We start from the raw sequence: 70,441 nt of genomic DNA on the forward strand, positions 1-70,441 counted from the left end.
ATGCTCATCTCTTCATCTTTGTTATCTTTTGCTCCCATGACTCTTCTAACTATTGCCCGACTTCTCTTCTTTCCTTTACAGTCTTTTATAAAACATGCTCTGCTCCCTCAGCTCCCATTCATTCTTCTTGCTGCTTTACCAGTAATTAGTCTTGCCCAGGTTGCCAATGATCTCTTGCCTGCCAAAATATTTTACCTTGTCTTCCTTGACCATTTTTTCTCCTTCTGTGGCTTCTCAAGTCTTTCAGTGACTGTCCACTATATTATAAAAGTTCATGCTAACAGGATTTTGTGTGAGGACTTATCCAGTTTGAGAAACCAGTTTTTATTTCAGAAACAAATGCCTAGAAGGAAGTAGACGAGGATATATCACAGGGAAAGCATATTTAATCAGATAATCATTTACAAATATAATTTAAGAAGCATGTGACAGAATTAATGGCCTCACCAGAGCCTTTACTACCAAGGTAGGGTCATGGACAAGAGCAGACCAACATTCCTGATCTCTGTAGACAGGGAGCTCTCAAGGAAGAAAGGAAGAGCAGACTAGGTAATTTGAACTAACCTTCTCACTGAGGACAACTAAGAAAACTGGACCAATAAAATAAATTAACTTACAAAATTATACAGTACTGCTAGGCCAAGACTAGACGAGAGTTAGAAAAAGTAAGCCCAGCTGCTCAAAGCTACATTTTTTCCAAAGGCACTTGCCTATGATGGAAAAGAAACTATGAAGTTCATTTGCATTTTGGTGTCCTCTTGAGGCCAAAGAGATAGGAATCAAAGCCTGGACACTGCCAAGCGATGGGACTCTGATCAATTAATTCCCACTTTCATTATGAAATTGAAATTTCAATTTATTTATTTCAATTCAAATTATGAAAAACATGCCCTCAGAATAGATGTGAACTAAAAATCAGTAAACCTCAGCAGGAATTTGTAATCTAGTCTCTAATCAGCAAGATGTCCAGGAATCTCAAGCTTTGAATCAAGGTTAAAGAGGTCCCAGAATGGTAGCACTCCCAAACACGTAGCTGAACCAGATGAAAGTCCTCTTTGGGAGAAGACACCATCATCCTAGGCATCAAAACATTTCCCTAAATATCTTTTAAATACAATGTGTAGGGGCGCCTGGGTGGCGCAGTCGGTTAAGCGTCCGACTTCAGCCAGGTCACGATCTCGCGGTCCATGAGTTCGAGCCCCGCGTCAGGCTCTGGGCTGATGGCTCGGAGCCTGGAGCCTGTTTCTGATTCTGTGTCTCCCTCTCTCTCTGCCCCTCCCCCGTTCATGCTCTGTCTCTCTCTGTCCCAAAAATAAATAAATAAAAAAAAAGTTAAAAAAAAATTTTTTTTAATTAAAAAAAATAATAAAAAATAAATACAATGTGTAGCACAGACTTAAAGGTAACCAAGCATACAAGGAAATAAACACCTTAAGAAAAAAACAATATAAACAACAAGTAACAGAAATGATTCACAAATACAGTTTACTCTTGAACAACACTGTGGCTAGGGGCACCAACCCCTGTGCAGTCAAAGATCCATGTATAACTTCTGGCTCCTTAATAACTTTACCAATAGCCTACTGTTGATCGAAATCCTTATCAATAACATAAACAGTGAACACTAAAATAAGCTAAAACAATGTTATTTAAAAAATCATAAGGAAGAAAAGAACACATTTACAGTACTGTACTATATTGAAAAAAAATCTCCACATAAGTGGGACCCACAAAATTCAAACCCACATTGTTCAAGGGTCAACTTTATATGATATATTGAAATTGCCAAATATACACTACTAAAAAAGCAGAACAACAAAAACCAAAACCATGTTTATTATGTTGAAATAAATAAAGGTCAAGATTGAAAACTTTGCTGAAACTAAAAACCATAAAAAATAACAAAGGCGAGAAGAAAAACAACTAAAAGTCTAGAACTGAAAAATACAATTTTTAAAATCAAGAACTCAGCAGATGGTTTGAATAATATATTGTATACAGAGAAATTTAGTCAACTGAAACACTGAAAGTCAACTGAAAGGTGAAAAGAAACTAGAATATAGCACAAAAAAATTAGAAAAGAAAAAAGATATTTGGAGGATATGTTGAGCAACAAACGTTTTGTTGCTGTTCCCAAAGAAAAAGAGAAAGAGGATGTGTCAGAGGCAATAGCTGAAGACTGATAAAAGACATGCATCCACAGACTGAAGAAGACAAAAATATTCCAAATAGGATATATAAAAGGAAATCCACAATTAGACTCATCATATCACAAAGGCAGAAACAAAGACTAAAGGGAAATCTTAAAAGCAGTCAGAGTAAAAAGAGTTTCAAAGCATCAAAAGTTAGAATTATAGCTGGCTTCACAATAGCAATAATTGAATCCAGGAAACAATGGAATATCTTCAAAGTATGGGTGTGGAATTCCATATCCAGCAAAAATATCTTTCAAAAATCTGGGGTGCCTGGGTGGCTCAGTCAGTTAAGCATCTGACTTCAGCTCAGGTCATGATCTCACAGTTCATGGGTTCGAGCGCCGCATCAGGCTCCGTGCTCAGGCTCAGGGCCCGGAGCCTGCTTCAGATTCTGTGTCTCCCTCTCTCTCTGCCCCTCCCCTGCTCATGCTCTTTCTCTTTCTCAAAAGTAAATAAATGCAAAAATATCTTTCAAAAATGAAGACAAAATATTAACATTTTCAAATTAGGAAAAAATACTAAGTCATCACCAGAAGACCCATGTTAAAGGAAATTCTAAAAAATATACTTCATGCAAAAAAATAAATAAATAAAGATCTGAGATGGAATCTGAAATGCAGCACAGGATAAAGGATGAATAAGGTGGTAAAAATAGGAGTTAAGTATGAAAGAATATTAGCTGTATAAACTAAAAATAATGTCTTATGATTTTTAAATAAATTTTTTTTTAATTTTTTTTTCAACGTTTATTTATTTTTGGGACAGAGAGAGACAGAGCATGAACGGGGGAGGGGCAGAGAGAGAGGGAGACACAGAATCGGAAACAGGCTCCGGGCTCTGAGCCATCAGCCCAGAGCCCGACGCGGGGCTCGAACTCACGGACCGCGTCAGTCACGGACCTGGCTGAAGTCGGACGCTTAACCGACTGCGCCACCCAGGCGCCCCGAAATAAATTTTTAATAACAAGATTACCTGGAAACAATAGCATATTGGGAAGGTAATTAATGGAATTAATAAGATTCTTGGATTACCTTGGAGAAGGGTAAAAACCTTGATTAATTTAGGCTTTCACAAATTATTTTTGTTCATTTTATTTATCTATTTTGAGAAAGAGAGAATCCCAGGCAAGTTCTGCATTGTCATCCCAGAGCAGAGGCCAACACAGGACTCAATCTCATGACCCATGAGATCATGACCTGAGCCGAAATCTAGAGTTAGACGCTTAACCTAGTAAGACACCCAAGCACCCCTTGACTTTCACACATCATTAATGATTATTTTTTGGTAACTATAAGGTAACTTCTAATTTTGAAGGTAACCCTTAATAGAATAAAATAAAATGTATAATTTTTTGAATAATAGATTTTTAAAAGATGGAATTATATAACTAAATTCAAAAGAAGACAAAAAGAGAGAGAGGGAGAGAGAAACAAAGAATGAGTATGACAAGTAAAAGACACATAATAAAATGGTAGATTTAAATCCAAACATGCAGTAATTTCAGTAAGTGGACAGACTCAGAACTAGAAAGCCCTCCTCATCTAGTCACAGTAACGGCTGGAACAGTCACAGGCCTCTCATGGACACCGATGGAGGCAAGCCACCTTGTAAATTTTGCAGCAGGGAGAAACAGAACAAAATGCATTCTTCCTTGGGGCAATTTGATCTCAAAGCAAAGCAGAGGGGAAGGGTGTCTGCATGCCCACTTCCTGTTCCCACGTTTACTAGGCAAATAATTAACTTTTCACAAAAGAAATGTATGAGGGGACAGAGAACTGTCAAGAATATTACAATGATTGATAAAGCTAGGGAAAAGTCCGCCCACCACCATAGAAATATTTATTGCTCTAGTCTAGGCCACTGTAACATATTTGGTTGAGGAGAGGTTAGGGACAGAGGAAGGGAGGGTACATATAAGGTAAATCTTAAGAAAATTATAAAACCTCTACCAGGGTTAGGGAGGAGTAAGGAGAATGTCTCAGATTTTTCCAGCACTTATTAGGACAAAAACAAAGAGCAACCACAGCAGATAGGAATGATTAGGAGAGATTGAGAAGAAGAATTGGTTAATATAAAATTTCAGATGAAATATAATTCCTCCAAGGCTGTATGTCTGTCTTAACCTACATCCCTTGAAAAATATCATTAGCACAGAAGCACTTTTAAAGAAGGTGCATTTTTCAGCTAAAATTGGAGAGCAGTTTCAATCAAAGGACTCAAACAGAGTTCGAAGAGATATCACCTCAATCCCTCCATCTTTAAAAATAACCCTAAACTAGACACCTCAAAAAGCTAAAAATGTACCCTATATTTAAAGACCTCCAGAGAAAGATTTTACATGCCATCTCGGTGATTCATTTTAGCACTTAACACAAATTCTTTTTTTCAACTGAATTATCATTCACAACTTGAACAGGAATTTCTTTTAAAAAGAAAACAAACCCAATTAATTTAACCTACATCTTAAATCTAATTATTTTTCCTCCAGGAAGATAAATATTATATGAGTTCTATAAGGCTGCTGGTAAGATGCCCTGTGGAACTCGAAGGCAAACCTCCCCACAAGAAGACATAAAAGTAGAAAGTGGCACAAAAACGGAAAGAATCGCTCTTCAACCTTATTGCCTGACAGACCTGGTGTAGTCGCGTGATTTATAATGCTGAAGTGAATTGCTTGACTTTGTGGAAATCAATGAAAGTAAAATCCAATTTAAGCTTTTTATTAAAATAACATCAATTTTAAGATGTGACTTTCCTGTCAAAGTAAATCATCAAGACGTAGTAAGGATTGCTAGAGGTAGAACCTGAGAACCATCGTTCGAGCACATGAGTTATACCCTGAGGAGCAGAGTGTTGGCCCTTTCGGGCCTGTCACAAAGAAAAAGAAGTTGGGTCAAGTCCATATACTCCAGGCACACCATTCTTTCTATGTCAGTAGTCTCTAGAGATAGTGATTGATATTGCCAAGTCCATTATACAGTAATCACCAGAAGATTAATTACTAAAATTACTGCAATTCCTAAAATCGCTGAAATTCGGGAAGGAGCCATGGTATACACCGTCCTTTTCAAACACCGTGATACAGCTTGAAAACCGGCAATGCTATGAAGAACTTACACTTGTAACATGACATTGAACTAGCCCAGGCTGCTGGCTCCCTCTCCTGAACCCTACCCTAAAGAAGCGAAAGTAAAACAAAACAAAAAACAACCAAGAAGGAATCAGATGTACTTTCAAAAACTAACATAAAACTCCTAAGATACCCCTGGAGACACTGAAAATGATTATGACTGTGAGCGGACTGGAAACGGTAGTCTCACCAGAAGGTTTATAAACCAGGGCCTGAGCTTCAGACTCCTCTCCCTGGATACTCATGAAAAGCCCACGTAGCAAAGACCCCAGGCAATATAAGCTCGGAAGGAAAAATGGCATACGAAGAACATAAATGCTATAAAACAAAAGACAATGAACAATAGCAAACAGCAAACAGAGCTGAATTAACGGAAGGAGCAGATTAAGAGTTTAAAGTAGGCAGAAGATCAGGTATTGGTGACATGATGCAGAAATAAGAATCTTAAAGAACCAATGAAGAATCATGAAATGCAGTATATAGATGGAGTGGAAAACTAATTTAGTGAGCTGGAAGACCAAGACTAAGAACCAGTCTAGAAGGATTCAGGGATGGATTAACAGAATATATGTGGGATATTATGAGTATATGTTAGAGATATGAAAATAAAGCATCACCCTCTGCTTAATAATATGATGGGAAAATAAACAGAAGGAAGCAAGTATCTGAAGAATTAATGACTGATAGTTTCCCAGAATCAAAGATGAAAAGACTTCAGGTTAAGAAAGCATACAGAGTGCCAAGGGACAAACAGGAGAGAGAAAAGGAGAAGAAAATCCAAAATCCAGATTATCAGTGGAGGAAAACCAAAGGACTTCAAAGTCTATGGGAAAATTCTAAAAGCTTCTAGAAAGAAAGAGTAACTCAACTACAAAGAATAAAATTCAGATTATTCATTCTCTCAACAGCTACACTAGAGAACATGGAAAAATACTTTTAAAGTATTTCAAGAAAAGAACATTAAACTTAATATTTTAAGTCCAGTAAGTCACATTTAAATAGAAGGCAGTAAGAATATCCTTCACATACAAAGCCTCAGACGGTTTTTTAAAAATTTTTTTTAATGTTTATTTATTTCTGAGACAGAGAGAGACAGACAGAGTATGAGTGGGAGAGGGACAGAGAGAGAGACACACACACAGAATCAGAAGCGGGCTGCAGGCTCTGAGCTGTCAGCACAGAGCCCGACGCGGGGCTTGAACTCACAAACCGTGAGATCATGACCTGAGCCGAAGTTAGTCGCTCAACCGACTGAGCCACCCAGGTGCCCCCCGCCTTTTTTTAATTTTTTTTAATGTTTATTTCTGAGACAGAGAGAGATAGACAGAGCATGAGTGGGAGAGGGACAGAAAGAGAGGGAGGCAAAGCCTCAGAAGGTTTACCACACAAAGACCTGCTGTGAAAACATTCTTAGAAAGAATATTTTAACAGAAAGAAAAAATAAATAAAGCCAGATATAAAGGAAATCGGGGTGAGCAAATAATTTAATAAGGTTTATTTTGTCTAAAAAAGGAAGGGGGTATGTATATTATGTATATTAATACATAAAAATCCATAACTAAAACAGGATGATACTAAGTACCTTGCTTCAGAGAAGAGGGAAGTAGAGGTTGTACTCAGAGAGAAGAAAGATTCCATTTTACAGATGAGGAAATGAGTCACAGAGAGGTTAAGAAACCTATACAAGGACACACAGCCGGTAAGAGGCAGTGCCAATCATTCCAAGTCAGGCCATCTGGGGTGCCTGGGTGGCTCAGTCAGTTGAGTGTCCAACTTCAACTCAGGTCACGATCTCACGACTCGTGAGTTTGAGCTCCATGTCAGGCTCTGTGCTGACAGCTCAGAGCCTGGATCCTGCTTCAGATTCTGTCTCCCTCCCTCTCTGCCTCTCCCCTGCTCATGCTCTGTCTCTCTCGCTCTCAAAAATAAATAAACGCTACAAAAGCATTTTTTTTAAGAAGTCAGACCATCTGATTCAGGGTACAGTCTTCAAGGGGGAAGACGTAAGTATTGATAAAATCAAGAACTATGAAAGAAAAGATAAACATAAGAGAGGTCTTAGTAAGGTTTAAGTAACCATCAGATAATTAAAAATATAAAATGTAACTGTCTTATGTCCAGGGTAAGAATATTTGATTTATCCACTGGAAGGAAGGAGAAGAGAAATAAATTAACCATATAAAAGTATGATAAAGAAATAATTTTAATTAGATGGCCTCAGTAACTCTAAATATGACCATAACTAAAATAAATGTAAATGGTTAAAACTAACCAAGAGAAATAGAGTGTCAGATTGGCATAAAAATAAACAAAAAGTAATATGCAAAAACAAGTCATCTACAGAGATAAACTTAATACAGACAAGTTGAAAATGAAAAGGAAGAAAAAGATATAATAGGCAAGTATGACAAAAGAAAGCCAGAGAAGAAATTTTCATGTCAGATAAAAGTAAATTCAAGGCCAAAAATGGCAGGGAAAAACATGAATATGATACATGGATTAAAAGATATAAGCCAGGGGCTCCTGGGTGACTCAGTTAATTTCTGCTCATGTCACGATCTCGTGGTTTGTGGGAAAGAGCTCCACACTAGCGCTGATAGTGTGAAGCCTGCTTGGGATTCTCTCTCTCCTTTTCTGCCTCCCCACCACTCATGCTCTCTCTCTTTCTTGATACATACATACATACACATACATACATACATAAAAGCCAAAAATGTAAAATGATTATATCCCTTCATTTAGTGCTTATCATATTCCAAGCACTATTATAAGACCTTTAGATGTATTAATTCAACTAATCCTCAACAACCCCACAGGATAAATATTATTATCATCCCCCATTTTGCAAAGAAGGGAGCTGAGGCACAGAGGGTTAAGACACAGGACATACTAAGACTGTCTGATTCAGAGTTCACATTCTCAACCTCTATTTTCTGCTAATATTCTAGATTGTAAAGTAACAACTGACAGGTTTTAAAGGAGATAAATCAAGAATAAATGATAAATTTGGACATTTTAACATACCCTATGGAAATTGATACGTCAAGTAGATAACAAAGTAATAGAACATGGGTCAGCAAATCATGGCTTACAGGCTGGCCACCTATTTTTGCAAATAAAATTTTATAGGAACACAGCTATGCTATCTATTTGCATATCATATATGACTGTTTTTCCATTACAAAAGCAGAATTGAGTAGTTATGACAGAAATTGTATAGCGTGCAAAGCCTTAAATACTTACTTTCTTTAGGAAAGTTTGCCAGCACTTGCTATAGAAGATTTAAACAAAATTAACCTGTTCAACCATTGATATAAAGAGCATTATACCCAGAGAAGAGACTCTGCACATCTTCCAAACAGTGCATTGATTACCATAAAGCTCTAATTCTACCCTCCTTGCACAATAACACAGGTCTCCAAAATATAACCCTAATCACAATATTATAGAATAAACAAACATGAAGGCCAAATAAATAAGATGAAAATCACTGCCTTAAGAAAAGGCATTTGAATGTGACAGTGAAATGCACAGATCTTTGGGGCTAATTTAAATGAGTGTAGAGGTATGGACTAGTAAAACATCTCAATGCAACTGGGACTATTAGTCAACGAATTTTTAATAAGCACTTACTGTACAGTTACTTGAAGTATCTACTGCACATCTCTTGAAAGAGAAAGCCAGTAAGAGCCTGGGCATTGAGGTCAAGCAGCAAGAATTCTCTTCTGAGTTCTGCCCCTTAGCAGTCAGTGTATCTATGGAGAAGTCACTTAACCACTCTGTGCCTCGATTTCCTAATCTGTAAGATGAAGCTAATAATAACACCCACCTGATTACAGAGTTACTGGGAGTAATAACAAGATAATGTAAACGAAAGGGGACCAGCATAGTTCCCAACACACAGGAAGTTTTCTATGATACTATTGAATAATATCTACTGATAAATGGGATACCACTCAATTGATAATTGGGAAACCACCATGACTCCAGAAACAATGTGCTGTGAGATTACTTCCTGCTACGTTTTTTTAAAATCTTTTTCCTGTTTTAGTCACTGAAGCAGCCATATTTTGAGAGACCAGTTTGCTGCTATCCACTATTTTCTCATTTAGTAAGAATATCCAAGCATAGAAGCAAAGAGGTTGTGGGAGAGGAGGCAGGGAAAGAGCCTGACATGTATAGTAAAGGGAGAATAGATTCAAAATGTAAGGAAATCCAAGTTTAAGAGGCTATCTTTTATTTAGTCCTGTGAATATCTCCTAATAATGACTGTCATAAATGATGGTCAAGGCAGAGATGTTTTTATGATCAATACCATAGAAAGCAAGATGTGTGGCAAGGTTCTCTCTGATAGGGAATCAGTTTTAAGAACAGAAGTACAAAGAATATATTCTCTTAGCTCTAACCATGATGCTGTTGTTCAAAAAGCTCTAACTCGTTCTGATCAGGGGTGAAGAGATATAGAAACAGGGTTATCAGACTTCACCACAATTTAGAGAATCCATTTCTTATTATACAGGCATCAAAAATAAAGGCAAAGCAAGAAAAACTGGCAAAGCTCACGACTCAAAGATCAGGTTTAAGAGCAGAACTTGGACCCAGAATAGGTCATTAAAGACACTTGGGGGAAAGTTCAACTTTACATACCTCTTGAAAAACACTTTAATTTGTATACTCAAAAAATAACCATAACCTTTGTAATGAAGGAAGCCTAGGGAGGAAGATTAGGGTATGTCCATCATTTCAGATAAAATTTCTTCCAAGATTATGAATCTCTTTTGTAGGAAATTTCTAACTGCGAATATTACCCTTTATATAAATAGAACCAATTGATTCATGGCTAACATTGTGTATCATGGGTTTCATGTGATCTGAGACCCTTTATATAAAATGTGGGAACCTCATAAATGATCACTGGAAACCCTTAAGGCCTTCTTTTTTTCCAAAGCCATTTTTTTTTCTCCTATGCCTGTAAGTCCTTGTAGGGCAGTATGCTTATTATCTCATCAAGGCTCAGCCATAAGGATCACAACTGGTCATTTTCATTGAGACTATTATTTAGACATACCCAAAATAAACTCTGAAAAATTAATAGTTTGAGTTGTATCATTGTCATAAGGTTTCACTGGTAGAATTAAAATTTTTTATTTAAATAAATTATAGTATCAATTCCAAAGGAAAAATAACTAGAACAAGTTTATAGACACTCCATCTACTGATGTGCCTCTTCCTAGAGTATATTGAAAAAAGATTTTTTTTGGTTTCTAAATATTTTTATTGAATGATGCCTAACCATACACAAAACATATAGCCTTGCTGATTTTCAAAATCAAAGCAGCAACACTAAGCAACTTGGAATTTGATTCATTTTTCCTTCTGACATTTATCTGCTGAACTTGTTGAACAGTAAAAAAAAAAGAGAGAGAGAGAATAATGTCACTTCATAAAATATCATTTCTATAGGCAGTGCTAGTGTTAATGCAATCAAATAGCACAAACAGGAAAACACTTATAAAAAATTGTTTCCCATGATGATTACTACTTTTTAAATTTATTCCTCAGGTCGTATCTTATCACACTTCTGTTTACACTTAATCCAGGATGCACATAGGATGATTTACCTCTGCCAGATATTGAAGCTTGGATAAAATAAACAGTTTTCATTTGGTGCCATAAAACTTGAGACCAGAAACAAGGCCATCACGATAACTCAGGGAGGCAAACAGAACAGCGCAGTCCAAACAGAACGTTGTTTTTTTCCTCTCACTTCATAAAACCAAACTGGGCTAAAACCATGCATCCATAAGGCATCGGGCAGCCTAGACCACATCTCTTGAAGGCCCTGACCTCTAGAGACTTCTGTTTCTCCTGCAAAACTATTTTATGAGCAAAATGTTATGATTATCGGTTGCCCTAAAGAGAACATGAGGACTCCCATATAGTGCTACAGTTTGGCTAATGGTGAAGCTATCTCCCTTTTCATGGATATTTTTACAAAAAAAAAAAAAAAAGGCGTTCTTCCTGGTTTTTAGTGTTTGCTCTATTCCTTATCCCCCAAGTACATTTAAAAGAGTACTCTTCTGGGGCGCCTGAATAGCTCAGTTGGTTAAGCGTCTCACTCTTTTTTTTAATTTCTTTAATGTTTATTTATTTTTGAGAGAGAAAGAGAAAGAGAGAGCGTGAGCAGGGGAGGGGCACAGAGAGAGGGAGACAGAATCTGAAGCAGGCTCCAGGATCCGAACTGTCAGCACAGAGCCTGATGCGGGGCTCGAACTCACAGACTGTGAAATCATGACCTGAGCCGAAGCTGGATGCTTAAACGACTGAGTCACCCATGCGCCCCAAGCATCTCACTCTTGATTTCAGCTCAGGTCATACACTCATGGTTCGTGAGATGGGGCCTTAGATCAGGCTCTGTGCTGATAGCACAGAGGTTGCTTGGGATTCTCTCTCTCTTCTCTCTCTGCCTTTCTCTCTCTCTCTGTCAAAATAAATAAACATTAAACATTACTTTTCTTTTAAAAAATAAGCCAAGGTGTAGCTAGTGAAGAATTTTCCCCACTGTGATCCCTACAAGAACCTCTATGTTTATTTATTTATTTATTTTTAGAGATGGAGAAGGAGGGAGGCGCAGAGAGAGAGAGAAAGAGAGATGCATGAAGTCTGACGCAGGGCTCAATCCCATGACCCTGGCATCACGACCTCAGCCTAAAGCAAGAGTCAGATGCTTAACTGAGTCACCCAGGCACCCCAGTCTCTTCTAGAACTTCCCACCTTCTGATACACTACATAGCTTCTTTATTATGATAAAGAAGCTCCCTCACCCCCTAACTAGAATGTAAGTGCCACAGAGGTATTTTTAAAGACAAAGACACTTGTTTTGTTCATTGGTGTTTCCTTCCCATGTGCTTAGCTAAAATCATGCCTGGCACAGGGCTGACTGATGCTCAGGAAGATTTTTTTGTGCAATGAATGGATATTATTTTTTAAAAGTAGATATGCCATTCTACCACGCTTATGTTAATGACTAGAAATATAAAAACATAAATGTTAAACTGAGTAAGAATTATAGTATACCAGCCATGGTCTGTTTTTGATCATTTTATCCCAATATATTTTATGGGAAATATCATGAGCTTTTGTGATAGCTGTTACACATTTAGACAAATTGTTTTAGAGTTTTAGCCAGGTTTTCTGAAAATCATTTCATCCTGGGGATTTATTTGCATGTAGTTTTAGTTTGGTCTAGGATACCTTTTGTTTCAGTTCAGGATGCTTTTGTAAGCAGATAATTAAGGAGAGAGCCACTGTTAGGGAGATTGAACCATAATGGCATTTATTGTTTACTTAACAAGAAAAGTAGGTAGTCCAAGAGTTCAACAATGTTATTATGGATCCAGATTCTTTCCAACGTTCTGCTTCCCCATTATTAACTTGTTGGGTTTTTGTTCTTAATACTTGCCTCGTGGTTGCAAGATGGCTACCAAAGCATGAGGCATCATATCTGCATTCAAGACAGAAAAGGGGAAGAGGCCGCACCATTGAGTTCTCTGGTATCTGTTTCTTTTATCAGGAAGGCAACAAGTTTTCCAGAAGACCCAGCAGAATTTTACTGGCCAGAACTAGGTCACATGGCCATCCTCAGGGAATAAAAAGCTGGGAAAAGCAAATAGCAAGCAAAGAAGAACAGGATAGCCTTATAATGGTTCTCTATCCTAGGAGACTTTTAAACTCCTAGTGCCTCGGCACCACTTCAAACCAATTAAATCAGGATCACCGAGCAGGGGGAGCAGGAATCTGTATATGCAGGTAGGGATGAGAGCCACATACTGGATCATTCAAGAGTCTAGGACGAGGCAGCTAGTCATCATAAGGGAAATCTGGGTTTTGTCAAAAAGAGAAGAAATAAAGAGGATGGGTTAGGAAAGGAAATAACAGTGCCAGCCACAACCTTTCACTTACTATTAGTCCCATAACTCTAGTTGAAAAGACTCATTCTGATGTTCTTTCTGACCTTCATTAGCAGACATTTATTAAGCTCCTCCTAAGTGATGGCCCCTGGAAACAAAATATGAATAAGTTCCATAATTTAGAGACTAGTGAAGGGGGCAACCATGTAACGAAAAAAATAATCTATCAAAACCCAACATGCCAGGGGCTGGAGGAAAAAGGAAATGGGAAGTTGTTCAGTTTTGCAAGATGAAAAAGTTCTAGAGATCTGTTGCACAACAATGTGACTACAGTCAACACGGCTGAACCACACAGTTAAAAATGGTACATTTTATGCGAGGTGGTTTTTACCACAATTAAAAAAACAGAAACGCAGCAAAAAAAAATTCTGGTAAATAAATCCAAATAGAGGGATAAAGCTCAAGAGCTAATGGGAGAAGAATGACTTTTTTCATTCATCAACATCTTTGCAAGTGGGTAATGATCCAGCTACCTTTTTCAGCAACTATCTGTCTCTGCCCTGTGATTTCAGGCTTTGTGATCTGATCTGACACCTACCTTGCTTAGAAAGGGATCAACAGAGGTAAACGTCAGTCACTGCCCTCTGGGACACCCAGAAACACCATAATGGGAAAGGAATCAGCAGGCCAGACAGTCAGAACATCAGACCATGGCATGTACGAGTTCCAAAAATCTTTAAAGGATTCAGCCTGCACCATTTTTCAGTCCTCTTTATAAATAGGCCAGTATCTCACTGATGATTCCATTCATATATTTGAAGATACTGAAGGCTTTTCTTAACCTTCCTTCATTTCAGCAAGCTAAACAATTTCAATTCCTTTTAACCTTTCATGTAAGATTTATTTTCCTTAGCTCCTTCTTTAATTTTTCTCCCTGAACTTCTCCACTTTCATATCCATGTCAAAACGAAATGATTATAATAGTCTGAAAACTACCATGCTAAATCATAGTTAATAAATATAAAATTTGTGGTTAGCTTATAGTCCACTTTAGCAGTTAGGCTTATAACAGCTAGATTTGGATTAAACTTGTGCCTACTCTTTCTCCGTATTTTTTCCTTGAATTTGCTCCCATCAGATTTATCTTAAGACATTCTTTTCTCAAATATTTGAATATCACTGAGAGTACCTGGGTACAAGGCGAACCATAATTTTTGGGACACCTGGGTGGCTCAGTCAGGTAAGCATCCAACTCTTGATTTCAGTTGGGGTCATGATCTCATCGTCGTGAGATCGAGCCCTGCATTGGGCTTTGTGCTGAGCATGGAGCCTGCTTGGGCTTCCCTCTCTTCCTCGCCCCACCCCCCATTCTCTCTCTTTCCCTCTCGCTCTCAAAATAAACAAATAAACCTTTTTAAAAAGGGATTTCTTGGGGCACCTGGGTGGCTCAGTCAGTTAAGCATCTACTTCGCCTCAGGTCATGATCTCACAGTTCATGGGTTCAAGCCCCACATCCGGCTCTGTGCTGACAGGTGGGGGGGGAAGGCTAACCATAATTTAAAGAAGAGAGAAGAGCAAGAAATTTCTAAATCAAGTTATCACCTAATGCAGTTTTCAACAAAAGTTATGTGTAGGAATATTTTTAATTCTGTGTATGACCAGTCTGAAAGAGCAAATGTGTATCACATTGCTCTGGAATTATTTGGATTAATGATGGTTTTGAATTATTTGTTATAAGTGCTCTACCTTCTGAGGAAATCAAACCCTTTAGAAATGTCACTGCTATTCTTAGTCCACAGACAAAGAGCCTCTAAGTTTGTAACAGCGTTTCCCCCCCCCTCCTCCAACACACACGCTCTTTCACAACTTTAGAAACTCATCATTTAAAAGAAGCCAAACTCACTACCACAGTGAGGAGAATGCTGCCAACTTAGAGAGCATGTGTGTTCAGCCTGAAGTCTGGGAAATCCACACTAGCATCTAACATCCAATGCAGACAACCAATATAACATCCAGTACAAACTATGTACAAGGTCCGGATAACAGCTTTACACAAGTCTGATTAATGTGATTAATCTATGTGCTAGTGCAAAGCTAGTACTAAGTGAAATTTTATAGAAAAACTAGCAGAAAGTGAAAATCCAAAAATATAAAATTGAGAATGTTAGGCTCAACCCCTGATCATAATCCCCCTTAGTTAACCTGCCCTGGGTTGCCCCAAGATTGCAATGTCTACCCATGCTTAACTATTAGACACTTGGTTTATATCAAATTTATTGTTCCAGGTGAGGGACAAATTCAGCTGCACCCAGCTGTCAATGGCATTTTCATTATTTGCCATTGGCCTGCAGCACCCCTCTCTGCACATTCCTTGTTAATAGACCCACACACTTAGGTTTCTCTTGGCAGCTCTGCTCTGAGTTTCTGATTCTGCTGAATTTTCTGACCAAAGTCAACCAGAGTCCATGTAAAGGGTATCACAATCCCTGACACTTTGAATCCTAAAATACCTCAGGCAAAAAGCTATGTTTTGTCTATTTGTTTTACTGAAATTTGGGGTCACTGAAGACAGTTCACGGCAGCACCAGAAACAAATTTCAACTGAGTACTGAACATCCTTAGAAGTCCTTCAGGTACCATACTATAGGCCATCTCTCATTGGTTGTTTAACCCCACCGGCCTCAGTTTCCCACACTGTTGCCCCATACGTCCCCTTTCCTTATCAGGTCTTTCCCCCCTCAGGACATTCCCTATCTTCTGTTGACTTTTATGCAGAACAGTTTGATAATTTCTATATTTCTCCGCTTGGTGACTTGAAGCCTTGCTGAATTCTATCAAGGATATTTCTTAAAGATGATTTGGTACCTAAGATGAATTCTGAGGCCAGCTTTTAGTATTTTTCCCAACTTGGCTACATTTAGATCTTTTGAACTTTGTGAGGCAGATAATCTGTATCGTTTAAGTTGACCAAAGTGACAGGGCAATAAAACAACGTGTCTTGATTAAAGATGTGAGTATTACCTGCCTATAGTCTAGGCGCTCAGCTAGTACCAAATAATTTCCGGCATCATGTCCTACTCTGAAGGTATTTCATGGAGGAACCAAATGATAGCCTAACCTTATATTGCAGGTTGCATGCTTTTATCTTGTATCTATACTGTTTTTCTGTTTAGCCAAGTAATTCATATTATAAAAAATTATAACATTAAATATAAGTAGTATATTCTTAATTATTAAATTTCAAACTTTTTTTTTTAATTTTAGAGAAAGAGAGTGCACGAGAGGGGGAGAGGGGCAGAGGGAGAGAGAAGTAATCGTAAGCAGGCTCCACACTCAGCATGGAGCCCAACGTGGGGCCCGATACCACAACCCTGGGATCGTGACCTGAGCCTGTATCAAAAATCAGATAGATGCTCAACGGACTAAGCCACCCAGGCACCCCATAATCAAACGTTTTGAATGAAAATTGTTGAAAGGCAAGCCTGATTATATTTTTCTGATATGTATCAGAAATAAATTTTCAAGGGTGCTAAAATCTATTTTTCAAAATAGCACAAAATGTTCACGGGCAGTGAAAAATTATTGCCCTTCAACAACAACAACAACAACAACAACAACAACAACAACAAAAATACAGAGTTGAAAACATAATAAGCTTGCTTGCTCCACAGTCCATTCTCAATGATCATGCCAACAATAGAAGGAAAGTTGACTGAATTAGGCCAACATTCTAATAAAATCTTCAGATTCTATTCTGCCAAATACCATTCACATTAAAACAAGGTACTCTGTCTGTATTTCTGAAGAAATAGAATCTGTACCTTGGTTGTTTTTGTTTATTTGTAGATCACATTTGCTTGAGTTTTAAGGTGATTCTGTTTAAATTGCACTGATAAAACAGGCAAAATAAATGACCATCTACTAGAAAGGAGGGAGTCTTACCAGAAAATGAGAGAAATTTCAAAATATGGGAATCCTAGCTGGTTTAGGATATTTGAGGGGCTTTCCTCATACTAAGAAATATGATGATTATTAATAACAAGCCTCTAATGGAAAAGAATTCATAGTAAATATACACATAAAGGCAGTACAAGAAAAGGAATATTAAAACAACAGTCTGAGTGAGGTGAACATAACTGCAAGAAAATGGCTTTATTTTATTTAGGCAATATAGTTCATCCAAGTAAATTAAAGAAAATTGTATATTCAGTCATTTGTTCAGTCAGCAAATGTATCAAAGAAATAACTTCCATACCCCCTTCCAGATGGGATGTTATAAAGGTCTATCAGATGTGAATACAGTTTTATGAGCTCAAAATATATTTAAACAAATAAAATCACATCAAAACCCCTAGTGTTTTGAAATATGCGTTAAATGCATGTCACATTTTTCCAAAAAAGCACTGGATACCTAGACTCTATTTGTACCTCAAAATAATAATGAAATAATAAGTTCATGCATAACTAAAGCAAGATAATACATATAAAGGAATTTTCCCTCTAGATCACAACACGGAGATTACACTTTTTGAATTTTGATGTTACATTAAAACTACAGTGACATAAACACTAATGAATAAATAATGCTCCACAGGCAGTATTGATATACACAAGGCACTAATGTTCTGCTAAATTTTCTCTTTTCTGACTATGTATCTCAAGGAAGCACCACTCCAGGTGGTTACCGTGTGCACGTAAGTGACTACTATACAGCCCATAGCTTGTTCTCAAACTGTGTTTGCAGTTGCAGCCATAAAAATATGTTGTTTCCTTCTTTCACAATCCACACTGACTTGGTTGGAATGTGTGTGTCCAACAGACTTCTGTGCCTGTATCTGAGGCTTTACCACAATGCCACAACTCCATTGACTTCTAAAAAAACTGTAAGATCCTAAAGCTACTACGCTGGGTTGTGTGAGCAAAATCCACTGTATCTCCACCGTATGCACAAACCTTGGGCAGGGAGCTTCAGAAGACAGAGAATGTCCTGATTTGGCAAAGATGCTCAGAGGGAGACGAGAAACCACAAACATAACAAACGTTCACTGGACTTCAGGATAAGTTCACTTATTCAACTTCATTTACTTACTAAGTGCCTACCATGTGCCAGGCTCAGCTGCTTTCTTTTGCTCACCATATATCACATTTTATTGTCATTCTTTGTATGTCTCTCTCAGCAATCCGGCACCATCACCATTACCACCCATTAAACCGAACGTTTCTCACAGGCTGGAACCTTGTCGTATTAACAGACATACTGACATGGAATCAATAAATATTTATGAATGAATAAATAATAAAGGTATAAAATATTATGTAAATGGAAGCATGCTAGAAAGGCAGTAGAGAGCATTCTGAAGAAGTGGCATTCTGCCTCAGTCTTAAAGAAAATAAATGGAAGAGAGAATTCTAGACAAAGGGAGCAGTGGAAGCAAAAGCCTGGGAGGAGGGAAAGAGTGGGTGTTTCAAAGAAGTTGGCAATCGAATCCATTTGGGATACAGCAATGGTTCCTGTTCTCCTTAGGAGAGGGGCCTGGCTCAACACCAACCCCACTCAACTGTACCAGAATACAGGGGTGGGGGGCAAATATGACATCGAAAAGACCCCTAAGGTCATTCTGACAAGTATTCCTTGTTAAGTGATATTATTTATAAATTGTGTGGGGAGGGATAGAGAGAACGGGGTCCCTCTATCCCCTCAGTGCCTTCCATTGGCCTTAGTCCTCCACCCTTATCCCCATATCGCACTCACAAAGGCCCCTGGTGGTGTGGTGGTTATTGCAATCCCTGCCAGCTGAAGAGGACATCTTTAGTGAGTGGGTTTCCAACTAGTTACATTCCATCCAATTCAGCACACATTGATGGAGAGCCTACCATAGGCAAGCCAGTGTGCTCTTTATGGATGCCTAGATCAATGAGATCATCCCATCCTCAAGGATCTCACAACCTAAAGCATTTGCATTTTAATATCTAAGTACATGCATCAAACGTTTTTAAGAATGAAAGGAAATGCCAATTACACCAAAACATGGAGATCTTGAAGCAAATAATCAAGCCCTAAATTCCTTAAACACTCCCACTTAAAAGTATATCTGTTGTAAAATTGTTTCTGCCAACCACCAGCTCCCTACCCGTTGAATATGCGATATTGAAACAGCAAAGCTCAGCTGGATATGCAAAGCGTCTATAGGGATCAGTGGTTCTTTTCCAGTAGAGACATTTTTTTAATGAGAAGCAGAAATGGAGGAAAGAGTATTTGAGTCACACAGAGAGAATTCCAGGCAACTCTCCTCTCAGGGAACCAATTATTTTCTCCCTAAAGAGGCAAAACTCCACCTATTTCCTCTCGTCTCCAATACTGTATGATGAAAGGCATTCCCGGAAGCGCTGTGCTACAGCAAGGCCCAAAGATGAGCAAATGCACTTGACTCCCCGACCCCAACTGAAACAAGAGTAGCTCCAGACTGATAGTGCTGACCAAAGGTTCTGGGTGGGGGAAAGACCACAGAAGAAGAGAAAAGAGGATATAAGGGGAAGATTGGCTCTGCAGGACTGAGCCTCAGCTCAGCAGTGGTTTGGCAGGAGAGCATGTTGCTAGCCAGCCCTACACTGGAGAAGTCATTTCTTCATCCTCCATGGGCAGTGTTACCATAACATTAGCCCTACCACCTGTCTACCTTGATCCCCATCAACTTCCCAACTCATGTAATTATGCTCTAATAGCACCTAACTGCTGATGGGGCCTTCCTGTCTGCCCCACCCCGCCCCCCCCCCACACACACTCAAATATTCACTCACATCTGCATCTGAGTCTGGCAGAGAGTGGGTATCCAGTATTTGTTGAACTATATGTCTGGGTGCTTACTATCTTGGGTACAGAATGTAGGAAGTACTAAGGAGGTTTCCTGGGTGTCCCCAGACATACTAGAGTACCAGGAATCACAAGGCATAAAGCTAAGTCAACTGCCAAAAGAATGAAAACATAAATATGGAGGCAAAAAAAAAAAAAAAAGAATGAAGGAAACTAAAGAATGTGCCAACATGAAAGGTTCTGAAAAGAAGTTTTAGGACTGAAATTTTGATACAGTCATGTTACATGATTCCATAAGAATTTTCATAATACTGTCCAAGTAGACCATGAGCTGGGGTGAGGTGGGGAGGAAGAGAGGTAGTATCTGCCATTCATCTAGGTATCCCATTGAACCATGTAAGAGGCACTTGCCAGAAAGATAGCCAGCCATTCATTTAATAGTTTCTATACACTGTCTCTTCATATAACCACATGTCAACTTCTATACAACAACAGAGCTTATGTAATGCTGTCCACTTTGTGATATGGATTCTATTCCTCCCAAGTAATATTTTCATTGCCAATTCAAAATTCAAAATTGGGCACCTGGGTGGCTTAGTTGGTTAAGCATCCCACTCTTGACTTGGGCTCAGGTCATGATCTTGCGGTTTGTGAGATTGAGCCCCAAATAGGGCTCTTTGCTGCCAGGGCAGAATCTACTTGGGATTCTTTCTCCCTCTCTCTCTCTCTCTCTGCCCCTCCCCTGCTCTTTCTATCAAAATAAAAAAATAAACATTAAAAAGAAAGAAAGAAAATTCAAAATTAGAGTAGTCCCTTCAAATACTGTTAAGACAGCCAATTAAACCAGGTGGCCCAAACTAGACAGTGCATTCATTACCTTCATGGTGAATGAACTTAGAAGTGCAAGAAATGTGAACATAAAAGCATTCCACTGGAGAGTGACAATTTCTGCTCTTGGTCCTGAGGATTCCCAACTTTGGCCCAATTCTTGGTGAAGACAGAATAGGGCTCCTTACATCAGGAGAGTAATGGCGAGTGATAAAGAAGAGGGGAGGAGAAATTTGGGAGAAATAGAAGCTCGTTATACTGGCTATCAAGACAAACCTCAGCTATATGCCACTTGTCCCTTGGCCTGTTTAGGAATCAACTTCCTCAATCTCAAAAAGAAGACAAATGGATTAGATGATATATACCGTTTATATAGATTCCAATTACAGATCCCAACTGTATGCCTTCCATGTGTGACTCCAAATAGTTCCAAATACCTAATCAGGGAAATTCCGAGCAGTTAACCAAGGAGCCCCCCAGCCACCCCTCCGAGCTGACCCGCTCCCCCGCCCCCCCACCGGCCCCACCACCCCCCCACCGGCCCCACCACCCCCCCACCACCCCCCCACCGGCCCCCACCGTCACCCCGGGTCTCCCTGACAACCCTAGCCTCAGACTCCACCCTGCCCCGCGGCCCCAGTGCCCGCCTCCGGGAGAGCCGGGACTCGCCGCGCGCGCCCCAGGCCACGTGACCCCGAGCGGCGGGGCCGCGCCCGAGCCGCCATGGCGGCGGTTCCTACAGATTCCGGTTCGCGGCCTGCAGCGGGCGCCCGGTTTTTCTGCACCGCGGGCCGCGGCCTGGAGCCCTTCCTGATGCGGGAGGTGCGGGCGCGGCTGGCGGCCACGCAGGTGAGTCGGCCTCGCTGCGCGCCCGGGCGGGAAGGAGGGCGGCCCTGCCCCCGTCCGCGCCGGGTCTCCCTCCCCGCCAGGGTCCGTGTAGACTCTGGAAAGCAAGAGCCTCGAGCCCCCCAGCTCTCAAGCCCCAGGCCTCGGAGTTCTGACACGTCCTTTAATTACTGCAGGAAAGAATCCCCAGTCGTTCTCCCTTCCACATTACCGCGTATCTCTCATGCCTGTATTTTTTTTTAAGGCGGGAAGGAGTTTGAGGCAAGGTATTTCCTAGATTCTTTACAAGAAGGTACTGGATAGTGCCAATAGTTAGACCCGTCACAGAAGCCTTTCTCCAGCCTTGTAAATACAAGTACAGCCTTCAGGTTGTTACTGGACTTGTCAGTTTCCTGACAATGATGGTATTTACCCCATGGGATTGATACAAGGTGCGTAAAGTACACCTTAAACACCGAGTAAATAGTAGCTAGAAAAATAATAGTCTTGGAGGCTTCGTAGTCCAGCTTCTGGAGGGAAGTAACAATTGCTGGTGTTAATTTCAATGACATGAACAAGGTTTTAAACTTGAGTTTAGGTTCTAGAACATGCTGAGCTGGCTTCTTGAAAGCAGAGGGAAAAGATGTAATAGAAACAGACTCCACTGACTTAATGGGCTGTATATGACAGTGTGAATCATGTGTTTTTGGAAAAGGAAAGCTTACTAAATGAAATTGACCACGTCAGTCTTGCAGCCCCTATAGTGTGCAGCCCCTATAGTGTTGGAAGCCACAAAAGGATTTTCTGCAATGAGGGAGTTGGGGGCATGGGGGATAGAGGGGGGTCACGAAAAATGACATCAGCTTTATTAGATTACCAGCCACTTGTGGTTTTGGTCGCAGAATTTAATAGAGCGCTGAATACGGCTAATCTAAAAAAGCAACAATGTAAGAATTGCCCACATTGATTAAGCATGTTCTTAGGTCCTCAATCTGTACTCACCTGCTTAATTTTCACAACACTGTGAGGTAGACTCTACATGTAACAGAAAAGGAAAATGAAGCACAGGTTAAGTCCAAGAAATTATTCAAGTCATGTAAAACGGCAGACCTGGGATTCAAACCCAAGCTGTGAAATCAGGCATGAGTAGATAATCATGTTTAACCCAGGCAGGCCAGTACCCAGGTCCAGTTCCTTCCATTACATCATGCTACACTGGTTTTTTGTTTCTGTTTTTGTTTTTTAATATTAACTTAGAGCTCTTAGTATGAAAAATAGAAGCCTTCACCCAACTGCAATACGTTGAATTACCAAAATTATCTTATCTGCTTGTCCTCCATCTTCTCTAAAGACAAAATGAGATGTGAGGGGAGGGGGTCTCCTCACAGCAAAAAAGTTCAATTAATTATAGGGACAAACTTCTTGGCAATGAGAGGAATCAACCGCAAGATTTGGGGATTTCCATATTTTGATTGTGCCTGTTTTAAGGACAGATATGCTTGGAAATGGGATCTGAACAAATAACTTCTGAAATGTCATCTCTAGTTCACTAACTCTCAAAGTTAAAGCAATCCCGAAAGAACAATGATAGGATCTAACATTTATAAAGCACTTAAAACGTGTCCGACACTTTTATGTACATGATATGATTTAATCCACAGAAGAATCCTATGGGAGACGTCATTTCCCCCCTCTGTTTTACAAAGAAATAAAGAGAAAACTGATGCTCTGTGGTGGAGCTGGGACTTGTATCTGGATCTTTATTGCTTTGAAGCCCAGGTGCTTTACTAGTACACTAAATTATAGTGGGAAACTTCCCCGAAGCTTGTAAGTTATTTCTGTGACAGCGTGGAAAAGAGTATATGTAGATCTCAGAGGCAAAAAACATGTGTTCAAATTTTAATCTTCCTTTCATAGATTTTTTAATTTGGGGTAAATACTCAAATTTCTGAGCCTCACTTTCCTTGGATAGAAAATGGAGAAGATTGTACCTACTTTAAAGGATTAAAGCAAACCTTGAGATAAAAATTGATAGCACGTGTAGCACAATGTCTTGCAATTAGTAGGTGATCAATGAATGTTCCCAAAGAATTGGTTGCACAGGAATACTTAAAACCATTCGTGCAGTAATAAGAGTGTTAGAAACTTTGATTTGCTTCAAGAAAGTTAATATTGTAAAGTCCGCATTTATAAAATGAATTTAGAAGTGATTGTTTCCTTTTACAGATTAGTCATGCCTTTCTAATCGGTGTTTTAGTGGACGTAAGAATCATGCAGGGAGCTTGTTGAAAATGTGTGTCCCTAGTTGCCACCCCCCAAAACTTTTCTTTTGGTAGGAATGTACATAGCTCAATCGTTTGCATTTTAACTTGCAAACTCTCCCTCCTTGGAGGACTGATGCAGGTGCTTCCTCCAACATGCAGCTTGCAATAGAAAGTGTCCTGTGTATTCTGTTCAGCTTTTTATCACGGAGAATTTCAAACATACACGAAGTAGAATAGTGTGGTGAATCTCACGTGCTCACCGACCCGCTGCAACACCGATCCCACGGTGAATTCTGCTCCATTAATGCCCCTCCCACTCCACCGATGTTATTTTGAGGCAAGGCCAAGATATCACTTCATCTGTAAATGTTTGCCTATATAGTAGTCGTCCTTATCCATGGGAGATACATATTCCAGGACCCCCAGTGGATGCCTGAGAGTATGGATAGTACCGACCCTATATATACTGTGTTTTGCTGTATATACATACCCATAATAAAGTTTAATTTTTAAATTAAGCACAGTAAGAGGTTAACAATAACTGAATAGGACATTATAAAAATATACTGTCATAAAACTTACGTGAACAAACATGTTTTCTTGCTCACTCTCCCTCTGCCCCTCCCTCCCTCTCAAAATATCTTATTTGTACTGTACTCACCCTTGTTGTGATGATGTGAGATGACAAAATGATGAGACGATGCGTGGCGCATGACGTTAGGCTACTATTGACTTTCTGAGGATACTTCTACTTCGGAAGGAGGATTGTGCTTGACGTAGCCTTAGGCTGTTGATCTTACGTCACAGGTCGGGGGGGGGGGTCATCTGCTTAGGAACCACGCAGTTAAATGCAGTGACTGGTTAAATGCAGTGACGGCAGGAGGCTATACTGTGGATAAGGGGGCTACTGTATATCTATAATGAGAGGACTCACAGCATAATATATATAGTATAATATAGAAGACATCATACAATGGCTCTTTTTAAAAATATAGACCACAGGGGCGCCTGGGTGGCTCAGGCTCACAGCGCGCGGAGCCTGCTTCAGATCCTCTGTCTCCTCCTCTGTGCCTCTCTCCCGCGCTTGCGCGCTTGCGCTTGCGCGCGCGCGCGTGTGTATGCGTTTGCGCGCGCTTGCGCGCTCTCTCCCTCTCTCAAAAAAATTTAAATTTAAAAAATATAGAGGCGCCTGGGTGGCGCAGTCGGTTAAGCGTCCGACTTCGGCCAGGTCACGATCTCACGGTCCGTGAGTTCGAGCCCCCCCGTCAGGCTCTGGGCTGATGGCTCGGAGCCTGGAGCCTGTTTCCGATTCTGTGTCTCCCTCTCTCTCTCTGCCCCTCCCCGTTCATGCTCTGTCTCTCTCTGTCCCAAAAATAAATAAACGTTGAAAAAAAAAAATTTTAAAAAATATATAAACCACAATATCATCACATCTAAAAATAATTCCTTATCAAATATCTAGTGTTTAAATTTCAACTTTCTCATAAATGTCACTTTTCAAGTTTGTGTATTTGAATGAGGATTCAAATAAGGACCATGTATTTTGATTGATATTCTTTTAAATCTCGTTTGTTATCAAAAAAATCTTAAGTCTCTTTTAATCTGTAGATTTCCCCTCCATCTCTCCCCCGCCCCCCCCACCACCAGCAATTTATTATTTGTTAAAGAAGCAGGGTTGTTTGTTTATCCCATAGTCTAGAGCAGGGGGTGGCCATTTTTTTCTCTAAAGATCCAGATTGGGGTGCCTAGGTGGCTCAGTCGGTTAAGCTTCCGACTCTTGATCTCGGCTCCACTCTTGTTCTCAAGGTGTGAGTTTGAGTCCCATGTTGGGCTTTGCACTGTGTATGGAGTCTACGTGTAAAATAAAGGCCAGATAATAAATATTTTATGCTTTGTAGTTCACATATGTGGATCACTTGTTGTTCTTCTTTGTTGTTATTGTTTGTTTTTACATTCCTTTAAAAATGTAAAAACCATTCCTAGCTCACCAGGCCTCATTTTCTGAGCCCTAGTCTAGAGCTGTGGTGTCCAAAAGGGTATGGTGGCTATTTTAATTAAAATATATGACAAAAAAATTCACTTTCTTAGGCACATTAGTCACATTTCAAGTGCTCAGAAGCCATACGTGCTAGTGTTGACTGCATTGGACAGCACAGGTTATGGAATATTTTCATCACCACTGAAAGTTGTTGGACAGCACTGCTAGAAGTTCCCCTGATCTAAATATCGCTAATTGCATCTCCATGGTGTAGTTTAACATGTTTCTCTGTCCTCTCTATCTCCTATCAACTGGAATCTTGTAAGTTGTATCTAGAGTTTGGTCAGAGTCAGATTAGATTTTTTTTCCACTTGGTGGTAGGGCAAACTTATTTATAGGTTTCTGGGTATTTTTAAATATTCAATTTATATTGTATAATTACGTATTTTTATATGTATAAAATATTTTATATACATACATATGTTTATTTTACCTAGATTACTTTAAAATTAAGAAAAATTAAGCTATAACAATGTATAATGTATTAAATACTGCTATTATAACAATAATAGCAAGAACAGTTATTTTTAAGATAAAATTCAGTATAATAGAGGTGTGCCTAATACCAGCTAGCCAGAAAGGCCCTGTCAATGGATTGATTGGTCTTTGTAAACCCACATAGCAAAGACTTTTAACCCAGGACCTGAACTTGAATAAGCCAACCAATTTTTAATTTTTTAGTAGGGTCATGGTGATAGAAAGTAGTGGGGTAGAGCTAACCAGATAATTGGATTATTTCATAATTATTTTATTTAAAGGAGTAATTGCGTAGATTGATATTTTTTAATATCCTGTGCATTTCTTGCAGATTGAATGCTTTTTTAAAAATTAATTAAAATATATTTTTAATCCTTTCTTCTAAAATGAACCAAAAAAGCTCACGTACCACCTCAGCTCTTCACTTAGCAATGTATAATTAATTCTAAAACTAAATGGCATTTGTAGAATTAGGAGAACTTTGGTATCTCCGTATCTTCCTATGCATTTTGCCAAGACTTAAACTTTTAATTTTTGTGTTAGATTTGAATGCCTGAATTTTAAAAGAAAGGCAAAAATGCTAACTGCTTAGATAGTCTAGCTGATAACAGAAGTGTTTTTACTTTAATAAAGGCTGTTAGTTCATCTTCGAAAGTGTTAGACATAAAACCAGCTGGTTTTAGACACTTCGTTATGACTTCATTCCAAATGGAAAAAACAGATTGTATATATAAATAAATTTTCAAGTAACAAATATTAGGGTGAAGTATTCTAAAATGCCACATTTCTCCCCTAAGTATTATAATTGAATATGATCAGTTACAAGCAACAGAGAAAAAGGTTAACACCAGCTTCAGCAGTTTTTGAAGTCATAAGCACCAAAATTCACTCTCCCCACTGCTTTAAGATATCATACTTCATCTTCACAAAGGGTACAACATTATAGTGCTTTCATGTATATGATTATTTGATTCTCATAATGACTGTCTAGCAATTTAGTAAACTACTTTTGATTACATGCTTATTACTTGTAAAAGGAATGTAGGCCTTACATTAATTTTTAAAGAAAGAAAATGTTGCTTTTGGTTTTGAGAGTATATTTAGCATTTTAATGCTTCAAGACATTATTCTTATGATTTGATTCCCCCAATAAATTAAACCTTTTAGGTCCTCTTAATTAACTTGATTTTCAATCATGTTCTTTATTTGTTCTTCCCACCACCCCCAAATGATGATATTTTTAAAGGAAGTTTGCTGTGTAAATTGTTTCCCTTCATATTTCAACTAAGTAAGAAAAGATCTTTGTACAGTTAAATAACTATAAATTAATATCTAGATCATTGACTACTTAGATTAAAATCACTGGTCCAGATGTTTGCATCAGTTTGTTTATAGGACTTGAATCTTAAAACCATACATCTTCAGTACAATACTTATTTCAATTACCCCATAATCTTGGCAATGTATTTCATGTCTGTTAACTTGTTTTGTGATGGCTTTAATATCAGCTATATTTTTATGTCAGGTAACATAAAATCTAAATTTTTTAAAAGTTACTTTTTAAGGGGAGCCTGGCTGGCTCAGTTGGGTAAGTGGCCAACTTCAGCCCAGGTCATGGTCTTGCGGTTCACAAGTTCAAGCCCCATGTCAGGCTCTGTGCTGTCAGCTCAGAGCCTGGAGCCTGCTTCAAAATCTGTCTCCCTCTCTCTCTGCCTGCTCTCATTCTGTCTGTCTGTCTCTCTCTCTCAGAATAAACATTGAAAAAAAATTTTTAATAAAAGTTACTTTTGAATATTTTTTTTTCAAGTTCTAAGCATTTTGAGGTATGTATTTAGTTTTGACTTCATGGGAAAACATCACCTTTGTAATGAGAAAGAAGTGAATTCTAGAAGCCAAAAGTTCTTATTTTAGTTACTTCCTTATGACCTTAAATATTGATTCCTAAACATTCTTCTCATTCCCTGCTTTCTCCATCTATCTTGGTCAGATGCATTGCTGGGGCTTTTATTTTTATTTGTTTCTCTGGCGTTACTGAGATATAATTGACATATACCATTATGTAAGTTTAAGGTGTACAACATGTTGATTTGATACATTTATAAATTGCAGATGATTACCACCAGAGCATTAACTAACACCCCTATCCAGTCACATAATTACCATTTACTTTTTTGTGGTAAAAACATTTAAGATCTATTAGTAGCTTTCAATTATATAATATAGTATGAGCTATAATCACCATACTGTACATTAGATCCCCAAAACTTGTTAATCTTATAATGAAGTATTTGGGCTTTAATTGGTGTCAACCTAGGGCTTCCTCTGCAGATTCTTCTTCATCAAGCTAGAATGGTAACCCCAGAAATTACCATCCCCAGAGCTTAATTAGACCATGTCAGATCGAAAATACAAAAACACTTGGAGTTCAAGTTCCCATTGGACGGGAGCTGCCTAAACACATGGGAAACCCCAAATTCCCCATTACCTCAGTTCTAGGAGATAACTTAGAACCATATTAATCAGCTGATGGCCACTGCTAAAGGGAAAACTTTAAGGCATTCCACATCCATCCTGAGCTTGGGAGGGCTGGGTTGATTCCAAAAGTTTTAGGACTCCATTGGTATTGAGATCCATTTCCCATACCTCACTAGACTCTATAGTTAGTGCATTTTTCATTTTCTTTCTTCTCTGGCTTTTACCACATATCCATCTTGCCTCCAAAACCTCTTTCTGGTGATGCATATTTCTTGCTGTTATCCCTTTTCCAGTTCCACAGCCAAGTTTCATTATTTCTACCTTGGTAGTCTCCTTCTTCCTCTGACATCACATTCTACACTCAGTACTTTATGCCTCTTCCAAAGTAATTTTTTCTGCTAGCTAATTCAGTGCTGTCATAGCTTTCATCAAAAGTCTATAATGGTTGACCATTACCATCTGGGGTACTCAAATTTTCACGACCATTTATCAAGCTGGTCTGAGCTACACCATCCATCCACCTGACACTATCAATCAGTGTAAACAGCAAATTTTGCCATGCTGACTTACACTTTACTTCAGCCAGGCTGTCACTCCCAGCTCTGCATCTTGCCCTTTGTTCTTCTGTTAGAATCTCTCTTCTCAAATCTTACAGAGTTCTTTCCCAAGACTTTTACTAATGATGGTTCCATATTCAGTGCTACTTATTGTACATACAGCTTATCAATGCATTTACATATTAACTTTTTTATTTTGGGTTTAATTCAAGTTATTTTCTTGTAAATATTATATTTTAATTTGTATGTCAGTATGTACGTGTTACATTATTATTCATCTTTAGGATTTATGTTGCATGTTTCCTGGTAGACCACAAGGTAGGTGTTTAATAAATCCCTACTGATGATGTTAACCTTGGACTAGACGCCTGATTTGTCCTAGAAGTGTACTTTACAAATGGTAACATGACACAGATTATGATCTTGGTCACTTTGTGACTTCATACCGGTTATTTAACCTATCCAAGCCTCAGTTTCATAATCTGAGAAATGGGGGTGATAAAATCTACCATAGAAGTTTGTTATAAGGATGAGGGGGAAAATGTATTCTGAGTGCCTAGTAGCATGTCTGACAAGTAGTACATCTTTCAGAAATGGTTGTTTATTGTTAATCTAGATGCTATGTTTTAATTCATTTAGAGGGGAAAAGGGAAATGATTCTTACTCTGACACAGGACTACATTAATCTTTTCTGTCTCTAGGTTGAATATATTTCAGGAAAAGTTTTCTTCACCACCTGTTCTGACTTAAATATGCTGAAAAAATTAAAATCTGCAGAAAGATTATTTTTGCTGATTAAAAAGCAGTTTCCACTTAATGTTTCTTCTGTAAGTAAAGGTACAGTATATGCCTATTGCTTTTACCCACATGATATATTGTACTCCAAAGTTTTCTGCTTGATAATTAATTTGTATCCATTTCATATTTTTAAGATTCATTCATACCTGTGGAATCACCAATTATGTATTTTTCTGTATTTCCTGAATACTATCACCATATTAATCATGTTATCACCTAATTGTGTCTCTTTGCAACCTGCTACCTATTTTCTGAGTCACATTTCTTCTGTTTTAATTATGATCAGACACACCTTCTCTAAAGATACATGTGATCAGTTGCTTCTGTTTAGATTTAGAAGTGTATAATAACCCGGAATGCATGGTTTTAATAAGTTGATCAAAACTATCACTTCGTACTTTTTAACTGATGAATTATATAATTGGAAAAAATACTATGTTATAAAATTTCCTGTTTGGGTGACCTTAAATTTAAAGTTTTGAATAAACTTATGCCCATTAATAAAGCATTACAGCTTAAGGGAGTTAAGAGATTCCCTCTTCGCTCTCTAATTTTATACACATGCTGCTAAAATAATTTAAGGATCTTAATAGAAGCACCAAAAATAGTCAGATACTGCTAGACTAAACATTGCCTTAAACTTCATTTTAATTGCTGATCGTGCACAAGAGATCATGTAATATTACAGTCTGCACTAAACTGTGTCAGTAAAGATATAAATGGTAAGAAATCAAGACAGGGCAGAAATGTGGTTTTAAAGCAGATCCTAAGGTGTTATACCATGGGGTCGATATAATTTCATCCCAACATTCTACATTCTCATCTTTAGAGAACACTGTAATTATTGTTGGGTCATCTTGATGACCCTTCTTCATCGAAAAAAGATTACATTGTGTTGCGCATGCTGACAGTCCCTAACTTATGAATGGGCTGTGTATCTGAAATGTTGCTTTATGAAAACTCATTTTATGATGTATGCTAATAGTGTATGGTTTAAGATAGTCTCAAGATTCATTTGCTCTTGTTTCAGAGCTTTGTTTTGCACTTTATTCTGTTTTTTAACTTAGTTTTTATAGGCAAGATCTGCATTATTTCAAAGATCAATACATACTCTAGGCCTATGCTTATATTAAAGATATAGATATATATTATCATAAGACAAATGATCTTGCTAAAATACATGATAATTCTATAGGATTTTAAAATAATTTGATATTAATTATGAAATATAAGAATGAACTTTAGTGCCACCTGGGTGGCTTAGTCGGTTAAGCGTCCGACTCTTGGTTTCGGCTCAGGTCATAACTTCACAGTTTGTGATTTGGAGCCCCACGTCGGGCTCTGTGCTGCCAGTGCTGGGCTCTGTGCTGCTGGTGTGGAGTCTGCTTGTGATTCTCTCTCTCCCCCTCTCTCTCTGCCCCTCCCCGCTCACGCGCTGACTTGCTCTCTCTCAAAATAATAAACTTTGTTTAAAAAAAAAGAATGAACTTTATCCTGCACAATATTTTTATGTTAAATTATATAAACTCCAGGTGAAGGTGAATTCACTATTCATGTAGCAGTTTAATAAAACTGATTTAAAGAAATAAAGGTAATGGAATTTGGCGGTGATGGATGTAATAGACTGTCTTTAAAGCTTCAATAGAGGATTAACTGACATCTTACTTATTTAGGAAAAATATTAAGTGAGATACAGAGACTTATAAATGATGATCCAGAAAGTTGGTTGAATGCCATCTCAACTTGGAAAAGTCTTCTTGAACTTGATGCAAAAAAGGACAAACTTTTTCAAAGAGCTGCTAACCCACTAAAAAGAAAAGTGGAGGAAAATGACATCATCAATGCTAAGAAATTAAAAACAGAACAATTGCAAGAGTTACAAGAGAGTGGGGAATGCCCGCTGGAAAAGCAAACGGAAGAAGAAACACAGGAGCAAGATTTTTTCACTGAAAGAGAAAAATCTCAAGAAGCATTTCAAAACGATGTAGTAAAAGCAGCTGATGCCAAAAACCAGAACAACTTGACGTTCAGAGTTTCCTGTCGCTGCAGTGGAGCTATTGCAAAGACCTTTACTGCACAGGTACACTTACCTCCCAAGGTGGGGTTCCATTTTCTCAAAGAATTAACTACTCCTTAGCTTTAAAATGAGATGACAGCCTTTCACGGAACAGTTAAGTAGGCCGAGGCACATCACTAGGCCTAATGTCATATAATTAAATCTCTTTTAAAAATGCTTTCTTTTTTTTTTAATTTTTAATGTTTATTTATTTATTTTGAGAGAGAGCGCGGGAAAGGGGCAGAGAGAGAGAGGGAGGGAGAATGCTAAGCAGGCTCTATGCTGCCAACACAGAACCCAGTGCAGCGTTCAAGCTCTCAGAAGGTGAGGTCGTGACCTGAGCGGAGATCACGAGTCAGACACTTAACCGACTGAGCCACCCAGGCGCCCCTAAAAATGCATTTGCCTTTTTAACTTCACCTCAGATGCTTTAAGGGTAATAGTATGCCATTCCATGTAATCACCTCCGTTTTTTCCTTTCTCGCTCAAAGTTTCCCTTAAACTCATAGGTATTCTTGACGTTTGGAAATCCTGTGTTATTGTCCTAACCTTTTGGGTTTTCTCTTCAGTTCAGTCCTGTGTTTCTTAAATGGCTGCTCTGTGCTCTGCCTTGTGTGCCTGATTGTCACCAGGACCCAGACTGCAAATACACAAATGCACAAGACACTCGAGGTCTCCGTGAGAGCGAATACCATGGTTTCCTTCAAAACACTTTATTACTCGGCCCTTACAAAGTTCAGTGATGTCGGAGGGCAGAGGTCTGAGTCCTTTCACCAGCCTTAAAATCAGATAAACCCTAAAGTTTGAGTCTAATGCTACTGTTCTGGTAATTTGTAAACATACAGGATTGTAGTTGCTGAAATAGTTCATCTTTCACTTTGCATTTGTTTGCTAAAACCCACAATGACCATTTTTATCGATTCACAATCTGGTTATTTCAGCTCTCTAAAGTTACAAGAAGACAGGTTACACATGAGGAAGCATCAGTGCCATAAGATATTTTGGGGGGTGAAGAGGTCAAATGCAACCTGTTTGCCTTGAACAGAAAATGCTTTAGTGTCATATTCTTATATTGCAGCCCTAAGTTACCATCAAATAGTCTGACCTGATTTTTCTGCATGCTCTCTTAGTTTTTGCTTACATTTAAACATAAAATTTTCAGTTTTAGTGCTCCTTTCTGTAACTTTCTGCCTTTCCAGGAGGTAGGAAGAATAACTGGAATTGCTCTTATGAAACAGTTTGGATGGAAAGCAGATTTGAGGAATCCAAATTTAGAGGTACTGAATGTTCATTTTATCCTCTGTGCCTATAACCTAATTGTTTAAAGACCACGTCAGCTATCCTTATTGTACTTTTCAGTTTTGCTTCGAGTTTTTAAAAAGCATGTCTGCGTGGAGCCAGCAGTCTCTTTTCTCTTTAATAGTGGAGTAGTGCAGATAATTTTCCTAGTATTTTTCACTGTAAAAATGTCTTATCCAAATAAGATGTTTGGGGTTGGAATTATTTTGCCACGGTTGAATTTTAGAGATGACCTCTACAATCACTAGAATATGTAACAAATCTCTAAAATAGAAAATTCTATAAATAAATAAATAAATCTAGCCAATGTTAAAAAAAAAAAAGGAAAATGAATAGAAAACAAAAATGCCCACTCAAAATTCAATAGTATGTTAATATGGCTTTGTTAGGATTCTGGGATTATGTTTTTCTTTTTTTTTCTCTATTTTCAAAATTAATTTAATTAGGTTTCACTGTTTTTCATTGGAACAAAGTAAAACACTTATATGGGGAAACCAATGCTAGCCATAAAAAATATTCTTCACTTTTTTGAAAACTATCTGATAAATTTGACAGGTGGTTTAGTCCTTTTCATGATTCATTGATTCATAAATTTATTCTTATATAGCTTTAAATAGAATAATAGCTGGCCATATTAGAACATTTTGTGTTGTTTCATTTTTTAATGTTTCTATTTGGTATTTTCACTTTTACAAAGTAATGCCTGGTGTATGTCCTTCATTACTGTCATGAAAAATATTTTGACCCCAAGAATGTTGTAACACGAGGGGGTCCTCCTCCCAGTTCCCCTCACCAGTTCCCTTATCTTGTGCTTTGCCAGTTTCAGTCTCCCCATTTCCCCTTGGCCCCATCTCACTGTCTGAGAATTAGTTTCCTCATAGTTTTAGCTCCTAAATAAATATAGCTAATTTAATTCCTATCAGTATTTAATGTAATTAATAATAGCTATTATTGGTAGAAATAACACAGAGCAAAATTGACAACAGTAAAATCACACAGTAAAATTTGTGAACAAAATTAACCGAAGAATCAAATCTTAACAGATTTTATTTGATAAAATTAATAGAAAAATTATAGTGGGAGAAGCTATTCTCAATAATATTTGATATATAAAAATATCAGTATATCTTACCTTTAGTATCAATTTTAAATAGAAAAGAATCCTAATAAATACTTTTGCTAAAATGAATAATGCAAAACATTGGAAAGTTTACTTTGCTGATCAAGGATTTAATGGACTAACTGGAGTCCACTCCAGATCATTCGGTATGTAATAAAAATTTGTCAATATTGGAGTAATTCTGATTAAACTATAGAGTAAAAATAACTTTGGGGTGAAAGTATCAGGGATCAAATGCTCTTGAGATCAAACAACGAAGTTAGAATATTCCATAAACTTCATCAAACTATACAAAAGTAAGATTCTAACTTTTAAAATTTAATTGGGCTACTAATGATAACTTGAGACATTTAAATCCTCTTTGTGGCCTAACAGAAGAAGGGTAATGGAGAGAAAGAAACTCACCCACGGATAGCGGAGAGAGAAAAGATTACCCTTGCTATAATATCTTTGGCCTGAAGAAAATTTTGTTACCCTGGAAATATGTGTAGCCTATGATGATCCTGTGTGACCTCAAGTCTCAATTTGAAGTTAAAATTAAGGTGGGAAGAATTAAGGTTAGAAAGTCTTCTCTAACCCCAAATGCTGAAAAGTCTGACCCAGTCATAGTTCAGAGAACCCCAGGGAAGAAAGAACCCAAGATGTCTTCAGAACATGATTCTCCATATATAATACCTTGTATAATGAACTATCCTCAGAATCTTCCTATGGAATGTACTGAAAATTTACTTTGCCTCTGCCCAAGAAAAAATATTATAGTGGGGCACCTGGGTAGCTCAGTTGGTTAAGGATCTGACTTTGGCTCAGGTCACGATCTCACAGTTTGTGAGTTTGAGCCCCGCATCAGGCTCTACACTGGCGATGAGGAGCCTGCTTGGGATTCTCTCTCCCTCTTTCTCTCTGCCCTTCCCCGACTTGTGCTCTCTCTCTTAGAATGAATGAAAAAATAAAAAAATTAAAAAATAAAATAAATAAATATATATATATGTATGTATATATATGTATGTATATATATATATACATATATATGTATATATATATATAATGGGACATTTTTCCATATATTATAAACAAGGCCTTAGAATTTTTTTAATATAGATTATTTAAAAAATTAAAAGTAAAATAAAAGATAAAATTTAGATTATATACAGCTTCAGAATAGAAGTTTTCAAATTGTCAGTGCATTTGGTAATGCATTTCCTGTTCTGTTCTAACTTCTCTATTTGTTCTTTCAGATCTTCATACATCTAAATGACATTTACTCTGTGGTGGGAATCCCTGTGTTCAGGTAGATACTGTTCTGTGAGCTTCTGGTTTGTCCCTTAGAGTTTGTGAAAGTAAGAACTTTATGCTCTTATTTATAGTATAAGACATTGATATAACAGAGCGGGGCTAAGGACAAAGCATCGGAGTTCTCTACTTGAGCCAGTAAAGTGTTTTCTTAGTACATAACGCATATGATTTAATCTGGCCAGTTAGAGCTCTAAAAGATTTGATTATAATCATGCACTGATTACATGATTCATACTGAAAAATTATATCTAATTATTTCTATTATTAAATGATTTTCACAGGCCCTTAGTCTGTTGGCATCTGGAGTTTTTATTTTTTTAAATTTTTTTTTTCAACGTTTATTTATTTTTGGGACAGAGAGAGACAGAGCATGAACGGGGGAGGGGCAGAGAGAGAGGGAGACACAGAATCGGAAACAGGCTCCAGGCTCTGAGCCATCAGCCCAGTGCCTGACGCAGTGCTCGAACTCACGGACCGCGAGATCGTGACCTGGCTGAAGTCGGACGCTTAACCGACTGTGCCACCCAGGCGCCCCAGGAGTTTTTATTAAAATAGAAAATACAACACATTTCTTAAAATTCACATTTACACATTCTACAAATTTTATTTTCATTCTTCTTTTATCGTGGGAGAGTATTTCCAACTTTTATTTTTATTTTTTAATTATTTTTTTAATGTTTATTTTTGAGAGAGAGAGAGTGAGTGGGGGAGGGGCAGAGAGAGAGGGAGACACAGAATCCGAAGCAGGCTCCAGGCTCTGAGCTGTCAGCACAGAGCCCGATGTGGGGCTCGAACTCATGAACTGTCAGATTGTGACCTGAGCAAAGTCAGACGCTTAACCAACTGAGCCACCCAGGCACCCCTATTTCCAGTTTTTAAAATCTACTGCAGGTATCTCTCTAATCTTGCAGGGTACTATATAATAATAAATGCAAATGATTCATTTCCTTATTTCAAAATATCTGTTGAACACTTACATAACAGGTATTTTTCTAGATGCTTTAGGAAGAGAGAGCTAGTTGGATGAAAACAGTGATTTCCAGTTCCTTGGAAGCATGTAGATATTGTTGGCATCTTAATGAAAAACATTTTATATGCACCTCCCTGTTTACGTAGTATAATGTGATTTAGATACCCTTTTTCTAGATTCTAGGCATGGAATATTTTCAAAGATTGTAAAAATTCTATAGGAATACCCCATTTTCCCTAAGCTCACATTTATGCATCCGTAAGCCCAAAGCAGGATGTAAAAAAAGAATGCTTAAGGTTATTGTAATAGCTTTTATCAAGCTTGCTTTTTCATTACATTGGAAAGATAGAAATAATATTTTGAAAACCTCCATCAAATCTGGAAACACTGATAGTAGCAGTAATGAAGCAAAGGATAAAGTATGCAGTGGTACATAATGGAGGCCAGTGAACTCATCTGGGAGATGTCTGCTTCAGCCCTTCATTCCATAAATTATTTTAGACAATGCAATGTCATGCTTCATTTCATCTTTTGAGAAAGATGCAAATGAGCAAAAAGCAAACTTACAAAAGGGATTTTTTTTCTAGAAAACAGATTTCAAGGGTTAGCATCCATTCAGCCCTACTTCCCATACCGCATCTCTATCACAGTATGTTCCTCTTGATGACTCCAGCAAGAAAAGGTCTATTCCACATGGGAAGACAGGGAAGTATATTAACACTTGAGAAATACTTCCCTCATATGTGATTAGATTTTTCTAAGTTAAATACCTAAGAGTTTAAATTTCAGTTGTCTTACAAATGTACCTTTCTGAAATACCACACTGGCTGGTCAGACGAGGTGCCAATGAAAAAAGGGATTTTTGTCATAAGGTTAAAATATTCTGTAACTTAGGGCAACTTAGTGTATGGGAGATGAATATATAAGGAGGAGGTCACAGATACGACAGGTTAATCAGTTTGTTTCTATCACACTTTTCTTTAACATACAGTAATATTGGGTACGTCATCAGGTTCTTTTCTTTGTAGGATTCCTTTGGCCAGCCGAACTTACATCAAGACAGCAGGCCTGAGGTCTACCATAGCATGGGCACTGGCCTCTCTGGCTGAAATTCAGGTGAGGAAGTGTTTTCATCTTACGATAGCAAGGTCCTTTCCGTAATCAACTGATTGATGGGCATCTTGGTTGCTTCTTTGTTTTTCCCTTCTTTTCATTTCTTTTTCTTCTACCCTTCTTTTTCTTTTGCCATTACACTTCTGAACTGCTACAGCGATATTTTTATATATTGTTGAACTTCTGAGAGTGTTTTGGCTATGAAAATGCTCAGTCCAAAGATAGCTGCGTTTTTATGATTTCTAATCTTTTATGTCACAATCATGTGGTCTGTAAATCCTCCACTTCTTAAAATTTAAGTTTTTCTCTGTGACCAAGATCTTGATAATTTTTGTAAATGTTCTGTGGACATAAGAAAGTAATTTTATTTTTTAGTCAACAAATGTCTGCTATATTAATGTTTTACTATCTGCACAATTCTGAAAGAGGTATTTCAAAATCTCATCATGTTAACCGTATTTGCATTTTTGTTAGTCGTCAGCTGTGGTCTAGTTTGGTATATGCACATTTATGACTTACTGCTTCATCAGGAATGGTGCCTTTTCATTGTAACATAAAGTTCTCTTTATCTTGATTAGTGAGTTTCAACTTAAATTTCATTGTGTCTTATTAATAGTTTTTTAGTCCTTTCTTTTTCTTTGCATTTGCTGCATTTCTTTGCCATTGCTTTATTTTCAGCTTTGCTTTCAGTATGTTTTTTTGTTTGTTTGTTTTTTGTTTTGTTTCTTATACGAATACCAAGCTCTGTTTTTATCCCATTCGATGGTCCCTGTCCTCCAGGGAGGGAATTCAGTGTTTATGACACACGCTTGATTGTGTTCCTCCTATTTTACTCTGTTTACAACTTCTGACACTGTTTGTTTTTACTGGTTTGATCAAGTTACTTGATAATCATTTCATTGCTCTCCTTGAGGTTGGAAATTATACTTTATTGTTCTGTGCCACTAATGGTTCAGGTTGCCAGCTCTCTTAATTAGACACGTGGGACTCTGCTGTTGCTTTAAAACAAGATATCAACTCTTTCCTGTGTCAGGACACTGTTTTTACCACCCAAATCCTCTAAGCTTACCCTCTTCCCTAGCACAGTATGAGGCCTCTCGAGTGCTTTTCTTCTCTTCTCCTGACCCCCCTTTACTCCTCCCTACAATGAGACCTTTGAAACGTTTTTGCACCCTTCCACTATCAGCCCCCAGCTACTAGATTGTAGTAAATTATTTATCATGTGTAAGAATTTTCCTTGCAATACACCCCTTGTGTTTCAAAAGTTCTTATTTAGCACTTACATTACACAGCCTGTCCTTAGTCATTAAGATATCACTGTGCACACACAAACACACACACACACACACACACACACACACACACACACACACACACACACTTTTTCGTATAAGCAAAGACGTGTTCCAAGGTGTATCATTCCTCCCCACTGTTCTTCCCTGTTTGAGGTCTGTGCTCTGGTTTATTTGTCACTTGGTCAAAGTCTTTTCTTAGGCGATTTCTTCAAGTGTGGTGTCCAAGTAGTACATAGTCAGAAATTCCTATACAGCCACAAATTTGTTTTTCATCCTGGGGTACAGACCCATCTCGGCTGGCTTTAAGAGTTGTGTCAGTCCCCTGCCCTCAGAGGTCTGTAGACGCTGTCCCTTTGTCATTTAGCTTCCTGTGTTCCAGGTGAGCGGTATGTGCCAGTAGAATTTCCTTTTCCTTTAGAGCTGCTTAGGGGCTTGTAAGACTTTTCTCTTTAATCCTCCAAAGTTTGGGAATATTAGCAGGATATACTTACATATGTGTGTTTTCTATTCAGCCCGAGCTGAGTTCTAATTCTGGTTATACCACTTCCTAGAAAACTTTGGGCAAGATATTTATATTTAACATCTGCGTGCCTCAGTTTCTCATTTGCAAGATGAAAATAACAATCTCCTAGGATCATGTGAGGATTAAGTGAATTAGCATGAATTAAATGGTTTAGAACAGTGTGTGATATATAGGAGGTGTTTAAGTATTCGCTGCTGCTATGCCAGTAGTAAGTGTAATAATTACAAAAGTTATTGTTACTATTTCTCTGGCTCAGGCACTCTTTCTTTCATTATTTAATTATTATTGTCCCGGCTGTTTTGCTTTAGTGGCTTTTACCTTAAACTACTTTCTTTTCCTGCTTCCGAAATTATAAACACATTAAGCCTCCTGGAGCTAGTCTCCCAAGTTGCCTATCCTCTCTCCAGAACATGGTTTCCGTCTTTCCATAGTTTGAGTCTACGTTTTGACTTATTCTTGAATGTTATCTTCCAGGCTATAACAGGAGTCATAGAATTATGTTCTCCTTTATTCATTGGAATGTTTTAGCTTAAAAATCATTGTTTTTTAGCTTTGAAAAGTTTTGTGTGTGTACTACATCTGAATATCTCCAGAAGCCCTTACCTCTTTTCTTCAGATACTTATCTATGTCCTGCAGGAGTTCTGTTTCATTAGATGTATGTTCAGATTGTTCTGTCTGTTTACTCTCTCACTACTGGTAGACCCCTACCCTTTAGATTTACCTTTTTTTTTTTTTTTTTTGGCTCACTGGGAGTCAATTGTGGTTACTAAAATATTTGAAATGGCTAAAATCCTAAAAGTGCTACAAAGCAAGTGGATCTGTGGCACTACCGGGCTTGGCAGTGGAAGGAGAATCTGTCAGCCGTGCTGAAAACTTTTTCTAGGTGAACACTTTTCTGTTCACTGGTCTCCCAGCAGATCTGTAGATCTCTGAAGACCAGGTTCTCCCCGGTTGCAGTGATTTCCCCGTCTGGGCTCCAGTGCTCGTCTCTAATCCCCCATCCAGCCTTGGCAAAGAGGCCCCATGGAGTTCCTTCTTCCAGGACCCAAACCAAGCCCAGGGCTTCTCTTGGCATTAGTTGCCTCTAGGTCTGAGCATCACTTGGGCTCAGGGGAAGTAAAGAGCTTGGAGGTGAGAGAAAAGAAGAAAGCTGCTTTAAGATTATCATGTTCCCAGAATCCATGATTTTCTTTGTTATTTGATTTTAATCTTTAGTCAAATCTCTTTTAGTCTAAGGAGAGAGTTACCAAAACGCCAGTGATCTCACCACAGTTTATATAACAACATGTATATACGTGTGTGTGTGTATTATATAAATATAAATTTATATAACCACCTACAAATTTGAAATGTTACCTTTATCTTGATATAAACATCCATTTGTCCGAAAAGTAGAAAAGTAAATTAAATATATCCAAAGATGATGCTTGTTAAAATTTTCCCTTACTGTCAGTTTGCCTTGCCAGAACCGAGAGTAAGGAATGTTTCTCTAAATGTGACCACCAGCATCGGAATGTTAAAACATGTAAGAAGTTGCACGGCACAGTTGTTCTGGAGGAGTTTAGTCAAGACCCACAGTGTAAACGATCCCAGTACTCAGCCTTGATCCAGTCCCCTCTAGGGAGCATGGTACCCAGAGCAGTGCGTAGACAGCTCAACCTTGGGTAAGCCAGTGCTGTTAGCAGTGGGATCTAAACATGAGGATGTTAGATATTTTTCATGTTTACTACACACTGTCCTCCTTCCTACATATCCTCAAAAGGAAGGGGCCCCTGGGTGGCTCAGTCAATTAAGCGTCCAACTCTTGATTTCAGCTCAGGTCATGATCTCGTGGTTTGTGGGTTTAAGCCCCACATCAGGGTCTGAGCTGGCAGTGTAGAGCCTGCTTGGGATTCCCTCTCTCTCGCTGCCCCTTCCCCACTTGTGCTTTCTCTCTCAAAATAAATAAATAAAACAAAAAAAAAATCCTAATAAGGAAAACCAAGTTCTGTAAGTTTTAGTTATTAATATAAGCATACAGAAATACTTGTCTGCTTCTGCCTGTGTACCCAAATGTCACAGCAAGACAAGGTCCTATGATAACGTGAAGACATTTATAGATACTAAGGTCAGATTACCTCATCCAGCGAGGACCATGTTGGAGAGGGGAAGAGCACAGTGTTTGACACATATCAAGATCTTAATAAAAATTAGTTCTCATACCATTGTTATTTTTGACTAAATTTTAACTAAATTCTTTCTACTTGCCGCCCCTTCGTGGGGGCATCCATAGGATACTCTCCTTAGAATTTCCTGCTGGAGCTTTCCCTCTCCTGAACGACATTGTGCTTCTTTCCATTAGGTGTCCTCTGGCTCTGACCGAAACCTGGCTGTCCATTGAGGGCTCTGCTTCCTCTATAGACCTATCAAGGGACCAAGGGCCTGGAGGTGGTAGGTGTCCTGCTTGAGCCTCTCTGCTCTTCTGCCCAGAACGTCTCTGTGCCTTTGAAGCACGTGCCGGGAAGTTATCCCAGTCGTAGGCAGACCTCTCTTCTATCATTTCTAACAGAGTATGGGCCACTATGCCTGTCATAGTTCTTTATGACATCAGAATCCGCTCTGTAACCTGACCCTTTAGTCTCTTGGCTTCCCTACCTCTGACGATCTGCCCTGCTCAGATCCTGTACCTCATCGTGCCCAGAGGCTGAATCTCAATTTCAAGAATCCTGCTCTTAGCCCCTTCCTCCTTCCCGTTCAGCTCCTCTGGCGTCCTGCCACACAGTTCCTTAGCCCCCGCAGGGGGTTAGTCATTTGCCCTCACCACCCTCCATCGCTCCTCACCCATCCTCATCGCTGCTTCACGGCTTGGATTCTGTGTTCTACCATGACAGTCATTTCCTTGCCCACGCTTTTCACTCTCCCGCTCCTTATTTGACTTAAATACTGGAATCAGCAGAGAACGTCAGCGGGTTCTCCTCGCCGAATCTACCAGCATGCTGGAACCTGCACCCACATGCTTTGCCTCATCGCCATCACAACAAGGGAGCTGTCCTTGTTTCACTCCAGTGCTTAGGGACCGGACTCCATCGCCTCGTGCCCACTCGAGGACTTTCTCTCTGCTGCGCATGCCCATCAGCACATATACTTGATTTAGTATCTTGTAATTTAAGAAAATAGCCCTTTCCTGAACCCACATGCTCCTTCTCTGCTTCCCTTTACAGAAAAACTCTTAAAAATAGTTGTCCATATTTGGTGTCGCCACTTCCTCCCATCCCCTGTCTCCTGTGCCCGCTTCCGTCAGGCTGTCATCACCAACACGCCACTGACACTGCTCATCACACTTACCTGCTAGCACTTTGATACTGTCATCACTCTCCTTGTTGAAACATGTTTCTCCACTTTTTTTGGAACACCGCTCTGGCTCTCCTCCTACATCAGTATGTGCTGCTGTCAGTATGCAAGGCTGAATCTTCATCTACCAACATCTATACTTAGGAGATCACCAGGGTCCAACCCATAGACTTTTCTTTTTTAACTTCTCTCACATTCTCGATGACTCATGTAGTTCTGATGCTTTAAATATCGTTTATGACTAACACAGAGTGTTCCCAACTTCATGTCTGTAGCCTGAACCTCTCCCCTGAACTCCAGACCCATATGTTCAACAAATCACTTGACATCCATACTTGCTCTAAGAGGCATCTCAAAATTTAACCTGTCCGGAACCATACTCCTGTCTCCTTCAAAGCTTCTCCTCCCCATCTCTTCCCATCTCAGTAACAGGGAAGTCCATTCTTCCAGTTGCTCAGGTCAAAACCTTTAGTCATTTCCAACTATTGTCATTCTTTAACATTCCACATCCAGTCCATCCCATTGGCTCCACCTTTAAAATATATCTAGAATGTAACCACTTCTCATCACTTGTACCAATACCACTCTTAATTCAAGTCACCGTCATCTCTTGCTGGTGTCCCCTAACTAGCCTCCCTTTTAACACTCTTACCCTTCTCTGGTCCATTCTCAGCAGAGCAGCCAGAGTGAGCCCTTTGAAGTGTAATGTCCTGTTACTCCTCTGCTCAGATCCTTCCAGTCGTTTCCCATTCTTCAGAAGGCAACCAGAATCCTTACGGTACCTACAAGATGTGACGTAATGAGACATCCCTCCCCCAGAACAGGAAAAAATTAGTTTTTTCTCCAAATTTCCTGTTTTCCCAGGCACAAGTAGGATTACACTTTCTTCGCCCCTTCAAACTGCATGTGTCATGTGACTGACATGCTTTAGCCCTTTAAGTGTTGGTGGAAGTAATGTGTCTCATTTCTAGATGGCACCTTTAGGAAAGTACACGATTTGTCATGCTTCTTTTTCCCCTCTGATGGCAGTGCTCTGGATGGTGACCACTTCATGAGTTTGGCTTCCAGAAGCCCCAGATGTCCTTCTGTGGAGATGTAGCATTAGCTATGTGTTGTTTTCAACCTCTGAGATTTGGGGATTGTTACTACATGCAGCATAACCCAGTCCATCTTTTTTTTATATATATATTTATTTATTTTTGAGAGAGAGAGACAGAATGTGAGTGGGGCAGGGGCAGAGAGAGAGAGACACACAGAATCTGAATCAGGCTCCAGTCTCTGAGCCTTCTGCACAGAGCCTGACACGGGGCTCAAACCTACAGACCGCAAGATCATGACCTGAGCTGAAGTCGCGATGCTTAAACGACTGAGCCACCCGGGCGCCCCATAACCCAGTCCATCTTGACGGAATAGCCTATCTCTAATGTGAACACCACATTTTCCATCTCACTCACTGTGCTTTGGCCACACCAGTGACCTTCCTAATCTTCATACATGTGGAGCATACACCTACCTTGTGGCTTTGACCACCCGAAATTCCTAATAAAGTGTAAAAAGGAATCTCTGCTCTTGAAATGTTGATTCCTCAAGTTTTAGGTTTCTTTTATAATATATATTATGATAGACTGAATAATAACAAATCAGATTTCTGTCTACAGGCTGGTGCATTTGTTTTAGATCCAATGTGTGGACTCGGAACAATACTTTTGGAAGCTGCTAAAGAATGGCCCGTAAGTACTCACGTTTGGTAAATCAAGCAGTATGTTTACTTTAATCATTATATGTATTTTCACTGACCAGTTATTTATAAGTAGATTGTCTATTCAGGAGTATTAGTTTTGACTACATGAGTTGCTATGTACTATTGTCAAAATGGATTATGAAGGGTTAATTAAATCACTGTTTCATTTCTTAAACAACTATTTAGGAAATCGTATTTTAGGGAATTTAGGAAAATGTGAGCAATTTCAATAACTAGTCATAGCAGATTATGATAATCCCCAAATTCTTTAGGCATTTGTTACTGGAAAATATACTAATAGTTTCTAAAAATTAACAAAAACTTCTAATTTTTTACTATTGAATATCATTTTAAAGAAATACTACAAATTTGTTTTAACCTGAATTAAGAAATCTATTAAATTCATTTTCATTTATTTGAGAAAAAGCAAGTAGGTTTTCTTAACTATGTAAAATGTCTGATAGTCTTATTTATACTTAAAATATGAATTTCTTTCCTCATAGGATGTATATTATGTGGGTGCTGATGTCAGTGACTCACAGTTACTAGGTGCATATGACAATCTGAAAGCTGCAGGCCTTAAGAATAAAATTGAGTTACTTCAAGTTTCTGTTATAGGTAAGATATAAAAAATGCAAACATTTGGGGAAATGAACATATGTAAATATACTTAGAATCATAATATTAAACAAAATTCACTTTCCATATGTAAATGTTTCCATATGTTGAATTCTTTGGGGCTAATACTTGGTTGATTTCCAATACTATAATTATAACTTATTTTTCAAAAGGTTATTAGTACCAACATTTATATAGTATCCCTAAGCATTTAAGTGAAAGGCCCTTTTTTTTTTTTAATGTTTAGTTGATTTTGAGAGAAAGAGAGACAGAGTGCGATCAGAGGAAGGGCAGAGAGAGAGGGAGACACAGAATCCAAAGCAGGCTCCAGGCTCTGAGCCATCAGCACAGAGCCCAATGCAGGGATCCAAACCACAAACCACGAGATCATGACCTGAGCCAGAGTTGGACACTTAACCAGGTGGCCCACAAGTGCCTTTTTAAGATGTGTTTGTTGTATGTGAACTGTTCTCATATCATAACCACAGACCACTTAATATAGGGATAAAATAAAGAGGACAGAATCATCATCATCATCATCACCTTCTTTGGATTTCTTTCAGATAAACTGAAATGTTCTGAATTATCTTATCTTTCTCTTGCCTCACATTGGACAGTAGTCCTGTGGTATATAGGAATGAGGTAACCAGCCATCCCTGTCTGCTAAACCAATACTTCCAGGGCTAAAACTAGGCAAGTCTGGGGCAAACCAGGATAGTTGGTCACCCTGTGAGGTAGAGGGGAAATCAGCAGTGTTGGGGAATCAGCAGTGACAAACAGACTAGGAATCAACTCTACTGAGTCCAATCAAAATAATATTTCCCTAAGACCCATCCATCTAAAATGGTGTTTAGACCATTTTAGATAAGGCTTAACATTCCTTATTTTCTCCCCTTCCCCTAGTACATCTTTCTCCCTTAGAAACGAGCACATTTAATTCCCAACTAAGAAAATGGCATTCTCTTAGTAGATGGTCCCAGTGTTAAACCTATAATCTGTAGGAACAAAATAATTGTTTAGAAATTTTTTAATGTGGGGGTGCCTGGGTGGCTCAGTCGCTTGAGCGTCTGACTTTGGCTCAGGTCATGATCTTGTGTTCTGTGAGTTCAAGCTGCACGTCGGGCTCTGTGCTGACGGCTCAGAGCCTGGAGCCTGCTTCTGATTCTGTGTCTCCCTCTCTCTCTGCCCCTCCCCAACTCATGCTCTGTCTCTCTCTGTCTCAGAAATAAATAAACATTAAAAAAATTTTTTTTAAAGAAATTTTTTAATGTAGTGGAGGAATAATAGAGTATCAAGAAGAAGATATTAGGGTAACTATGGGTAAAAACATAGTAAAGCAGCCCCAGAGGAGAAGGTGTATTGGGGTTTGGGTTTTTTTTATTTTTTTTTAATTTTTTAAAATATAATTTATTGTCAAATTGGCTGACATACAATGTGTACAGTGTGCTCTTGGTTTTGGGGGTGGATTCCGGTGATTCATTGCTTACATACAACACCCAATGCTCATCCCAACAAGATGGTATATTGTTGATTGAGATCTCAGAGTCGTTTGCTGCCAACGACTGTTTTTTCAACCTTTCTGTCGAGGTTTTTAATGGGATAAGATGCAGGTTTCCAGAGGAAACTAAGGGGTGATGAGGCCGAAATCAGCTTTCATGAACTCTAATTTCTTTCAGAAAGCTATTTGGGGGAGGGGGGTACTTGCAAGAGGACTGGACTGGCTTCATCAGCTGTTGCAGCGCGGTGGTTTTTCAAACCCTTTACTATCTCCTGAGCCTCGGGCGCGTTGGGAAGGAAGGACTGAGCTGTCCGTCTGTCCTCCGCCACAACTCCATTTTTATCTGTTTTCATGTAGGGGGCTTTTCCCACAAGATTTCACTTTAAAAACAAGCAAAAGGCACAGTTGTCTTAAAAATAATAATAAAAGTGTTAAAAACAACGTTCTCTATGGCACCAAGGAGTCAAATAAATTGTAGTTTTTGGAAGGATCAGTCTAACTGCCACATCAAGAATAGACTACAGCAGGGAGGATGGAAAACGGGAAACAAAGAAACTAAGTACAGGATGGAAACAGGAAACAAACTAAGTACAGGCTAGTGCGATAATCTGGTAAGAAATGATGGTGGCTTGGCCCAAAGTGCTATTCGTGGGGGTGTTGAGAAGAGGTCAGATACATAATTTTTGAAGGTGGAGTGAGCAGGATGTGTTGTTGGATTGAATGTGGCATGTGAAAGAACAAGAGTGACGACCTAAGCAGCTGGAGGGTGGGGTGGCCACCCTCGGAGTTGGGGAAAACTGCTGGGGAACCAGTTGGAGTTTTGGAACCTGTTTAAATTCCACGTGATCACTAGGCACCTAGGGGAGAAGATGTCAGGTTAGTAGCCCCACCCCCAGATCTGGAGTTTAGGGGAGAGGTGAGGCATCAGCAGCATAGTAACGTTTAAATCCAGGAGATCACCTCGGGAATGAGGATAAATAGAGAAGGGAAAGCACTTGGGAATAGAAGTTGTGTGTGGTTTCTCCACGCCAGCTGCTGCTGTAAGTGCACATTTCCCTAAACCATTGTCAAGATGAGGTATTATCATTTTATTGCAGTTTTTTTAAACTGCAAATTTGATACATTTTTCAGACTTACTTGTCCTTAATTACTAGTGAGATAAAATATTTTTCACATTACGTCATTTGTAGATTTTTCTTTTGCAAATTAATTGTTTTCAGGGTAACACTCTGGAGGAAAGAATAAACCATCTATTTTAAATTGTTTCATCATCCTAACCTTTTAATGTTAAATTTCAGTCTAGAGGGAACCGTATATATCTTGTGTGCAAAGGGGCCAATATTAACTAATAATTCGCCCTTCATAACACATCTCTGCTTGAGAGGTGCAATTGTAGCTGGATCCAAGTGTTTATTTTTCTTCGCTAATTTGGTTTTACGTTTCAAAGCTTTAATCATAAACACAACTTAGAGTGGGGAGACCCATGAATTGTTCGACGTTCACAGGTGTGAGGATTTCACATCTTTTTACTATAGTAAGTAAGAGCATGTAAAGACTTCAGAATCAAACAGACCAAGTATAAATCCTGGCTCCACCATTGTTTCTTTACTCTGTGGCCTTCAGCAATATCCTGGACCTCTGTATTTTATCATCTAGAGTCTGAAGGTAATCCCTGCGTCATAGAGCCTGTGGTGAGGATTTATCACATAAGCACACAGAGCACATTGCCTAACACGCAGCATGATTAAGGACCTCTGTAAACATGGAGATGTCTGGGAAGTTAGTAATATTCCCGTTGTGATTTGTTTCTGCAGAATCACTATCTTTGTTCTCTTTGTGAGCTTTAATGACTATATCTTTTCTACCTTTTTAGTAACTTTCACCTTAGAACTTTCTACTAGTATAAAAAGAGATGATCCTTTAATATGCAGGAATTGCATGTGTTTATTCCTAAGTTTTACTTACGAAAATTTGGAACCAAATGAGTATTATGTTGCAGGCTATCTTAGGAACTAATTAGTCATTGGCTAGGCTTTGTTTTCTGTTAATCTACAGATACATATACATTCCTAGGATAAGATGGAGAGCTGTAATATATACAAATTTGAGCAAAAGAAACACGTATATAAATTAATTAAAATGACAAAATTGTTGACAGGTGAGAAAAGGAATGTTTTCACTCCTTTCAGTTAGACATTCTATAGCCTGTCACACATTACTTCAGTGAGAATTTATAACAAGCTTATTGCCAACAACTGTGCTTTGTTCTTAGGTGTTATTCATTTCCACCCTTGTAGGAATAAGGCATGCTTTTTCAGTACACCCACAAGCTGCCCGTAATGTAGTGGCTGCATTTTCTTTCATATCAGTGTGTTTTTCTCTAATTCCTCTCCTGCCCTTGCTGGCCTGGGCCCTGGTGTTCCATCCACATGTCTTGTGCCTGTGCCGAATTTTGCAAGATTCATGAAGCTGCCAGGCTCTGTGTTTGGGAAATCAGAAGGAAATGTGGGAAGTGATGAGTTAGGTGTATGTAAAGTATGTTGAAATAGGGCATAAGAAGCCTACCATATTGAGTGATTGAGTGTTTTCTTTGGTACAGTGGCCTTACAGTTTATTGTATGGTATCCTTTCTTATTGTTTGGCAACACTTGTATTCTGAAACAAACTTTTTCAGCATTAATCAGTTCTTAAAAGCATATGTTTAATGAAAAAGTGAATACAGAGTTGCCATTTTGTAAGAAAGCTGATGAACACATATCTCAAGTAAAATGTTTGTTGATATTTATCATCCGCTGGGAGGGCCATGGTGATATCACTGACCAAATGAAACAGATCTGTGTATAGAAGTGTGTAGCATTTATTCCAAAACATTGCAGGTATTTTAAGGGGACAGAGCCCAAAGACAGCCATTTATCAAATGCAGCTAAAGAAAACGCATTTAACTATCACTCTGGAAAGCATGACTTTTCATTTAGATCAAATGACTATTCTAAATTAATTTTGCTCATCTTCAATACCAAGTTTTCTTATGTACATAAACAAAATGAAGCTATAGCTATTAATTTGTTGGTTCCATTAGTAGAAGACCTTTGCAGACAGTTAAATGTTGCCAGTTTTGTTTCAGGGTTATCAGATGCTTCGAAAAGAAAATCCATAGGGGTACCTGGGTGGCTCAGTTGGTTGAGCATCCGACTTTGGCTCGGATCGGGCTCTCTGCTGTCAGCGCAGAGCCTGCTTCAGATCCTCTGTCTCCCTGCCTCTCTCTCTGCCCCTTCTCTGTGCACATTTGCTGTCTCTCAAAATAAACATTTAAAAATAAATAAATAGGGGCACCTGGGTGGCTCAGTCGGTTAAGCATCCAGCTCTTGGTTTTGGCTCAGGTCATAATCTCATGGTCTCATGAGTTCGGGCCTCATGTCGGGCTCCACATCAGGCTTTGCACTGGCTGTGTAGCCTGCTTGGGATTCTCTCTCTCCCTCTCTTTTAGCCCCTCTCCCATTCACACTGTCTTTGTCTTTCTCAAAACAAATAACTAAATAAACTTTAAAATAAATGAAGGCACAAAAAGATATCCTGAAGGCTCTTAAAACCTATTGGAAGAAAATATATTAGAGCCATAATTCTGAGTTTTAAGCAGTTCTTACCCATTTTTCTTCTGGCAAGAGGGAGAAATAGAGCAGTTCTTTTGTTCAGGATACACCAGTATTTTACATTTTTTTCATGTTCTTGAGTCATCCTGCAGAGTCGTACAAAAGGGATGAGTTTTATATATTTGTTTTGAGCTATGTTTCTATTTCAGAATCTTATCTCCTTAGCTACAAGCAAACTCTTTGTTCACAGGCCGTTCAAGGCATTTAATAATTGAAAAGATTTAATGTGTTGAAAATTATGGGTCAGGTGTTCATGATTTCAGGAGTTTCCTCATCAGAAACTCAGGAGGTAAGGCCAACGGTCTGTGTTCTACCAACCCTCCGGTCAGTTCTGATACGCACTACATAGTAGGTTTGGGATGAAGGGAGCGAGACTTTGCACTTATGGTTCCCAGGAGATTCTGATGCTGCCGGTGTCCCCTGGGGATGCTGCGCAGGAGGGATGGCTGCAGCCTTGAGAACCGCTGCTGGAGGAAGAGCAGGAAAGAGGCCCACCTGGAAGCGGTGGCCCTGCTGGGCATTTGAGGAGCCGTGAGAAGGATTCTGCAGAGCTGCTTTGAGGGATTCTGGCCCGCCGGTCTCCACCTGGCCGTCATCTGCCTGTACACCCAGAGAGGACATTGTACATAATCACCACAGTCATCGAGTGCTCACTGGGTGCCAGGCACTGTCCTGAGTGCTTTCCATAAGTGACCTCACTTGTTAGGACCCTGAGATAGGTACCCTTACCTCACTTTACAGACGAGGAAACTAAAGCAGTCATTTCCCGAAGTCCCACTGCTGGTTAGTGGCAGAGCCAGATGCAAACCGTCTAATAGCAGGGCCTGCCCGCGCTCTCAAACACATCAGCAAAAACTTGCTTTATGCTCTATTGTAAGATAGCATCGCTTAGTTCTAGAACTTTTTGAAAAAAAATTATTCCATTTAAGTTTATTCCTTCAACTTCTAAAATTATTTAAAGCAGTTTAGCAAATTATATAATACAGAGTAGGAAAGTTGCAAATAAAAATAGAGACTGACAGAAGAAAAAAAAATGTTACCAAACCTGACCAAACTGGGCAGCTTGTGTGTGTGTGTGTGTGTGTGTGTGTGTATGTGTGTATGAATGCAAAAGAAAGATGTGGACTCAAACTCTAGAGCCAACTACTGCATGGTTTCTCCGGTATAAAACATCTGATAACCATGATTGCCTTCACTGTACATTTACCTTGAGTAGCCCTGCATAAAGTATAGAAACGGTATTTAAATGTACGTGTCCTGTAGCAACATCCTAAAACTAAGTGCATGAAGCTAAAATATGACCTGGAAAAAAAAAGAATTCATGTCTAGCTTTAAAAGAATATTATCCTGAGACTTTTTTTCTGACGACCTATTATTTTTTCTACTAATCTCAAGTAAGGGTTAGAACTAGGAAAGATCATCAAGTGTTCCTTAGACTTTCCCCGATAATGGGATTTTTTGTTTTGTTTTTAAATTTCCAGCCAACAAAAATGTATATGGTATTTAGAAGAGCAAAGGTTATTTGAATTGTATTCTGTTCTCACAGAGTTAAATGCTATTCAAAAAACGAAAATTGGGACATCTACCTTATGAATATACAACTAATTTACATGATGGGTGGGAAGTAAAATAAGTAGAAAGTGAAAAGTACACTCAGAAAATGTGGAAGTTAAGATTATGTGTATGACCTGGGAAGCTAATTTCTGAGAAATGTAAAGATGAGAAAAAAATTCAGATTCAGTAATCAAATACTACATTTAATTTTGTTTAGTAATAATGTTCGTTTTGTTGATTATTCGTTTTTTAGCCTTTTCTCTAGCCTTAGGATTTATGTCAATGTTCTTAACCTTTGGGTCTCCTTTAAAATTTCAGCGAAAGCTAAGATCATCTCCCTTTTAAAAACACACAGATATACACATGCAAAATTTTATATGTAAGTATGAAGAAGGAAATGAAAGCATATAATTTGTAAAAGTTTTTTCTAGACAATTTAATGTGTTTCTTCTTGGGTCTGGCAACTTTGTATTCATGTAATATGTTTAGAGAATTCAATTTTCTGATTAATTTAAGATTTTGCTTAACTTATGTCATATTTTATCGTAACAGAAAAACCAATTTTCAAAGAACAGAATCTAATAACTTTATCATTTATTTTTTAGTTGAAAAGCCTTTCAGGAACTTATAATTTCTTGGAGACAATGTTAGCAACCCTAAATTGTACTTAATATGCAAAAATAATTCTCCATACTTCAGTTTTCTCATATTTAGGTTGTAAATATTTGAACTTAATGTAACGGGTTTCTCTGGTTTTTGTGTTTCAGACTTGCCATTGCCTTCAGAAAGTGTCGATGTTATTATTTCTGACATTCCATTTGGGAAAAAGTTTAAGTTAGGGGAAGACATCAAAAGCATTCTACAAGAAATGGAGAGGTAAATTTTGAGTTTATTTTCATGATTTTTGAGTTATTGGTCATTTAACTGAAATATATCCTAGTTCTTCAGCTAAGATTTGATTGCATTTTAGTAATTTCCCAGAGTTTTTGTACTTAAATTTTCTAAGGTTTCAAATCAGAAGGTTATCATTGAAATAGTTATTCTGTATCATCTTATACTATACTAAGTTTTATTCCAAAAAAGGTACTGAGTTTACATTATTGGCTAAAATTCGAGTATCTAGATTAGTGACCTATATTTTAATCACTGAGGTAGGTAATTTACATATTATAAACCTCACCAAAACCCTGCCTCCTAATGTGTTAATCGGCCACACTTTACAGATGAGAAACTGAGACCCGGAAAGATGAACTTTCTCAAGATCACAGCTACTAAACCCCACAACAAAATTCACATGAGGAGCATTCAGTATCATAGAGAGGCTACAACACTGCTGATTGTAAAATGAAAATTTAGAGGTGTTATTCATGTCAGGGTGTCTAAGGTTGGCCTCAGGGAATATAATTCAGGGAAAGTATTTCTTTGAGAAGTTCAAACAGTGAAGCCTGAATATATATTTTTCTGATCATTTAAGCTGGTAAAGGAGAGAACCTAGAACACATGGAGGAATAAATAGATATGACCAAGAAGTCAATTCATTAAATTGTCTCAGTTGGACATTTGATAGAGCAAGACAATGTAAATGGTCAAGAACCTGTATATAAATAATGTCACCAATAGAAAAAATGAGCCATGGGTTTTGGATGGAGAAAATTCAGTGTCAAGGCTGACATTCTGTAGGGAAAATTAAAGACTTAACTTTATATGAAGACTTGACATGAAGTCTAAGTCCAACTAAGAACCGTCTCACCTCCATCTGGTGAACTGGATGCTCCACACTTTTTTTGGATTATCTTATTTCTAAGCAACTTCCCCTATCACACGGTTACCTAACCTGAGATCTCTTTCTGGGCACCACCTATAATTCAGGCCTGCACTCCCTTCTGCCTGATAACACCTTCCCCTCAAGCAGATTTTGCAACCCTGACTTCATATTAAAATCATTTCAGGGGCTTTTGAAAAACAGTGATGCTCATTCTCCACCTCTCCAGTTTAATGGGTCTAGAGTAGAACGTGGGTGTATTTCTTAACCACTCCCAAGGTGATTCTGTCCTGCAGCCTGTGTTAATAACCGCAGCCTTTGTGCCCAGTAGGTAATTCACCAGCCACACTATTAAGTCAACTCATAGTGAAATACTAATATGTGTAAGCAGTGACTTATATTTAACCTGAAACTTCCCAGAAGATATTCAAGATTCCCCCCATAATTTCAATGCCTCAGTAGGATCAGTTGAAAAGTGTATGTATTTGAACATAAGGAACTCCTATGACCACGCTTCCTTGACACCTGCCCACAGCCTTTATGGTTTGATTTTTCAGTTTTTATAGTTGGAGGTTTTATATAGGCAGTGGAGCCTGATATAGTGGAGTTCGGAGACAAACTTGTCTTGATTCACTGATTTTTTAGATGAGGGAAAGCTACTTAAGCTCCTGATATCTTTGTTGGGTGTGGGGGAGATTCCCTTTAACTCTTGACCCTCTAGCTGTCACCTTGTCTCCTTACCTATACAACCAAACTTACTGAAAGAAGAGTCTACACTTGACATCTCTGCTTCCTCACCTTCCAGTCCCCCTTCGATTCTGGCAGACCAGCATTTTCTCGTGTCCTCAACTAGGATTGCTGTCCCCAGGTTCACTGAGGACCTCTTGTAATCCTAGTCACCCGTTCATCCTGTAGCATTAGACACTGTGGAGACCATTCCCGTCCTGAAAGTGTGCACCTTTCGCTTCCATGCCATCACTGTTGTCCAGACTTTCTCCCAGGATTTTGTTCCATGGCCCGTCCCTCCTCTCTCCTTCCTTAACTGTGAAGCCTCTGTTCCTGGGCCCTTTTTCTCTTCTCAAGCTAACCTGCCTCCCCAGGTGATGTCATTCACCATCACAGCTATATCTACCGTGTGCTATTGACAGCTCGGAAATCTCTACCTGGAGCCCTGGTCTCATCGCCTCCAGGCTGTATATCCAACTGTGGATTGGAGCTCACGTTGCCCTGTTCCTGAGGTCCCTCAGCATATTCCAGACAGCCCTCTTTTCCTCCCTCCTCCTCCCACCCCTCTGATTCACCCTCACGCTGAATTTCTTTCAGTGCCTCCTCCTCCTCACTTCTTCCTTTCTGCTGCTTTTCTGCCTCCAGCTCCCCTGCCTCGCTCCAGCCCCTCGCTGTCACTTGGCCTGGCTTGGTCCCGCTTGTCCTTAACTCATGGTGCACATTTGGGACCCAGCTCCTGTGTTCCCAGGGGACCTCGTACTTGCCTGGAGGGTGGCATCGCCAGCCTCTGTAACTCTCCACTCGCCTCTCTCCCGCTTTCAGTAATCTCTTTAGCAACTCCGAGGACTGTGGTTGGGCATCACTTTTTCCACACAGAAGTGCTCTGCAGAATTTGGTCAAGTGATTGAGCAATTCTCCTCAACAGGCTGACATTCTGAGGCCTCCCCTTTTCCCTTTCTGAGCTTCCCCGTTGTCATTCCTTTGTCCACGTCCTCACTCTTTCCGGTGCTTTTCTTCTGCCATCAGCCTAGTGTATGCTGATTCTATAGGATTCTTTTATCCGCCTTTTCCTTTGTACAATCACTTATTAGAATGTGACTATGAATTACTTTGAGGCTTGCCTTTTAAGTAGAGTAAAAATAGATAATTAAAGCAGATTTGTGCTCATGATTCCATAATTACTATAATGAATATGCATTATGGAAGATACTACCTAATTATCAAAATCCTTGTGTTTAAATAGATAAAATTAAATTTCAAATTAAAAACCCCAAATATTTTAAATAAAGTGGGATTGTTTGTTGTCTAAAAAGAAAGAAGTACTCATACCAATTACCATTTTTTTTGTCACAGGGTGCTTCACGTTGGCGGAGCCATTGTATTGTTGCTTAGCGAAGAGCACCACAGGCGCCTTAAAGATGGCGAACAGAGCAGCATCCCTTTGAATTCCGAGGGCAGCCACACAGGTGAACCTTCAATCAAAAAGTGCTTGAAGCCTGGAGGAAAAACTGGCACATCAGAGACAGGGTCATCTTCATTCGAAGCCAGTAGTCAGGAGTGCTTAGACAAAACACCACCCTTTGGCTCTTTAGTGCCAGTGGAATGCCACAAAGTTAGCCTTGGGAGAACAGATGCATTCATATGCAAATATAGGAAGTTGCACTCTTTGGGACTCTAGCAGCCTCGCTACTGCAAGCCTGTTGGAGTCCTCGCGTGTCAGCCAGCCGTACAGCCGCTAAGGTAGTTGTCATAGGATCTTGATGGGGCCACAGAGTTCCAGGGAAGCAGACTCCCCTGGGGTCAGGAGGCATGGCTGCTGGACGAGTTCCAGCTTCATCCTGGAAAGAGCTGAAAGTTGCCAAAGACCGGTGAATGAATACTCCTACTAAAGAACTCTCAAACTTTGAATTCTGTTGGAATGTGAGGAGTTGTGCCCCGCCTGCAGTTTCTGAGAAGGAGCTGCAACTTGGAACACAAATTTTCAGAGGTTCATATAAAGTATATTGCACTCATCACAAGGTTGATGATATTTTAACTATCAGGGTTTTTAAAAAAAAAATTTTTTTAACATTTCTATTTATTTTTGAGAGACAGAGAGCGAGGGAGACACAGAATCCAAAGCAGGCTCCAGGCTCTGAGCTGACAGCACGGAGCCCGATGCGGGGCACTCACCAACCGTGAGATCATGACCTGAGCCGAAGTCGGATGCCTAACTGACTGAGCCACTCAGGCGCCCCCAACTATCAAAGTTTTTTAAATGTGGAAACTTTGATGTGTTACTTCTTTTGATATTAAACTTGATTTTTAAGCCAGTAATTTTCTTCTCCATTGGAATAAAAATAATTTTTATTTGCAATACCTTTTATATGTCCCATATGTCCCTTTTATATGTCCCATTTTATAATGTAAAACATTAATGGGAATAATAGCAATAAGAATCCAGCCGGTATCCTCCAACATGATAGAAAATAAAGTTTGCTCTTTTTCTAAAAACATTAATAAATGTTTTTAAATGTCACCTCTCTTATTTAAATGAAATGCGTTCCTTGTGTTTACAACTTGAGAAGAAAATCTTCTTAATAGAAAGTTGATGCAAATATGGTTTTCTTTTTTTTTTTTTTTTCAATAAAGTAGTGACTTGGGTTCTTGGCTGCTTTAGTACTGTTTGAACAACGTTTCCATGTTTAGGCAATTTCTCACCTTGTGCATCCCACCTCTCCAAAGCAGAAGCAGAAAACTTCTTTTCCAGCTAGGGTGTGGCATGTAACCTTGGCCCAGTATCAAGCTAGGCCCACCAATCAGTCTGGGGCTAGTGGAGCACCTGTGATAAATGAAATTTACTTAGTTACTACCTTACTGATCTGAAAGCAATTCACAGTAACCCCAGCAGGACCTAGCCTATCACATACTCATACAACAAATATTTATTGCACAGCTATTATCTGCCAAGGCATTGTTCACATCTGTGAACCAGAGATACTTGCCCTCAGAGGACAACACTCTAGTAGGGGAGACAGGGAAGAAACAGTAGACATAATGAATAATTTATTTGATGGCTTAGAAGGTGATATGTGTGGGTTTGGGGGAATGAAAGTAGAGCAAAGGTTTGGGAAACACAGGAGGATGGGGATAGAAGTGCCTTCCATTTTTAAATAGATCAAGCCTCGTTGAGAATATGGGAGTTGAGCAAATACTTGAAGGACATGGAAGAGTGTACCAGGCACATGGAACAGCCAGTTGCAAAGGCCATAAAACAAGAGCCTGCCTGATGTATTTGAGAAGCGGCAGAGAGGAAATTTAGCCCAGCAGAGTAAATGAGGGGGAGAAGGAGAGGTTGGAGATACGTGAGTGGCAGGTGGTGGTACCAGGCTGGTTAGACCAAAGGGGGTCTTAAAGACTTCTAGCAGGACTGACTTTGACTTAAAACTATTGGAGGGGTTTGAACAAGTAGAAATCTAACCTACATTTTACAGAATCACTGTGACAACTGTATTGTGGACAGGCAAAGGTGAAAGTAGACCCATTGGGAGTTTTTTGCAATAATCCAGACAAGAGAAAATGGTCACTTGCCCCAGGGCTGTGGCAGTAGATGCAGTAAGAGGCAGCTAGATACTGAATATATTTTGGTTCTTAAACCAGCAGGATCTGCGGATGTGTTTGATATGTGGTGTGATAGGTGGAGAGGAGACAGGAGTGGCTCTAAGATATTTGGCCAAGCAACCTGAACAGTGCAGTTTCCATCAACTGATGGGGAAAGGCTGCAGAGGGGGCAGGTTGGGTGTGAGAAGGTAGAAGCTCATTTTTAGACTTGCTGACTTTTGAGATGCGCATTAAATATCCCAGTGGGGGGTGTTGAGTAGGCAATTGAATACAAGAGTCCAAAGTTCTTAAAGTTCTGCCCTGGAGATATAAATTTGGGAATTTTCAGCATATTGGTGCCATGCAACTGGATGGGATCGCTGAAGGACTAAATGGAGGAGAAGGAAGAACAGGGGTTCCTCCAACACTAAGAGGTCAGGAGAAGGGAAGGGGTCTGCAAGGGAGACTGACAAGGAATAACCAGTGAGGCAGGAGGAAAAGGAGTGGTTGCCTGGAAGGCAAATGAGCAAAGGTCTGGAGGAGGAAGTGACCTATTAAGTACTGCTAGATAAGATACTGGAAATTGACCCTTGGATTTAGCAATGGGAGTTTTGGTGGAGTGTGGAAGGAGCAAAGTCACCCTGGGTTGGAATTAAGAGAAAATAGGGGAAGAGCTGGAGGTAATGAGTACAAACAACTCTTGCAACTAGTTTGCTGAAAAGGGAGCGAAGAATGGAGTTAGTAGGTGGGTTAGGGATGTGGAATCAAGACTTTTCTTTTTTTTTAAGATGGGAGAAGCAGCAACATGTTTTTCATATTGAAGAGACTGTTCCGAGAAAGGCAAGAAATTCATGAGGTAGGAAAAGGATAAATGCTGGAGCAGTGTCCTTGAAAAGGGGGTTGGAATACATTCCACACATGGGAGAATTAGCGTTCGATAAGAGCATGAATAATTTCTCCATGGTTACGAGTGGGAAGGCGGCACACAGGCATTTCTGCAATAACGTGATAAATGTGCTCCTGAAAATTTCTTATTCTCAAATTCATGCACTAAAAATAACAGAATTCATGGAAGAAATATGGGGCAGACCATTTCAAACCTGTCCAACTTTGGAAATTGCATACCAACAAAAACACCAATTAACATAGTTTAAAAGAACATGTTACATTCCTAATAAAGTTGACCCTTGAACAACACAGGGGTTAGGGGGCCCTGACCCACACACAGTCAAAAATCCACATGTAATTTCTTCCAAGTCCTCCACAACTTAACTACTAATAGTCTACTGTTGAACTGAAGCCTTACCGATAACATAAATAACTGATTACCATATATTTTTTTGTGTGTATTATACACTGGATTCGTATATGAATATAAGCTAGAGAGAAGAAACGTTATTCAGAAAGTCATAAGAGAAAACACATTTGCAGCACTGTAGGTGTGTTTATTGAAAACAAAGTATAGGCTGGTTGGGTGAGCAGGTCAAGTGCAGTGGCAGCAGAGGGTCGAAGCCTGGTGGCCTTGGCTCAGCAGCAGCAGCCAGAGGGCAGGCCTGTGGGTAGCGACACTGGCCAAGTACAGTACAGCTGCCCCGTCTCCCTGCAGGTGTCCTCCACCCTGTGACTGTCCCGCAGGGAGGGGTCTGCACCTGGCCCAGCAGAGGCCCCAGTCCTGGAGCCAGGAGCCAGGAGCCAGGAGGACCAAGGTGAGACGTCCCAGTCTAAGCTCCTGCAGCATTCTCCCCGCCTTCCGGAAATGGTCTTCTGCTTCAGCCCAGCCTCCTGCCCACCAGCCGGGGCCCTTTGCCCAGCCACCCTGTCAGCACACGGGGGACCGGCAGCCTTGCCTGGTCCTGGGCCCCTGGGGTCTGCTGATGGCCTCGATGGCCTCACCAAATACTCAGAGGGCAGCAGCCATGACCTCTGTACCCTTCGCCTTTGATTTGCTCCCAAGGAGACCGAGGTGGGCAGTTGTAAATAAATGCCTTGTGGCTTTTGCTGTCACGTAAAAGTGGACCCCTGCTGTTCGAACCCCTGTTGTTCAAGGGTCAACTGTACATCAGTAAATAAAGGATTTCGCCTTTCCAAGAAGGCAAAGGCAGCTTGATAGAATTTGGCAGAAGGAAGGGTAGAAGCAGATATGTACACAGTAAGCACTTCCAAGATGGAACCTGTAGCCCAACGGCCCCAATAAGAAGATGCAGTGAAAAGGGCTCACGTAAAGTACCTGATTCTTTGGCAGTTTGCTCATTCAGCTCATTCCACTGGTGTCTCCACATTCAGCTGCTCTTATCTGATGGCACAAAATATTAATGGGGGAAACATCACTTAGGAACCGACCCAATTTCCCCATTATAGTGACATCATCCCCCACCTAGCAATAATATTTGAGTTAATGCCTATTACAGAAGCACGCATTGTAGAACAGACTGTAAGTGGGAGCAGATGCTGGGAGGGGGGCGGATGTGGTGGTGGTAGGGCTGTGGAAGTTCTCTTCTGCATGCTTCAGTTTTCTCAGTGAGAAATTATGTGGTAATTTCCCCAGATCCTGCCTCTGTGCCTGGAACGGTGCCCTCAGCAAATGCAGAAACCCCACAATGGCTTCCACAGCATGGGGGTAAGCTTGGCGTCTGTTAATGGAGGGCCAAGATGCCATCCTCCCGGGGCTCCCCCTTCCTGCCAAAATGGCCAAACAAAAGCAATAGTTCTTCCTTTGTAGGAACTGCAACGATTCGTGCCATTAAGGAGAAAGAAGCACGGAGCCTCGCGGAATTCCTTGGCAACAGAAGGCAATCGATGTCACCCTCGGGTTTGCTGCTCTGACTCATTTACTTTTAATGGAGCCTCGCGCAAGGGAGGGAGCTCTCCAGCTGGCCCAGGCCCCCTGCGAGCAGCTCTGCATACTTGTCCTTACGACCCCGTGCTCAGAAAGCCTGTGACCCACCTGGCCGCTGTGCAGAGCCTGCAGCAAGTCCTAATAGGGGAAGCATAGCTGTCGCCTCTTAGCTTTTGGAGCAAAGCCAAGCTCTCCCGTGCAAGTAATTCTTCTCCTTTCAGAAAGAACTCTTGGCTGGCCCCTGAGGGCTTGACCACAGGGCACTAGGTGACCCTGGGACCTAAACTGCCCATGTTGAACTCAGAGGAATTTTTTTTTTAATGTGTATTTTGATTTGGGGGAGAGAGAGTGAGAGAGCATGGGTGGGGGAGGGGCAGAGAGAGAGGGAGACAGAGGACCCGAAGCGGGCTCTGGGCCAACAGCAGAGAGCCCAACGTGGGGCCTCGAACTCACGAACCGTGAGGTCATGACCTGAACCAAAGTTGGACACTTACCCGACGGAGCCACCCAGGTGCCTCTGAGAGTGATTTGACCCGCCAAACCAGAGTTCGGTGAGCCCAGCCCACCAGCACGTTTGCATCAGATGGAAGGGGTGTATACGAGCACCATGGCTGATGGGCCTTATGAGCCACAGGAACAGTCGGCGCCTTATCCTGCCATGTGCCTCCTGACTTCTGCGCCGCTCCCCTCCCTCACCACCATGTTCCCGTGGGGGAATCCACACCGAGCCGTTCGCCAAAGAGGAAAAAAGTCACATCTGGTTTGCAGACGGTCCTGCAAATTTTGCTGGAACCTACTGGAATTTAACTGCGGGGGCTCTTCAGCCCCACTGGGGCTGAGAGACAATGGGGAAAGGAAATGTTCTCAGGGAGCCAAACTTGGAGCAGTCCACCTGGTACACTTTTCCTGAAAAGGAGAGAGAGCCTGAGAGGCAGATGCTAACCATGTCGTGGTAGTGGCTCCCAGGTTGAAAGGACGGTCAGCGTCACGAAAGAAGGTCTGGGAAAAAGGAACGGGATGGACGTCTCCGAGCTGGGCCCAGTCTATGGGAGAATATTTGTGTCACACTGGAATGGCCACAAAAGCTACCACCGTGGAGGAGGTTCTGAGTGCGCAGGTGGGAGATCGCCTGTCCTGTGCCTTCCCTTTTTCCCTGGCCACCCTTGCTCAGCGGCTTCATGGACAAAGTAGCTGTGGTTTCAGGCATAGAGAGAGTTCAGTGGCCCACCAAGGACTTCTCCTCACCAAGCATCTGCTGCCCACTGCTGATTCACTTTCAGGAGCAGTGACCAGCCCTGAGATTTGCTGTAATACCACACTCAGCAGGAAGATTACAGTGGAGACCCCTTCCGTTGTGGAGAGGGCAATAACTTGTCCCCACTGGAATAACGATGCATTCGGGGTTTGGATTCTCCAGGCAGGCAGCACGTCGCATGGACTTAGCCAAACTATCTTCTTCAGCATCTATTTCCGGGCAGCAATGCTTCTCACCAGAGTTCAGTTACAGCGATGGGAGGGAGACGATAAGCCTATGCTCAGAGGATTTCTCACCGTGTCCCCCACCACCTAAAACAGAAGGTCTCATGGCCTGGTGGTACAGCCTACTGAACGCTCCATTACTGTGCTGGCAGAGATTATTCCTTGAGAGGGGGCAATGCCTCCCTGCAGGATGCTGTGTGTGCTCTGATCCAGTGACCAATAGATGGTGCTCTTTCTCCCAAAATCAGAAGACAGGGACCAATGGGTGAAAGTGGGAGGGGTGTCTGTTACCATATCACCTCTTATTAAGCAAGCCCCAAAATGGAGCCCACTTTCTGGAAGGGTGGTAGAATAAGCATCTGGTCCCAAGGGTCAGCAGGGACAGAGGGCAGCATTCAGGGCCCAACATCGATGGTGCAAGCCGTGGTGTGGGTGCTCAGCGGAGGTGTCAGCGGTAACAATCCCATCATACAGTTTGGATGGTGTTCCCAGTTGTAGAGCCAGCCGGACAGGTTTTCTGGCCCAATTAAACACCTTAATATATTTTAAAATAAACTCCTTTTCTTCTAAGTCACCTAAAGTAGACTCTATTGATGGCAGCGGGGAACTCTGTCCCACACACCTCGGTCACTAAGCACATTCCTGTCGTGCGGGCGCGGCCTGTCCCAGTCTCACTGAAGTGCTTCTTACGGTTTGCGTTTGCCCTGTGGCCATATTTTCCAGGTCTCGATTTTCTGTTTTGCGGCCCCTCCCCAAATTATTTTCATAATGTTTTGGCCTCCTAAAGATTTTGAAAAATACAGCCTTTTTTATTCTGTGTCTAAGCCTTATTTTCATCTTGAGGAGAAAAAAAAAATACATGTGGGGGTGGACATCTTTGTGTGTGTAACCAAGAGGCAGCAAATGACAGAGAGAAAAATGTGTTTCTTCATTGACTTGAATGACAGCAGCGGAGATCATTGGAGGCAGTGGTTCTAATGATCTTAGTGTATTTCACAGAATTAAATCATGGTTTCAGGTTCTGCTAAAGCATCTTTAATAGCAAATGCATAAGGCAATAAAGCCTTTTGAGGATTTTCCAAAATTTGAAAATTATCTTCTAGTTGGGAATATTCTGTAGTATTTTTTCCCCTTTGGCACAGGGCATAGCACATGAGAACACTTAATATTTCTTGAACTACATTGCACTGGCTCCTGTTAGAGGGGAACAGATAAATACTCGTGGATCTGAGGACAGTGAAGGGACATTCAGAAAGCCATGAAAGAGATAGACAGCTGTCAGGGGGATACCTACTTCCTATAGAATCCAGGAAGCTAAGTCTCATCGGGGATTCAAGATATATTGATTTTCAAGAGGAACCACTCACTTAGATGTAAGGTAAATATGATTGTTCAAACGACTATGCAAGAAAGCCTTTGGACTAAAATTAGGTGAGATGTAAACTCTTCACAGAGAAATCCTGGTCATTATGAAATCTCAAGTGTGGGGCACCTGGGTGGCTCAGTCAGTTAAGCATCTGACTCTTGATTTCGGCTCAGGTCTGATCTCACGGTTCATGGGCTTGAACCCCGAGTTGGGTTCTGTGCTTCTGGTGTGGAGCCTGCTTGGGATCCTCTCCTTCTTTCTGCCCCTCCCCAGTTCCCTCTCTCTCTCTCTCTCCTTTTCTCTCTCTCAAAATAAATAATTTTTTTTAAAAAGAAAGAAATCTCAAGTGAGTATTTTTATACATGTTATACCAACACTATTTCCTACAGTGTATGTAGCTTCTTCTATTCTCCTATTCTTTTGCTCACTTATTTACTCCTTTTTTCACTGAGCTATCAAGCATTTCCTGAGTACTTGCTATGTGTCAAGCTCCAGGGATGCTCCTTGGTAGACTGGCCTTGCCTGAAATGCTGCCACGACAGCTCTGTAGAAAGAAAGGCAGGTGGGGAGGGAGGTGGGGTGCCGGCTGGAAGTCTGAGAATATGAGAGAAAAGATTATCCCCGACTTCTGGAAATGGAGGGATGAAACCACTCAGAAAAAGCTTGACCAAGAAAGAGGAACGAAGTCCAGGAAATGTTTGAATGACAAGCAATGGATTCGTTGGGAGTTTAAAGAAACAACTGAAAACATGCCTAGATATAAGAAGAGCTCAGCTTTCTTTGTCTTTCAGTTAATTTCCATGAATCTATTATGTTCAAAAGAATCCGGAGATTTGAAGTATAATTTTGCCATCTGAATGCGACAATCATTTAATATTGTCAGTTTTCATCAAGTTCCTCCAACGAGTAACTGCCTTCTCGAAGGTGTAACAAAGGAAAGTAATTACTCCAGGTCCCCTCCCTGCCCACCCTCCTCTCTCTTACTAATTATTTCTACCACTTCGTGGTCATTCTTCCAGCTGCCATTTTGTACTCTGCCCGTGATACCTCCACACTATTTGAGATTGAGTTCATCTTGGAAGAGCGGATACATTAACCATGTGTTCTGCCTGTGTGCTCCAAATACCCAGTACTGGCCTCTGGATATTAACATGGAAACCAAGGAAAATTAATTCACTGAGCCAGAAGTTTTTTGTTTTTATTTTTGTGTGAGTCAGACATATCACTCTCCTGCTCAAAACCCTCCAATGACATTTCCTTTTACTCAGAATAAAACTTGGCGTCCTGATGTGGCCTCTAATTTCATCTCTAACAGTCGTTCGTTCTGTCCTCTTGCTGGCCATGGAATATGCAAAGCTTCGTCCCATTTCAGGCCTTTGTCCTTCCTGATCCCTCTCCCGGGACATTTCCTCCCACACCTGCATTGCTCAGGCTCTCTGCTCAAATGTCCCCTTATCAGCGAGGCCATCCCTAATCTCCCTACCTAAACAAACCACCACCTCACCCTCACACTATTCTCCTCACCATCTCTATTTCTTTTCCTAGCCCCTAGCCTAGTCCCAGCACAAGGGACATGTTTGTTTGTTGTCTGTCTCTCTGGCTATTACTGCGACAGGTCCTGAGGGGAGTGGCTTTGTTGATAGGCTCACTGATGATTCCCCACACTGTAGTCACTCAATATAGATCCGGTAAATAAATGACCACACACAGGTTACTTTTCAAGGTCATCTGCCCAACCAAGCGAACAAACCAGAAAGTTCCAGGATGATAGACCAAGTCCCCCCTTGCCCGAACCAAATCCTCGCATTCCCAATGTCACAAAGGGAAAAGGAAAACGTTTTTCAACTGTTATTCCCTGAGGGAAGATTTTTTTTCCTTTTTTTCCTTTGTGACATTGGGATGTATGGAATCATGCAACACAGAACCAATCGTTCCTAGGTAAAAGCTTGACATTTTCTGTGACACCCTTCTTGATTATGTAGGCGTATCACAGACCCACAGGCTGATTGCTTTAAAAATAATGAAATTGCACTAAATTCCATCTTAACCCGTTGCATTCTTCACTCCTCTGGTTCCCTGCCGGAACTGGTATTTTTCACAAGGTGGAGAGAGGGGTGCATCCGCATGTCCTGCGTAGCATGGCTGCCTGTGGCTTTCGAGGCTCTGTCCCTCAACCCACGTCTCCTCACTCCGCCTCCGACCTTCCTCCCTCACTTTGCTCCAATTCTCTTGAAAACCATTCCCCATTCCTGTGAACACTCTTTAAACTGTTACTTTATTTGGAAAACTCTTTGTTTAAGAACTGGCTCATCCTTTGAATCAATACTGCATTAATCACTCATGTTATCTCCCCCAGATTACCTTTCACAGTTGGTTTAGTTTCAATTCCCACGTCCATTTTATTTGAGAAACGTGTTGGCATGAGAGCGATTTACTGTAGTCACCGCAGAGGCATTTCAAGCAGAGGCTAGTGGTTTATCTACGTGTTTGCAGGAATACAGATACTTAGCTATGTGAACTTCAAAACCTACTTAGCTCACTTGCTAGGGAGTTCGACACCTTGCCAGAGACTGGCCAAAAGACTTTAGGTTACTGTTCAGAGTCTCAGTTTCCTCTATTTTTGACAGGAATGGCAGTCAGAGCCTCCATATACTCCCAAGGCTGTCTTAAGGTTTGGTTTTGAAGTCAGTGCGCAGGGACGAACCTCTCAAAGAGAAACAGAAAATGAAGTACCTTTCTTGATGTGTAATAAGAAATGTGGAAGATATCCTTGTATTGACTCAACATCAGATAGCTTCATGCCATTGTTTCTGTAATTTACACTGTAGGTTTTCATTTATTTTTAAAGTTTGTTTGTTTGTTTGTTTGTTTATTTATTTATTTATTTATTTATTTATTTATGTTTTATTTAGTTTTGAGAGAGAGAGGAAGACAGAGTGCGAGCAGGGGAGGGGCACAGAGAGAGGGACGCACAGAATTCGAAGGAGGCTCCAGCCTCTGTCAGCACAGAGTCCAATGCAGGGCTCGAATTCATGAACCATGAGATCATGATCTGAGCCGAAGTCAGACACTTAACTTACTGAGCCACCCAGGCACTCTTATTTGTTTATTTTTTACGATTTAAATTTTTTTAATTTTTCACAGTGAAAACATTCACTTTATTTTTTTAATTATTTATTTATTTTTTTTTAATTTTGGAAAAGTATTCATGTCTTTTGCCCATTTCTTCATGGGATTATTTGTTTTTTGGGTGTTGAGTTTAATAAGTTCTTTATAGATTTTAGATACTAACCCTTTATCTGATATGTCATTTGCAAATATCTTCTTCCATCCCATGGGTTGCCTTTTAGTTTTGCTGATTGTTACCTTCACTGTGCAGAAACTTTTTATCTTGATGAGGTCCCAAGTGTTCATTTTTGTTTTTGTTTCCCTTACCTCCAGGACGTGTCAATTGAGAAGTTGCTGCCTGCCAGTTCAAAGAGGTCGTTGCCTGTTTTCTCCACGAGGATTTTGATGGCTTCCTGTCTTACGTTTAAGTCTTTCATCCATTTTGAGTTTATTTTTGTGTATAGTGTAAGAAAATGATCCAGGTTCATTCTTCTGCATTTTGTGTCCAGTTTTCCCAACATCATTTGCTGAAGAGAGTATCTTTAGTCCATTGGATATTCTTTTCTGCTTTGTCAAAGATTAGTTGGCCATACGTTTGTGGGTCCATTTCTGGGTTCTCTATTCTGTTCCGTTGATCTGTGTGTCTGTTCTTGTGCCAGTACCATACTGACTTGATGATTACAGCTTTGTAATACAGTTAAAGTCCGGAATTGTGATGTCTCCAGCTTTGGTTTTCTTTTTCAGGATTTCTTTGGCTATTCGGGATCTTTTCTGGTTCCATACAAATTTGAGGATTTTTTTGTTCTAGCTCTGTGAAGAATGCTGTTGTTAACCTGATAGGGATTATATTGAATATGTAGATTGCTTTGGGTAGTATTGACATTTTAACAATATTTGTTCTTTCAATCCATGAGCATGGAATGTTTTTCCGTTTGTGTGTGTGGGTTTGTCTTTTTCAATTTCTTTCATAAGCTTTCTATAGTATTCAGTGTATAGATTTTTCACCTCTTTGGTTACGTTTATTCCTAGGTATTTTATGGTTTTCAGAGCAACTGTAAATGGGATCAATTCCTTGATTTCTATTTCTGCCGCTTCATTATTAATGTATAGAAATGCAACCGCTTTCTCTATATTGATTTTATATGCTGTGACCTTGCTGAATTCATGGATCAGTTCTAGCAGTTTTTTGGTGGAGCCTTTGGGTTTTCCACTTAAGTTTTATGTCATCTGCAAAGAATGAAAGGTTGACTTCCTTCTCGCTGATCTGGATGCCTTTTACTTCTTTGTGCTGTCTGATGGCTGAGGCTAGGACTTCCAACACTATGTTGGATAACAGTTGTGAGAGTAGACATCCTTGTTGTGTTCCTGACCTTAGGGGGAAACTCAGTTTTTCCGCATTGAGGATGATATTAGCAGTGGGTCTTTCATATATGGCTTTTATGATCTTGAGGTACCATCCTTCTATCCCTACATTCTTGAGAGTTTTTATCAAGAAAGGATGTTGTATTTTGTCAAATGCTTTCTCTGCATCTATTGAGAGGATCATGTTGTTCTTGTCCTTTCTTTTATTGATGTGATGTATCACATTGATTGTTTTGCAGATATTGAACCAGCCTGCATCCTGGATATAAATCCCACGTGGTCATGGTGAATAATTCTTTTAATGTATTGTTGGATCCAGTTGGCTAGCATCATGTTGAAGATTTTTGCATCCATGCTCATCAGGGAAATTGGTCTGTAGTTCTCCTTTTTAGTGAAGTCTTTGTCTGGTTTTGGAATCAAGGTACTGCCGGATACATAGAGTGAGTTTGGAAATTTTCCTTCCATTTCTATTTTTTGGAACAGCTTCAAAAGAATAGGTGTTAACTCTTCTTGAAATGTTTGGTAGAATTCCCCTGGAAAGCCATTTGGCCCTGGACTCTTGTTTTCTTGGGAGACTTTGATTACTAGTTCAATTTCTTTACTAGTTATGGGTCGGTTCAAATCTTCTGTTTCTTCTTGTTTCAGTTTTGGTAGTTTATATGTTTCTAGGAATTTGTCCATTTCTTCCAGATTGCCCATTTTATTGACGTATAATCGCTCATAATATTCTCTTATTATTGTATGTATCTCTGCTGTGTTGGCTGTGATCTCTCCTCTTTCATTCTTGATTTTATTTATTTGGGTCCTTTCCTTTTTCTTTTTAATCAGATTGGCTAGGGGTTTATCAATTTTGCTAATTCTTTCAAAGAACCAGCTTCTGGTTTCATTGATGTGTTCTACTTTTTTGTTTTGTTTTGTTTTGTCTTGTTTTGTTTTGTTTTGTTTTTTGGTATAATTGATTTCTGCTCTAACCTTATTTTTTCCCTTCTTATGCTGGTTCTGGGCTTTATTTGCTGTTCTTTTTCCAGTTATTTTGGGTGTAAGGTTAGGCTGTGTATTTGAGACCTTTCTTCCTTCTTTAGGAAGGCCTGGATTGCTATTTACTTCCTTCTTATGACCACCCAGAGGTTTGGGGCTGTCATATTTTCATTTTCATTGGCTTCCATGTGCTTTTTGATTTCCTCTTTAATTTCTTGGTTAAGCCATTCATTCTTTAGTAGGATGTTCTTTAATCCCCAAGTATTCATGGTCTTTCCAAATTTTTTCTTGTAGTTGATTTCAAGTTTCATAGTTTTGTGGTCTGAAAATACGCAAGGTATGATCTTGATCTTTTTGTACTTGTTGAGGGCTGATTTGTGACCCAGTATGTGATCTATTCTGGAGAATGTTCCACGTGCACTCCATGTGTATTCTGCTGCTTTTGGATGAAATGTTCTGAATATCTCTGTTAAGTCCAACCAGTCCAGTGGGTCATTCAAAGCCACTGTTTCCTTATTGATTTTCTGCTTACACTATCTGTCCATTGCTATAAATAGGGTGTTGAAGTCCCTTGCTATTATGGTGTTATTATCAATGAGTTTCTTTATGTTTGTGGTTAATTGGTTTATATATTTGGGTATTTTCACATTTGGAGCATAAATATTTACAATGGTTAGATCTTCTTGGTGGATAGACCCCTTAATTATGATGTAATGCCCTTCTTCATCTCTTATTACAGTCTTTATTTTAAAATCTAGTTTGTCTGACATAAGTTTGGCTACTCTGGCTTTCTTTTGATGACCACTAGCATGATAGATTGTTCTCCATCCCCTTACTTTCAATCTACAGGTGTCTTTAAGTCTAAAATGAGTCTTC

At 39.8% G+C, this 70,441-nt stretch overlaps 1 protein-coding gene across 4 annotated transcripts; it reads left to right on the top strand.

Moving 5' to 3' along the window:
- Positions 1–21,570: 21,570 nt before the first annotated feature.
- Positions 21,571–57,500, top strand: THUMPD2 (THUMP domain containing 2). Of its 4 annotated transcripts, XM_043604102.1 has the most exons (10): positions 21,571–21,723; positions 30,212–30,347; positions 31,982–32,388; positions 33,564–33,641; positions 36,019–36,071; positions 38,075–38,162; positions 44,967–45,038; positions 45,553–45,667; positions 53,137–53,245; positions 56,211–57,500. In XM_043604102.1, the coding sequence occupies exons 1-10, from the start codon at positions 21,598–21,600 to the stop codon at positions 56,533–56,535; spliced, it is 1,509 nt and encodes a 502-aa protein (XP_043460037.1). In that variant the 5' UTR covers positions 21,571–21,597; the 3' UTR covers positions 56,536–57,500. The 4 variants fall into 4 exon arrangements, with proteins under 4 accessions (XP_043460037.1, XP_043460038.1, XP_043460039.1 ...); XM_043604103.1 differs by lacking the exon at positions 33,564–33,641; XM_043604104.1 differs by lacking the exon at positions 45,553–45,667 and having other exon boundaries at positions 21,575–21,723; positions 56,211–56,322.
- Positions 57,501–70,441: the final 12,941 nt, after the last annotated feature.

The sequence above is a fragment of the Prionailurus bengalensis genome, chromosome A3 (assembly GCF_016509475.1).
Source record: "Prionailurus bengalensis isolate Pbe53 chromosome A3, Fcat_Pben_1.1_paternal_pri, whole genome shotgun sequence".
NCBI lineage: Eukaryota > Metazoa > Chordata > Mammalia > Carnivora > Felidae > Prionailurus > Prionailurus bengalensis.

Bases quoted from the DNA above. Each gene is read 5' to 3' on its own strand.
- THUMPD2 (XM_043604102.1), top strand. From the start codon at position 21,598: ATGGCGGCGGTTCCTACAGATTCCGGTTCGCGGCCTGCAGCGGGCGCC. The intron at 30,348-31,981 runs GTACAGTATATG...TTACTTATTTAG, and splicing joins TGTTTCTTCTGTAAGTAAAG to GAAAAATATTAAGTGAGATA. The intron at 32,389-33,563 runs GTACACTTACCT...CTGCCTTTCCAG, and splicing joins CAAAGACCTTTACTGCACAG to GAGGTAGGAAGAATAACTGG.